This window comes from Terrapene carolina, unplaced genomic scaffold (genome assembly GCF_002925995.2).
Source record: "Terrapene carolina triunguis isolate 2854851 unplaced genomic scaffold, T_m_triunguis-2.0 Scaffold210, whole genome shotgun sequence".
NCBI lineage: Eukaryota > Metazoa > Chordata > Testudines > Emydidae > Terrapene > Terrapene triunguis.
Window position 1 is genome coordinate 10669513 of NW_020664561.1, and position 72089 is coordinate 10741601.

Consider the following 72089-nt stretch of genomic DNA (forward strand, 5'->3'; position numbering starts at 1 on the left):
ATTGGATGGTGTCGGTGTAATGGATGAATACTGTGACAATCAGGGTCCAGACATTCCAAGGGGAGAATGGGTTTAACCCCCCAAAATGAGCAGTTGAAGCAACTGATTGCATACTGTATTTTAATGCTCTGAACTTGACGGCCATTATGAGATATGTATACAGATTGTGATTATGAACCTATGTATTTATACATAGAGAGAAAGCTGGTTTATAACCTGTAATACACCTTCAACTAGACCTCACAGGAGGTGTTTGGGAATTGAACCACAGCTGCACAGCATAAGGGCCACCAAGGTTACAGGACAAACGGTAGCAGAGGTGAAGCGTGGGGCGGTCACGTGCCCCCCCACCCCATCAAGAGTTATGTGTCGTCTCTGCTGACTTAGGAGGCCATTCGTCTGGTTTAAAGCCAGACAGCTCTAGTTTTATGGAGCACTGTTCCTTTCAAGCAGGGACTTAGCATCGGACGTGGCTTTGTCCAGTGAAAATGAGAGGAGGAGACTGGGGACACAGGAGCTGGGGCATGGCTGGACGAAGCACCTCCATGCAGAGTGATGCCGGCGGGGACAGGTTCATAGAGATGGGCCCAAGCAGGCTCATGCCCCCTGTATTCTGGGGATGTGGATGCAGCCTTACCTGTCTGGGTGGTGCCCAAAAAGTCACAAATACCCCATGCTGACATGGCTGAGACCATCCGACAAGGAGAGCAGTCAAGCCCAGATGACAGCTTTGGTGGACTAACCCACCTTCCCTTTCCCTTCTCAGTCTGCACTGCACTGTGCCAACGCTTTGATGAACTGTTTTATTCTGCACTTTGCATCCTGCTTTGTTTATGGGGAGCTTGGGAGATTTGTGGGCCGCGTGATGAATTATATGAAGGAATACAAACATTTTTTACTGTTCTGGGTGATGAGCGCTTGAGTCCTGTGGACAGCTGGAAGAATTATTTGCAGGAAATTAACACCGTTTGTCGATTGCATGATGAACTCCTGCAGGTGAAATAAATTATGGGAAGAAAGTGGTTAGGGACAGTCGTTATTCCCGCTGAAGCAAAGCCCCTCCACTTGGTTGTAAGGTCGCCATGATATATGTGCTGCAGAATGAAAATTCCCCAAGCGCTTTGGAATTGAACAAACCAATATAACTGGGGGCGTAAGCGATCTGCCACATTAAATTCCAAGGCGTTAATAATTGTCCCTGGCTCCTGATTGCTACATTTTTTGGATACATTTCCTCTGGCTGCTTCCCAGAGGATGAGATTTAACTCTTTCCTTACCCTTGCTCTATGATTTCATGGGATCTGATATGCAATTACAGGATATCAAGCATTCAAAACAGTGGTGATGTGATGGGGCCGTTTTCTCTCTCTACATTCTACGGCGCGTATGTCTATATGGGGTTCTAACCCTAAAAGTAGAGGTCAGTATGTGTAAATGTAGTCTTTAAAATCTACTCCCTCTGTGGCTCACTGCCCTTTGGGCAAATGATGTGCCACTAAGCCATGGAGAAGGTCTGTGGGTGGGCCACATTTTCAAAGTCGCCCATCAGGCACGTTACAAATTAAAGGCCTTCCACTTGTCACCGAGCATCCCCTTCTACCACCACTGCAAAGGAGAAGTTCAAGCTCTTAGGACAAGCGTTTCCCCCCCCAGGACAATGAGGGGTATGCGTGAGTGTGATCCTTCAGGGGCTGTCTTCTTTCTCCTAGCTCTACCCTGCACAAACTCCCTGTTCCAGCTGGTGGCTTTTTTTCCTGAGCAGAGATTGCTGATAGTTCAGAGGAAGGAGGGGCTTGTGGCACTGGATGGGACTGAGGAGATCTGCGTTCAGCATTGTCACTTCTGCTCTCTGTGCCTTACTTCCTAAAAGCAAAAAATCTTGCCCTGAATTGCTGCAGAGGTTGTGTTCCTAAATCCTTTAGGTGCTTTTGTAAAACCACCCTTTTAAAATGTCCTTGAAACTCAGTTCCCCATCTCTACCACGAGGACAATAGCACTTCCCTGTCTCCCAGCTGCCGGAAGGAAGTCACTGATGCTGAGGCCCTCTGATACCCCAGCAATGGGGGCCCTAGAGCTACTTAATAACAGAGATCAGGAAACCAAAAAGCAGAACAGGTTTTGTACCCCAATTTGGTGCCAAGCTGACGACCCTATAGAAAGTGGAGGCTAAGACAGAGGTTCTCACACTATGGCCCACACACTCATAGGTCACCCCTGCAGAGCTGGACTGGCCACAAGATGCTGGTTCTCCTTGGCGCTGGCTGCTCAGTTACATCGTAAGGCAACTAAAAATGTATGGAACGTGTTTCTTATAATGGACGAGATTATCAAAGGCATCTAGGTGAGTCTCTCCTATTACTTTCAATGGGAATTGGGTGCATAAATACCTTTGAGGATCTATGCCAGTATTTTTCAATCCGTGGTTTGCAACCCAGTACTGGGTTGCGGCATGTAAGGCGCTGGGTTGCCTTGCTCTGGTCAGCACCGCCAACCGGGATGTTAAAAGTCCCGTCAGTGGTGCTGTCCAGCTAAGGCAGGCTAGTGCCTACCTTTTCCAACACCGTGCTGTGCCCCGGAAGCAGCCAGCAGCGGTCTGGCTTCTAGGCAGGGGGGCCATGGGGCTCCGCGTGCTGCCCTGAGCATTGGCTCCCAACTCCCATTGGCCGGTTCCCAGCCAATGGGAACTTGGGGGGCGGTGCCTGCAGGCGAGAGTCACGCAGAGCCAGACCTGCTGCTGCTGGCTGCTTCCGGGGTGCAGCGCGGTCCGCCGTGCACCCCGGCTGCGCTGCTGAACGGGAGCCACCGGAGGTAAGTCTGTGCCTGCGCCCCAATCCCCTGCCCCAGCCCTGAGCTCCCCCAAACCTGGAACCCCTTCCTGCACCCCAAATGCCTCATCCTGGCCCCACCTCAGAGCCTGCACCCCCAGCCCACAGCCCTGATCCCCTCCCGCACCCCAACCCCCTGCCCCAGTCCTGAGCCTGGAGCCCCTCCTGCACTCCAAATGCCTCATCCCCAGCCCAGAGCCCTGACCCCCTCCCACATCCCAACCCCCTGCCCCGAGGCCCCCAAACCCAGAACCCCTTCCTGTACCCCAAACCCCTCATCCCTGGCCCCACCCCAGAGCCTGCATCCCCAGCCCAGAGCCCTGACCCTCTCCCGCATCACAACGCCCTCCCCCAGCCCAGAGCCCCCCTCACACCCTGAACCCCTCATTCCTGGCCCCACCCCACAGCCCTCACCCCAACCCTCTGCCCCAGTCCTGAGCCCCTCCCCAAACTCCTCATCCCCAGCTCCGGTGGATCACGGGCATCAACAATTTTCTTCAACTGGGTCCCCAGAAAAAAAGTTTGAAAACCACAGATCTAGGCCACAGTGCTCTGCTGGTATAACTCCATCGGAGCCAGCTGAATTTCACCAACAGCCATGGTGGGCCGTCTACGTACACCAGGTATCAGTTGTATGCCTTGTATGCCCAAGTGGCTGTATGCTATCCAACTGGTGGCCTGCAGGCTGAATCCGGCCTGGGGTATTATTCCATCTGGCCCCGCTGGAAGACACCACTTTGTAAAACAAGCCTCCACCCAGCATGACCTTGTGTGCACATTACATGTGTGGTTATGCCACATGGAGGACACCGTTTTGGACCACCTAAGGCATACAGGTGAGTTGTTGCATGCCTGACTAACACGGTCTCAGCACACCATGGACCAGCAGAGAATGTGGCATGTTACTTTGTCATGGAAGCAATTGCTGTAGTTATCATGGGCACGTTAAGTGTTGGCGAACCAGAGGGGAGGTGGTCCAGGCATTCAAGAACAGGAGAAGAGGCAAGGACACATTTGCTAATAGCCTCATGCTCCCTCACCGCTCCTATCTCTATACTGAGGTGTGCTTGTAAGATGTGTCACTGGCAGTCTCTACACTACAGTGCTCGTATGCCACTTCCAGGATCACTGTTGATATTGGGATGAAAAATGAGCGTCTGAAAGTCCACATAAAGGAGCTAATACTTTGGGGCTGTCAATCAAGTGCTAATATGCTTAGCTAAAGAAACATATTGATCCTGAGTGCCTGGAATTGCACTTGAAAAGGGCTAGTGACATTTCCAGGGAGAGACACGATCCATTCAAGTCAATTAGAGGTATCAGAGGAGCCATGCTGAGAGGACGCACTCACCTCCGAGGAACGCCAGCAGAGAATATGAATTGAATTAAGTCTTTTTATATGCTGAGAAATAAATATTTTAATGGCCCGCGACACAGGAAGGGAAGCCCAAGGCCGTCAGTGGCACCATCAGCAGCGTCTGGACCAAGGAGCTTTCTGTGGCAAAGCGAGAAATCACAGAGCAGCTGGAACCTGACTCAGGAGTCTAGCAAATGGAATTGCTTCCCAGGTACTGCGGCAGGACTTTACATTCCAAGGGAAAGCAGCATGTCAATGAAAGCGAGCCAAGTGAAGTGCCCACAGTATCCCAGAGTTCCCAGCACCTGGGTTTATAATGAGTTTGGCTGCTGTTCTAGCAGGTGTCATATAGCGTATATATGCCATTAAGGCCCGGAAGCCCCAGCTGAGATCACGGCCCACATTGTGCTAGGCGCTGTACATACACATCATAAGAAACAGCCCCTGCCCAAAGGGCCTACGCGTGAATAAAGCAAGTTGGAATGTTATAGAAGGGGGAACTGAGGCACAGAGAGGCTAAATGACTTGCCCTAGGTCACACAGGAATTCTGACAGAGCCAGAAACTGGATCCAGATCCCCATCCAGTGCCTTAACCACAAGGCCATCCTTTGTAATCTGGATTAAAGAGACACATTGTCACAGAGTTTGGCACCCCGGAGTAGGTATTTTAACCAGTAAGCCAGGTCCTCAGATGGTGTAAATTAGCATACTTCAATGGAGTATGGCTGATTTCCAGCAGCTAAGGATCTGGCCCATGGTTTGTTTTCATGATTGTTACACGTTTCTGTAAGAACAGGGTTTGCGTGTGGGGACGAACATGCCTGTGCAGAGTTAGGATGCAATTCTTTAGTGACTTTCCTCTCAGGAAGTCATCGACAACACTTCTGCCCACTAAAGCCTACACTACTACTGCCCACGTAAGCAGGTGGAGTGCTCTGGATTTGGTACAGGTGGAAGTGACCACACAGGATTCAGGGCAGTGGAGAATGAGCAGTCTCTTCGAATCCAAAACAAATCCTACTTGTGGTAGCATGTGAGAAGGAACCTGGGAAAGGGACCCCTTGAATTTCACTGGGGGGGGGGGGGGGGAGGCTGAATGAAGACTTTAGAGATGGAAAGAGGGGCCAGTACTGAAGTTTGGATCCATGCTTTCCTGATGTTCAGAGGGCTTGGGATCTGGGCCCATCTCCAGCACAAGTGGTGGAAACAGCGGTAGGGGCCTGCCTCTCCCATGTTTTGCACCTCAAGGAGGGGTTGGTATCTGGAGAAGCTGGGTGTAAAGCATCACCAAGCCCAGCTGTTCCTTTTTTTACCCCCAATGGCAGAGAGTCAGGCCTGGTTTCCAGAGGTGCTGAGCACCCACCACTCCCAGGGGCTAGCATGGAACCACGAGCACTCAGCTCTTAAGAAAATCAGACCCATAGTAAAGACACTGCCTATCGCAGGGAGCTTACAGTGTAAAAGGTGGTGGCGGCACAGGTGAGAACCAGGCCCGGGTCCACCACCAGCAGGCTTGGGGGAATAGAATGATCAAAAGCCGGGAATGAGACACAGGGATAGTGACTTTAACAAGTTGGCTATTTCTTCCCCTTATACCTTCATAACACTATCATTCTGCCTGACCTGTCCCTGGGAACAAACTGAGGGTCAGGTATCTCTCCCATGGGTGCTAGTTTCGTACCTGCTGAGTGACCCTTCTGATCATATCCAGGAGTAGCCCTGCCTGTGGAAAGCGAGATGATAGCACAGGAGAGCTCTGATTGGCTGGCACCATTGCAATGTCCTACACAGAGGTGCTAGCTTCAAAGGCTGCTCTGCAGGAATAGTATCCATTGGCACAGTCTATGCCACGTGCTAATGGGGGGAGCGGCAGGAATTTGTTATCTGACTCACCTCTACCTCAAATCCTGCAGGATTGGCACACCCCTCCCACCCTGGCCCTGTTCAATGAACTCATCACCCCCACCCCATATATCTGCTAGAGAGAAGGGGACCACAAGAGAGTAACCAGAGATGCTGCTCCCTCCACTCCAGGACTGCCCCTAAAGTATATCCACAGTGACCCAAAGCTTACATGCCCCCCCCCCCCTTTATGGCATAGCTGCTAGACCACAGGGCTCCAGGTTTTCAGGCAGGGCTTGGCACTCAACAACAGGAGCGCTGACCATCCTTTATTCACAAGGACCTCTCTCCAACTTCTCCCAAGCACACTGAACAAATGAAGAGAGGGGGAAAGCATGAATTTTTCCTTCCAACTTTCCCCAGCTGCTCGAGTCCCCCATCATATTAGATTTGTTTCTAAAAGATCTGCTCCAGGAACTACCTGGGGGGAGCTCTGTGGCCATTGTTATCCAGGAGGGCAGACTGGATGACCGCAATGGTCCCTTCTGGCCTTGGATTCTATGAATATGACAAGGTATCGCTTCAACCCCAGCTTGACTGGGACTCGGGAAATCAGAGCAATACCCTTGACTCTAGTGGGCCATGTGCTTGGCATCTCTCTGCCCCAGCTGTAAAGTGGGGATATTAATTCTTCCTTTCCTTCACCCTGTGTCCATCTTGTCTATTTAGAATGCAAGGTATCCAGGGCAGGGTTGGTCTCTCACTGTGTGTGTAGACAGCACCTAGTACAATGGGACCACTAGGTGCTACTGTAATACAATATGGTAAAAATCAGAGGCTCCGCGCCTTGCACCTTGTGTTGTCATCCTCTCCTGTGTACAAACGCTGCCTGGTAGCACCGGATACTCACTTTGCACGGGGTGAAGGAAAACTCAAGGTGCTACACACCAGAGACTTTGGCCCATCGGACCCCAGAAAAGTGTCACGTCACTCACACGAGCGGTTGGGCTTTGGACTTTACTCTATGACACTCAAGTATTGTTTAAGGGCTAAAAGCTTGATCCCAAGTGGTCATCAGAGAAGAGGCACTGGCCCTCATCTCCACCCCCCAAAGATGTCTGTTAAATGCACATGTGTTCTCCTTCACGCTGAACTGGACAGCAGTTCTGTCTTACTAACTGGAAGACAAATCACACACTCCTGTGTCATGGCTGCTGCCTCTTTAAAAGTTTAAAGAACTCATTTAATCTTCCTGGCAGGAGACCTGGCTGCAGCAGAGAAAGTTGTATTGAGTGTGTAATCACAGGGTTTTCCACCCCTAGTTACTCAGCACCACCTCCTCTGCTCATAGCCCAGTCCTCCTCCTCCTCACCCCCCCCCCCATTTTTTACTCTATTTGCTGTTACTTATATGCTAGGGGGTGGGGGCGGGAGGAGGGATCGAGAGCTGCCTACAATCCCTAAGGAAATCAAATGGGAGTTGTTCTTTTACCTCAGCTGAAGAAAAGAGCTAGTGTTTATAAGCCTGCAGGCTTTGAGCAGAATAAATAAATCTCCTAGTAGACCCCTAATCAGACAGAGACAGGAGCTGCAGTCCCCTAGGGAATACCAGGAAGAATGTCCCTGTGAGTTTTTACATTAATTTCTCAGCACAGATCTTGGCAGTTCTGGCCATTTTCCAAAGAGGTTAGTGAAAAGCAAATTCCAGTGGTGCTGCTAACACATCAGCAATGGGCAGAGCTCTAACCTTTCAGTGGTTCTGTTAAGAGACACCCCAAGAGTTTGGATGCTTATCCAATGATTATCCAGCCAAAGCTGGGGCCAGATTTTCAAGAGCACCATGTGACTTAGGGTCTTATTGAAAGGCAATGGCACTTAAGCTCCTAAATCACTTATGTGCTTTGGAAACTTTGACACCTGGTCTGCAAAAAATAGGCTGGAAATATTGCAAAATACAGTCCATCTCCCTATTGTCACTTCCAGGTCTGATCTGTGTCCAAGACAGCAAGTGCAAAAGGACGAGAGAGAAAAATGTATTATTGGGGTTTTGTAACTTCAGATGTGTTTGTATAACCCTCAGACTGACCATTCAGGTCAGATTTTGTTTCCTCTGCACTGGTTCACCTGGATTTTGAGACAGTTACTGAAAGAGTCCACTTGCAACTAGTTATTTGGGTACTTAACTTGAGGCACATTAAAAGGGGTCCAGTTTTGAAGAGTGGGTACTCAATTGTCTGGGCAATGCCAGTGAGTGATCATTACTCCCTTAAAAATTGAGACCAATTACTATTTTTTCTGCTTTGAAGAAGCATAATCTAGAGGTGAAAGCACAGAACTAGGGGCCAGGGCTCCTAGGGTGAACTTCTGTCCCCACTGAAGTGGCTGTGCCTCTGGTTCCCCAATAAAAAAAAAAAAAAAAAAAAAAAAAAAGCAAAATCCTTTTTGACCACCCGTAGTTAAACATTTTCCTGAAAGTGACTGTGAGGCTCAATTCATTGTTTGCAAACACTGTACTCCTCAGATGGAGGACCCTCCAGAAGTGTTATTGTTCACCATTAAAATCTCCCTCTCTGGTACTTATACAGCCCCCATCACTGCCGTATCTCAGAGGCTCAGAGTATGTATGCACCCAACATCCCTGTGAGGGAGGCGAGTGCTATTATCCCCTGTGTACCAGAAGTAGGATTACCAGATAGCAACTGTGAAAGAACGGGACAGGGGGTAGGGGGGTAATAGGCACTTTTTCTTATATAAGTCCCCCAAAACAGGACTGTCCCTTTAAAAACAGGACATCTGGTCACCCTAACCAGAAGAGGAATCAACACAATGGCTAAGTGACTTACCCAGAGTCACACAAAAGGTCTGTGGCAAAGCAGGGACTGGCAGCTGTGTCTCTCAAGTTGTAGGCTGGCTCCTTAAGCACGACTAGATCATCTTTCCTCTCCAGACATGGTAAATGAGGTGGTTGCTCGGACTGCCTGCTTGGCAACAAGAACATTGGGGCTGTCCATTAAGTGTCAGTCGCTCTCTGTCTTGGTCACAAATTCTATGGCCTGTGTTAGGCAGGGAGTCAGACTAAATCAGGGATGGGCAAACTTTTTTAACCGAGGGCCACATCTGGGTATGGAAATCGTATGGTGGGCCATGAATACTCACAAAATTGAGGTGCAAGAGGGGGTGACGGCTCTGGGGTTGGGCCAGAAATGAGGAGTTCAGGGTGCAGGAGGGGCATCAGGGCTGGTGCAGGGGGTCAGGGCATGGGAGGGGGTCAGGGGTGCAGGCTCCAGGCAGTGCTTACCTCAAACAGCTCTTGGAAGCAGCAGCATGTCCCCCCCTCCAGCTCCTATGTGGAGGTATGGCTAGGCGGCTCTACGCGCTGCCCCGTCCGCAGATGCTGCCCCTGCAGTTTCCATTAGCCACGGTTCCCAGCCAATGGGAGCTGTGGGGGCAGCACTTGGGGTAGGGGCAGCACGTGGAGCCCCCTGGCTACCCCTAAATGTAGGAGCCAGAGGGGGGACATGCTGCTGCTTCCGGGAGCCTTGGCATGTGCACACGGAGCAGTCTCCAACCCCACTCCCTGACTGGAGCGCAAAAGCAAGGCAAGCCCCAGACTCTGCTCCCCAGTGGAAGCTCGAGGGCCAGATTAAATAGGCTGGAGGGCCAGATGTGGCCCCCAGGCCGTAGTTTGCCCACCCCTGGACTAAATGATTCTAGTGGTCCCATCTGGCCTTAAAAAAAAAAAAAAATCTATGAATGAATAATTACAAGGAGCTCCAGCCACCTGGAAAAATTCTCAGTCCCAAATCACCAGCAATAGCTGGAAGCCTCCACTAAGGGAGTGTGTTGGTTTCAGGAGTAGGACAATTTAGGCCTTGTCTGCACTGGGGATTTGTCCCAATTTCAGGTATCAGTGACTAGCCACCAGTGTTGCCACATCAGATAATAAATCAAGTAAGCCGTGAGTGGCCCTAGTGTATTTTACCTAAGGTAGTTTCCACCAGTCCAAAGAGTAGCTTTGCTGGTCTGAGCTAGAGGGTTGTACTAGGACAGCGTGTGGATGGAAGGACAGTCCCATTGTCTGGCCACACTTCTATGATTCTATACCTGGGTGTAAGACTGGAAGGGACCTCGAGAGGTCATCTAGTCCAGCTCCCTGCATCCAAGGCAAGACTACGTAATAACTAGACCATTCCTGACAGGTGTTTGTCTAAACTGCTCTTAGAAACTACAATGACAGATTCCACAACCTCCCGAGGCAATTTATTCTAGTGCTTAACCACCCTGACAGTTAGGAAGTTTTTCCTAATGGCAACCCTAAGTTATCATTGCTGCAATTTAAACCCATTGCTTCTTCTCCCATCCTCAGAGGTTAAGGAGAAAGTTATTCACCCTTCTCCTTGTAACAACCTTTTAAGTATTTGAAAACGGTTATATCCCTCCTCAGCCTTCAGTATGATGGGAAGAAGGCCACAGGCCTTTCTCCAAGAAGTCTGTACCAGCATTACTAACCTAATCCAACCTTAACAAAGGAGATGTGAAACCCCGTTTTGTGTGAAGCCAGAGAAGTGGGTTAATTGTTCTAGTGACAATGGACCCAATTTTCCTCTCACCTCAGCATCACTCTGGTCTAACTCCATTGTGGAAGGCAAGCCAGAAGAAAATCAGGGCCACAGTATGCTGAACTGCCACACAGCATCTAGTATTGTGAATTCTAGGAGGGAGCAAATCATGAGTCAGGCCTCAAAAAAGAAGTCATGAGATTTTTAAAAGATAGACTTTGGGTTCCTTTTATTTGCCTTCTGGTTTGAGAGACTTTAGGGTACACTTGTGCCATACCGCCAAGCTTTTATATGCAATCATGAGGCTAGAAACTTACTTTTGTAAATGAAAGCTGAATTTTTCTCTTAATTACATGCCTCCAGAAGCTGGGGATTTATGATAAATAAATATCACAAGGCTCCCAAAATTGCAAGAATTGGCAGACAGATATCTAGGTTCTGGCCAGTGAAGGGTAAAGTATAACACCACACAAAGCTCAAGTGACCATCTTTAGACAATGTTTGAAATTATATTACATGTGGTGCCTATGGCAATGATGTCTTTATTTTCTGCAGACTACTCCTTTAATAGGGAAAGAATAGGTTAAAGAATATTTAGCTAAGTTAGATGTGTTCGAGTTGGCCAGGCCTGATTAAATTCATCATAGGATTCTTAAGGAACTAGCTGAAGCAATCTCAGAACTGTTAGCAATTATCTTCAAGAACTCATGCAGGATGAAAGAGGTCCCAGAGGACTGGAGAAAGGAAAACATAATACCTATCTTTAAAAAAGATGAACAAAGAGGATCTGTGGAAATATAGTCCAGTCAGCCTAACTTTGATACCTGGAAAGATACTGGAACAAATTATTAAACAATCAGTTTGTAAGCAGCTAGAGGATAATGGGGTTATAAGGAATAGCCAGCATGAATTTGTCAAGAACAAATAATGCCAAACAAACCTAATTTCCTTCTTTGACAGGGTTACTGGCCTAGTGGATGTGGGGAAGCAGCAGAAGTAATGTATCTTGGTTTTAGTAAGGCTTTTGACACAGTTCCACATGACAGTCTCATAAGCAAACTGGGGATGTATGATCTAGATAAAGTTATTATAAGGTGGGTGCCCAAATGGTTGAAAAACCATACTCAAAGAATAGCTATCAATGGTTTGCTGTCAAACTGGAGGGCATATCTAGTGGGGTCCGTCTTGGGTCTGGTACTATTCAATATTTTCACTAATGACTTGGATAACAAAGTAGAGAATATGCGTATAAAATGTGCCGATGAAAAAGCTGGGAGGGGTTGCAAGCACTTGGAGACTAGGATTAGAATTCAAATTGACTGACAAAATTAGAGAATTGGTCTGAAATCCACAAAATTAAATTCTATAAAGACAACTGCAAAGTACTATACTGAGAAAGGAAAAAAATTAAATGCACAACTACAAAAAGGGGAATAACTGTCTAAGTGTTAGTACTGCTGAAAAGGATCTGGGGGTTATAGTGGATCACAAACTGAATATGAGTCAACAATGTGATGCAGTTGCAAAAAAGGCTAATATTCTAGTGTGTATTAACAGGAGCGTGTAGGGTGACCAGACAGCAAGTGTGAAAAACTGGGACGGGGGTAACAGGAGCCTATATAAGAAAAAGACCCCAAAATCAGGCCTGTCTCTATAAAAATCGGGACATCTGGTCACCCTAGGAGTGTGGTATGTAACACATGGGAGGTAGTTATCCCGCTCTATGTGGCACTGATGAGGCCTCAGCTGGAGTACTGTGTCCAGTTCTGGGCGCCACACTTTAGGAAAGACGTGGACAAATGGGAGAGAGTCCAGAGGTGAACAACAAAAATGGTTAAAGGTTTAAAAAAATCTGATCTATGAGGAAAAGGACCCCCCCCCCCCCGCCAAAAAAGAAAATCCTGTGCATGTTTATTTTTGAGAAAAAGATGACTGAGGAGGGATCTGATAAAGGTAAAATATGAGAAAGGCTCTTATAAAGAGGACGGTGAACAATTGTTCTCTGTGTTCAAGGACAAATAATGGGCTTAATCTGCAGCAATGGAGATTTAGGTTAGATATCAGGAAAAACTTTCCACCTATACATGTAGTTAAGCTCTGGAATAGACTTCACAGGGAGGTTGTGGAATCCCGCCCCCCCTCGCCCCCGCCCATCATTGGAGGTTTTTAAGAACAGGTTAGACAAACATCTGTCAGGGAGGGTCTAGGTCAGGGGCGGGCAAACTTTTTGGCCCAAGGGCCGCATCGGGTTTCATAAATTGTATGGAGGCCAGTTAGGGAAGGGGGTCGTGGCCCGGCCTCCACCTTCTATCGGCCCCCCCCCCAGGACTCCTGCCCCATCCAACCCCCCCGTTCCCTGACGGCCACCTGGGGATCCCTGCCCCATCCACACACCCCCGCTCAGGGCCTATGTAACCACTAGGTGAACGACACGGCTGCCTAGGGTGCCAAGATTTGGGGGCGCCAAAAAAAATTTTTTACACTACAGTGGCATCACCGTTCACCCAGGCTGGCGGAGGCTGAGCAGGGCTGGCGGCCAGGACCCCGGCTGGCAGGAGCCGGCGGACAGAACCCCAAACCGGCAGCAGGCTGAGCGGGGCCAGCGGTTGGGACCTCAGCCCGCTGCCAGCCGGGGTCCCCGCTCAGCCTCCTGCTGGCCTGGGTGAACGGAACCCCAGGCCGGCGGACGGAACCCTGGGTGAACGGAACCCCAGACTGTTCACCCAGGCCGGCAGCTGAGTGAACGGAACCCCAGGCTGGCAGCGGGCTCAGTGGCGGCCGGGATCCTGCAGCATGCCATTAAAAAAAAAAAAAAAAAAATTGGCTTGCGTGCCACCTTTGGCACGCATGCTGTAGGTTGAGGACCCCTGTTCTAGTGTATACAGTACTTTATGGTAATTTTCACTATACGCAATTTTCCTCTTACGCGCTGACCTTAGAACCTAACCCCCGCGTAAGATGTGACTCCACTGTACTCATTTTTGAAAGTTTATAATAAGCGACGCTCCGGCGGGAGGGGAGGGGAGGGCGCAAGGTGGAAGTTTCGCCTAGGGCGCAAAATATCCTTGCACTGGCCCTGCCCCCGCTCCCTGTCCTCTGACCGCCCCTGGACCCCGCCGCCCCCCCAGGACCCCTGCCCCATCATTCCTGACGGCCCCCCCAGGACCCCTGCCCCACCCAACCACTCCTTCTCCCTGTCCCCTGACGCCCCCAGAGTCCTTGCCCCTGACTGCCCCCTGCCGCCCCATCCAACCCCCCGTTCCCCGCCCCCGACCGCCCTGCCCCCTATCCCCGCCCCCTGACCACCACCCCAAACTTCCCTGCCCTCTATCCAACCCCCACTGCTCCCTGCCCCCTTACCACGCTGCCTGGTGCGCCGGTGGCTGGCGGCGCTACAGCCACACCGCCCGATTGGAGCCGGGTCACGCCGCCCTGCCGCCGCCACCATGCAGCACAGAGACTGGGTCAGGCTGGGCTCTGCAGCTGCGCCGCCCTGGCGGAGCTCACAGCCCCGCCACCCAGAGAATTGTGCCGGCGGCATGGCAAGCTGAGGCTGCGGGGTAAGGGAAACAGCAGGGGAGGGGCCAGGGGTAGCCTCCCGGGCCAGGAGCTCGGGGGCCGGGCAGGATGCTCCCGCGGCCCAGATGTGGCCTGCAGGCTGTAGTTTGCCCACCTCTGGTCTAGGTATACTCAGTCCTGCCTCAGCACAGGGGTCCCTTCCAGACCTACATTTCTATAAAAAGTCTAAGAGTTCTGCCTGTATGCAGACAGAGCAGCCATTTTTCCCCCTCAGAGTAGCTGCAGTCTGTTAGAGGAGATTTACTTTTGTTCTTTCCTGTTGCTTTCCTTAGACTAAAATGCAGTTGAAAAGCATAACAAAAGGGAGCCACATACAGCCCTCACAGACTATAAGAAGGGTCAACCCAAAGCCTGGACCAGAGGTGCTGAAACAATTTTTATAGTGGGGGTACCGATGACGGCAACAATGGAAACCATCTATTTGGTATTACCACTTCAATTCAGGGGGTGAGGCAGTAACCCCAGCACCCCTAGTTCCAGCACCACTAGCTGGGACACAGAGGGAAGTACACTGAGGATCCCAAAGCCTTCACATCAGATTGTTCTTTGGTGGTTTCTTGTGGAACCTTTAATGGTCTACATATGTTTCCCACTGGACACGTGCCTACATTTTAAGAAGCCCGGCACCCCCATTAGCACCCAGAGAGACAGAGAATTGAACAGGCTTTGGAAACTAAACTCTGGGAATAACACCACCACCAGAAGCGCAGTGATTTCCCTTCATCCTGCCTATGCTCAAAGAGCAGGGAAAAGGGTTAAAAAGACCAGTCTTCTGCAGCAAAAGGGGAGATGCTGCTAGGGAAATGGAAAGCACAAGCCTGTGGCTTTTAGAGCTGTCCAGCATTATTACACCACAGGAAATGAAGATGTCACTTAGTGCAAGGGTTTGTCAGGAAGCACAGACAGTTCAAGCCTGTGATGAAGCAAACCCAGCATCTGGCTGCCTCCAGGGAGTGGAATTTGGAAGATGTTAAGCAGCTTTTCCTCTGCCCACTCATCCCATCAGCATCTACTTCCCATCTTTACCAACAGATGTTGCTGTGGCCCCAGTCTCACCAGGGAACATGAGACCCAATCCATCCCTGCTGCAACTCCATTGAGCTTTTTCCTTCTTTTTTCTTTTCTTTTTTTTTTTTTTTTTTTTTTTTTTTAAAAAGGAGGGGGGTTGTTTAGTTTGGAGAAGAGAAGGCTAAGTACATAAAAGGTACAGGAGAAGGATAAAAAAAAAGTTGTTCTCATTAACCTCTGAGGGCAGGACAAGCAGCAATGGGCTTCAATTGCAGCAAGGGCGGTTTAGGTTGGACAGCAGGAAAAACTTCCTGTCAGGGTAGCTAAGCACTGGAATAAATTGCCTAGTGAGGTTGTGGAATCTCAGTCATTGGAGATTTTTAAGAGCAGATTAGACAAACACCTGTCAGGGATGGTCTAGTTATTACGTAGCCCTGCCTTGAGTGCAGGGGACGGGACTAGATGACCTCTCGAGGTCCCTTCCAGTCCTACACTTCTAGGATTCTATGAACTGGCCCATTTTTGCCATGTCGCAGATCAGTTGCTTTGAGAGCTGGAAGCCAGTTCCAACACCAAGCGGGGGGGGGATACGGCATCCGGGGGGGGGGGGGGGGTCGATTGCTGAAGGATGTGCAGAGACGCTGCTGTTTTAAGACCTTTGTGCTCTTGTGGGGCACCAGAACAGCAGAGCACACTTTGTACAGGAATGAACAGGAGAAAGTATCATGTAGATCCCCCTAGACTGGTAGGGAAAGCCAGCTACTGGTATTACCCTTATGAATTTCCTTAAGAAGTGCAACTCTTGCCATGCAGAATCCCAGGTTTTCCCTCCAGTAACACAGTAGATTTATTCCAATAGCCCTATACCTATGGCTGTAACTAGATTTCTTCTCACCAGTAGGCTTAGATTTCACTCAGGAATAGTGAGCCAGAAATAAGTGTTTTACAAACTTAAGTTAGTAATTGCCTCTGTATCCACTCCTCCCCCATCACAGGGTGACCTGCCCCTTTAAGAGGGAGTGGGGTCCAGTGATCTTATTACAAGTCATGTGCAATCTCCCAGTTGGGATTGAAAAAAGGCACCTGGATCATATAAAGAGAGTGAGACAGTCAGGACAGGTGAGAGCTTCCTGAGTAGGAAAGGAGAGACCCAGAGGAGAGCTGGTACAGTGACCCACTGGGAAGAGCAAAAGATTGAAGGTGGGGAGTGGCCAGAGCTGGAAAACACCTGCCAAGTTAAAGGAGAATTTGGGCAGAGGCTCCTAGGAAGACAGGGAAGAACCAGCCTGATTAAGAGAAGCAGAGCCCAAAACAGCAGGGGTGATACTGGAGGGTGGATCCCAGGACTTGGGGAAGGACTCTCAGGCAGAGAGGCTTGAGTGAGTGGCAAGCTGTGGGAAGCCCCCTTGCTGCAGGCGAGAGTGGAGGGCTGTAGGAAGCCAAGCCCAGAACAGGGGTTGAACCTGGAGGGATAGTCCCAGAGCAGGGGCAGAACTCATAGGCAGCAAGGTCTAGGTGAGTGGAACACTGCAGGGAGTTCTATCATGGAAGACCTGATCTGGGGTTACTGGAGAAGTGTTGCGAGAGAGACGTGAATCTGGGAAGTCTCAGGCAGATGTCCTGGATCAAGGGCAAACAGAGTCTGGAACAGCCGGAGATGGACTCTCAGGAGGTTGAGCTGAACGATGTCCCATGAGAGAGCATGGAAAAGTGCTGCGATTGTACCCGTTGTACTCGGGGGGTTGGAAAAATGAGCTTTAGCATGGAAGTTCTGTGGACTGTTGAATATGCACAACAATAAACTGTGCCCAAAAGGTGAGAGCTTGAATGGACACAGAGAATGTTCTCTTCATACCCAGACCAAGGAGGAACGGAGGCAGGTGCATCTGTTGTGCCATGCATGCCTAGGGCTTGAGGGCACCCTAGATGGGTCTTGCCTCCCCCAATGAAATGCAGCCCTCTCTGGGTTTCTACAGGGCAGCTGTTGAACAGGAAGTATAACACAATGCTGAATCTAGTCATGACTTTGGGTGGAAGGGCATTTAGGCTGGCAAATTATTTCCTGCATTACTACTAGTTTGGCCAGGACCCCAGAGCGAATGCCCCTACTCTGGAGAAAAGCCCCATGAGATCTTTCATGACCTCAGTGGACTAGAGCTGGTAAAAACAACAGGACCAACAGTTCAAACATTTTCTACCCTTTCTTCCACTGAAGTTGACAATTTGTAGTAAGTTTCTGTTAGAACGTTTTACTGTTCTAACCAGGAACTTGGTTTCACGTCTCGTCAGGAGGGAGTTGAACAATTGGACATGCTTTTTTGACATTTCCCCCCCCACACACACAAAGTTTGAAGGTTTGACACACTCCCCCTTCTCTGTTTCTGCTGTTTGACACTCTCACCCCCAAAAGTTACATTTCCCAAAGCACAGGACTCCCTAACACTGTGCTGGGATATTGGCTCGGTATTCACTGGTTTGCCAATTTCTAATCTCTCCGATGGGAGAAAAGGAATGCAAGAGATCACCATTCAGCAAAGAAGGCTCTCAGGGGCAGCAGATCAGTCCCAGAGAAGCACAGAACTTTTCCCAAGCAGTCACCGATTAACCATTGAATCCCCTTACACAGGGATTTGACACTCTTTGCTTTCCACCATGTTCAGTTAAACACATCCTGTTTTCACAGCTAATTCTGGACCTTAATTTAACTACCTCTCACAGAGCAGAAGCTGAAAGGTTACAGAGTCGTTATGTGGCACTATAGAGCCAGAGCTGCAATGCCAGCAAGGTGCCAGCTGAGTCTCCATAGCAACCAGGTGATGGACATTGGGGTGCCCGCATAGTCACACTCATGGTAGAGCAGCTACACTATCTCCATGACAGTGAAGTGACAGGACTCACTGGAAATATTGTCCCCTTTTTTCCCATCTCTTGGTGTCTGTTGATTTTAAGCCTTTTGAGGCAGCAATTGTACAGCACCCAGCACAATGGGGCCTCCATCCCCACTGGGGGCCTCTGGGTGCCACAATAATAGACAAGTATTTACTACCACCCTGTGGTCAAAAAGGGAGCTGTCCCACAAACATGCAAGATGTGTCTCATCTCTCTCACTGATGAGATATTCATTCCTGTGCGGAAGGGAGTGGTCATTATCCCCATTTTACAGAAGGGAAAACTGAAGCACAGAGCAAGTTAAGTGATTTGCTCTATAATATGGGAGGAGGCCAGACCTCTGGCCAAAGAGCTGCACCACGACTGAGCAGATCAGCCCTCACTTCTTAACTCTGCCACAGTCTTCCTGTGTGACCTTGGGCAAGTCACTTCATCTCGCTGGGCCTCCATTCCCCATCTGTGAAATGGGAATAGGCAGTGTCTATCTAGAGTGCAAGCTCTTCCAGGCAGGGAAGTTTCTTGCCATGTCTGTGCAGCACTTTGTACACTCCTGGTGTCTCTAGCCTGCAATACTTGACTATTAAACAATGTGACACTGATCTGAATTCAGGAGTTCCTACTCCCAGTGCTGTGCTCATAGCATTAGAACACACCTCTTTCTTGATGTCATGGGTCAGAGTAGACAGGAGTACCTGACCAACCTGCAGTATGCTGGTCAGCATTTATGCACCTCCAGTTCCTATACTACATAGTCCTCACTGATCTTTCCTCACATGAAAGCCACTTCCCATCCCATGCCCTCTGATTTGTCATTGCCCTTCTCTGGACCGTTCATCTCTCTGCTCTGTCCTGTTTAGTGAGAGTGGTGGAAGGAAGTTTGGTTGTGGCAGATATGGTGTTGGCTCCAAACTACTGCACTGCAATTAAAATCAGATCATTCTAGGACACACAATCAACCCCACCAGCACCTGCCTCTCACAAGCCAAACCCCATCACTGTTTGAAATCCTATCTTAATTACTCTCAAAGACATTTAAGGAGGACTGGAATGTGGAATCAACCTTTCAGTCACATGGGGCTGAAGAAGTAAAGAGGAGAGGAGGAAAGTGACAGTCAGTGAAAAATGCTTCCCAAAGGGCCTCATTACCGATGGACATTTATTCATATTTAAACTCTGCTCTATTGCCAGGAACGTACAGTATGTCACCCCGGCCATGCCTGACTAGTGTGTCTTCAGGTGTTTTGACTGCGGTTACAGTTTAGTTTCTTGTTTAATCCTCTGACAGCTGCCAATGTACCACGTCTCCCTGGGGGGGAAATGCATCACCTGAACGGACAGGCTCATCCTGAAATTTTTTTTTTGGCCTATCAAAAGTCACCTTCAGTGGATTTAAACTGGTTTTCAAAAAAGCCTAAGGGGTTTAGGCATCCACATCACACAAAGTCACAGGGAGCTGGACAGTGTTGCGATACTGAGCCTACAAATTCACTCTAGTTGTTAGTTCAACTGTAAGAAGTGAGGGAAAGTTCATAAAAGGTCACAAGAACCTAAAAACAAGTGGTGATGGGAAAAGGTGAAGAGAAAAAAAAAAAAAAAAAAAAAAAAAAACAAACAAACAGGAAGAAAAATAACAAAACAGACACAAGGCTGGTGTTCTAATCATGCCTGGTAAACAAGAGAAGCGTGGAACTGGGAAATAAAAATAATAATAAAACCCCCCCACAAAATAGGGGTGTCAGAAATTAGGCCTAGCTAGTGTACAAAACAATGAGGGGATGGACTATTCCACCCAGCTCTCCTTTTTGGGGTCCTCAGAAAGAGACTTGTGGGAGGGGAAGGCTGGCTACTATGACAGTGACTGAAAGAAGGAGAAGGAGTGAACTCCACCACCATGGTGGTCATCCCCTCCATCTCTGGTGACACTGGAGCTTCATCCTAACCCTGAGAGATGTGTTGACCAGACATTGGGACCCAGATGACATCACCACCTCCATCTGAATCCCAAACACCACCTGGGATATAAGACACTCTCCCCCCACAACCTTTACCCTTCCCACCTTATTTCTCCTCTTTCCTAGCTCTCTCCTTTTGTCTAATAAGAGTCTTAGCCAGGGAAGACGTCATATTTTGCAACACTGCTGTAAGCCTGTGACCAGAAAGAGGCAGGTAAATGCAAGACCCTGAACAGCCTGATGCCCGTACAAGTTTCCCATCCCAGGTCTCAGAGTGGCCGATAAGCCCATGTGCTGGGCCTGCATTTTTCCAGCAGTGAGGTTGCAAGTGAGAATCAACACCACAGACAGAAGCTGGATTTTCTATCTTTGCTGGTCTTCTCTCCCTTCTTGTTTTGTCTTCTAGGAGCTGCAATTGAACTTTAACAGTGGCAACAAAGACAGCTCTAGCTCATCTCAATTAACTTCTTCTCTCTTCCCCCAGAAGCTCTGTTATCACCATCTAAGATACTGTCAAACAATGGGGGAGGGTTCTTTCTAAAAAAATCTCTCTCTAGCTAAAGGGAAAGGGAGCAAGGAATGATGTTAAAAGCCTCACTTAATATTTTGCATCTCAAATGCTTTAACTGTTTTCCCCTCTTCTGTATCTTTAATACAAGGAATTTTATAATGGAGTGTTTGCCATGGCACTAACCCCACTGAGGTCTCTATACACCAAACCCCCAATTTTGTTTAAAGCGGTTTTCTTGGGTAAGGTTTATGCCTTGGACTCTTTGGGCCCTTATTCCTGCCCACTTAACAGAACAGTAGCTAACTCCCTTAGAAGAACCCTTTGAGCATTGTATCAGCTGCTCTGGAGTATGAAGTTGTCTATCCACAGAACAGGTACAAGCCACAGCGTGGCCATGCCAGCTTCCCCCCAGATGAGCCATAAACTTGGCCTAGTAGAACCTCTTCTATAGATACCAGGGCAGCTCAGAGTCCAAAGGATGTTTGATTTTCAAGCTGTCTGCTGAGAATGTCAAACGTTCCAATCAGTGTAATTTATGTTAGTTTTCAGTGGACTGAGTTCCCCCCTCTTTTTTCCACATAGGCCTAACCAATGTTTGCATAGTAACAACTTTCAGTCACCATTATTCTGGGCCGTATTTGACCCAGGCGGAATGACCTATCGATGAAAGAATCCATAGCCCACTTCCAGTCCCCGGAGTCATCCCGTCATCCTCATCCTAGCCTATTGATCTCACTGGCATATAGCAGCAATGAGGGGGCAGGGAACCAGCAACGAAGAGGTTAAGACTAGATTTGAAGACTGGAGTAACTCTACAGTAAATGTGTCAAAGACCCAGCCCTCTTGATACATTTATCTGGGCTGCATGGAATAATCACCATGCTGCAGAACCTAAGCTTTCATTGGAAAGAGTAAGATGCCAGCCCTCATGGTTACAGAGAAAACGTTCCAAATATGATGCGTACATAATTGGTGCAGTCTTATCTGGTGTCTGTAGAGCTGTTGTCCCAAGCTATCTGAGAACCACAGAGTCCCTGCCCCCCCCCCCCCCCAATAGTCAGCTTGGGATGTTAACTCTGAAGTCCAGTGAAGACATGAATGTCAACATGATTTCACGGCTGATCATGTTAGTGGATGAGAAGAGAGAAGCTGCAAAGCCAGGAACAGACCTAGGCATTTTGCCAGTGAGGGCAGAAATATTTTCAGTCCCCCACCCCCAAAGAAGGCAAGCAGAAAAGGGGGGGGGGGCGCGGGGAGCTGGAAGTTGGCACCCAGGGTATCTTCCCTGCTTGCAGGTTCCTAGAACCAGCCTTAAGGACCAGAGGCACAAATACAGAGAAAGAAGGAAGAAGAGAAACAGGAAGAGATAGGTATTGTCCTAACAGGGAGCTGATTTTCAACAGCTGGTTCAAGTTTTCCAATTGAAAAAAAATGGGGTTTCACCAAAAACAAGGACAGTTTGCAGGCAAGTGTCCTGTGAAAAATGTTTGTAACAGGAAATTCTCAAGCAAAACTATAATTTTCATTTAGCTTCATTATGAACTTAGGTTCTGTTCTCATTTTGGTTTTTGAAAGCCAAAGAATTGTCAAAATTTTGGATATACATCTTCTTTCTCTTTCTGCAACCAAATGCAGTAGCATGAATGTTAAAGGTGGTTTTTCCCCCACTCTTTCCTGGTTTTCATTTTTCTACTCTCTTTTCAAAAGGTCTCCACTTCTCAAAAAGCTACAGAGCCACAAAAGGAAAAAGGAGACTGCGCTCCAACTTTTGAAATGTTAAGGAAGTTTTGAAGAACAGAAAAAAGTAGAAAACCCCCACAAAACTAGACATTAATTCTATGCGCTAAGTATCAAAAATGAGGGGAATGGGGGAGATGAGGGAGAGGGAAAGTTTAAAATGTCATTTTGAATTTTAAGTTTTTCTAAAAATAGCTCAATTTTCCTTTAACCACCGCCAACTGTTCCCTTCCAAACCCTGCAAAATGGAAACACTCAGAAAAATGTCAAAGTTCTTTCCATTTTTTGGACCAGCTCTACTATTTTCTCTCTGAACAATGCTGACTGGAACTGTAAGAGACTGAACAAATAGCGATCATCTCTTAAAGGTTAGTTAGTACGTAAAGCCATGGTTCTACTCTTGATCTCTGGGCAGAGCTGCCATAGATATCAGTGCGGGCTCAGATGGGGGATGAGGAGAATGTGTGGTCCTAAATTTATACCTGGATTCAGCCCTTGCAGAAGGAGAGAGCACCCCTGTTCTACTGGCTGTACCAGACAGTTCTGCTTACTGCAGATTACAAGAGGTATGCTGCTGGGCAGGATTTGCAGTCACGATTGTGCTTTCACTCCCACAATGGAGGGGGGGAGGGGGAAAAAAAAAGAGAGGCAGCAAAACCCAATCTACCCTGAGTCTCCTTTTCTCAGCAGCGTGGCTGAAGCTCACGGCTTGTCGAAGACGAGACTAGGCAGTCTTGATGAGAATTCAGGCCTGGTGCCAAAATTGCCTCTTTGGAGAGGACTTCTGTGCTCAGGCATAACAAACAGGCAGGCAAAGAAAGCAAGGGAGTACGAGCTAAAGCAGAACACGCACAAGAATGCAAACCGTTATACTGGATTTATCTCCAAAGTACTTCATGGAAATCAAACGGTTAATCCTCACCACAATCACTGAGAGGGGTTTATCATGCCCATTACACAGAAGAAAAAAGCAAGGCAGAGAGGTTAGGACTTTGTCCACACTCAGAGGAGTTCATGTTAGCACTGGCACTAGAATTTAAGAGGGTCTGGCTCATACATGTTTGTTCAGCTGAAGAGACTACAAGATGGCAGGAGAACGGTTTCCTGGTTTGATCAAGAAGTCAAGAGGTCTACTAGCCTCTACGCCTGATTCCACCACCAATTTCCTGACGGCTTAATTTCTCTCATCTGTAAATTAGGTCCAATAACATCCACGCTCAGTCCGTTAACGTTTGTAAAGCGCTTGGTGATCCTGGGGTGGGAGGCGTGATAGAAAAGGCACACAGTTAGAGATCCTAGCCCCAGTGAAGGGAGGTGGGCCATTGACTTCAATGGGGCCAGGATTTCACCCGGTATTTCTGTGTATAGGGTACATGCAACCCAAAGAGAGACTCAAACCCTAGAGCGGAAGCCTTAATTACACAAGAAATGGGAAATTCAGTGAGACGTCTCGAAGGAACTTGCTCCCTTTGTAATATTTTGCATTACTGTTAAACACGCACATTTCCCATAGAGATGTAGTTGAATTAGGCCATAACAATGACCGTCCTGACGGTTTAAATTCTAAGCCGTGATATTACAGTAGCATTTATTTCTACCAGCTGATTTAAAAAAAAAAAAAAAAAAAAAAGGGCCTATTTCAGAGGCCCACTAAAGACAAAGGAAGATTCTCATCGATTTCAATGGGCTTTGGTTGTAAGGCCTGATCCAAGAGAGAACACTTGAGGGATCACTCATTGAAATAGATGCAGTTAGGCCAGATCCTCAGCTGGTATAAATCAGTGTAGCTCCATTGACTTCAACGCCCACGTCCCCCTGCTGGGAACCTGGCCCACTTGTGTTTATAACCCTCTGTGCCACAAGTACTCCTATAAAAAAAGTGACATTGCATTTATTGGGGAAAAAACTCTGGTGCTTTTATTTTAATGGACACTCAAATTATTCTTTGGTCAAAAATTGCACCCTGGGCCAAGTCCTGCCTGGCATGGGGTGGGTATGAAGGATTTCTCATGCATGCTCAGTCATGGGACAGGATCGCAGTCTAGTGCTACCGAGAGTCCTATTTGGCAGGGAAGAGCTTCTGCAGCAGCCTGCCAGGCTCCAAGCTGGTTAGCCTGTAGGCTACAGCCTGTCACACATTTTACCCAGCGGTGCCCCCTGCTCCTTTACAGAAGAGCTAGGAGCTGCATCTGCCACAACCAGCCCTGATGACTGTGTTAGCTATGCTGCTACATGTTCCTCCCCTCCCCCTTCACCATGGAAGGGCATGATGGTGCCCTTGGAATGCAGCACAACTTCCAGAGGGCACGACATCTGAGATATTGAGCTGGGAAAAAAGCAAGAGGCTACCATGCTGGTGGGGCTGCTTCCAATGCCATCTTAACCCATAGATCATGAAGGGAGTAAGTACTCACTTCTTGCCCAGACCCCACACCCAGCTCGGATCCCTCCCTCTCTGCCACTCTTGTTTCCCTAATCTGCCAGAACCCCTTTGAAAGCCCCTCACCTGGCCACCACCCTCCCACAGAACCCTCTGCCATGGTCTACTGCCTACCTGCTCAGCCCAGCCCAGCCCTACGCCTGCTCCTCCCCACCCCTGCAGAGGGGAGCTTTTACTCAGCATGGCTGCCACTGCAGGGAGTTTACCCACTGGTCACATTGGGGAGATGCAGGCCAGGGGCGGGGGGAAAGAGATGGACACTCCAGGGACCAGGCAGGGTTTGCAGCAGCAGACCTGTAGGGCATGACAGATTCACTCCAAGCAGAACTGTTAGCCTGCCCTGCTGCTGGAATCAGCAGCCCCCCTGTGAGCCTCAAACCCCCAGGGTCAGACAAGACCTGGGAAAACACTTGGCTAAGGGCTCAGTGGCTCCTGAGCTGAGGTTGGCACCCCAGAGGGATGGGGGAGGGAGAGAGATCGTGTTACACCCCAGCAATCCCAGGCAGGCTGGAGGCCACACCAGCCCTGCTGTATATTTAGGGTTACCATCCGTCCAGGTTTCCCCGGACATGTCCGGCTTTTTCAGTGTTAAATGGCCGTCCAGGGGGAGATTTCTAATGAAGTAGAAATGTCCGGGATTTTCCCCTTCCCCTCATCCGGAGTGCGGCGCAGCTGATTGGACACCTGGCCTGATTGAAAGCCACTTGCAGCCACTAGGGCCTCTAGCAGCCAGAGTCCCTCCCCCTCCCCCGCTCCCTCCTCCCCCACAGACTGTTTGATTCCACGTGGAGCCCGCAGCTCTCCCTCTGCCGGGTGAGCGGGGGGGCGGAGGGGGGTGGGGGGGGGGGGGGGGGGCGGGGGGCGCAGGGGCGGCAGGGCGAGTGGGGAGCACGGGGCACAGAGGCTGCAGGGGCGGGGCAGGCAGGGGGCGCAGAGGCTGCAGGGCGAGTGGGGAACAGGGGGCACAGAGGCTGCAGGGGCGGGGGGCGCAGAGGCTGCAGGGGCGGGGCAGGCAGGCGGTGCAGAGCGAGGAGGAGCAGGGCAGGCAGGGGGCACAGAGGCTGCAGGGGCGGGGGGGGTGCAGAGGCTGCAGGGTGAGGAGGAGCAGGGCAGGCAAGGGCATAGGGGCGAGTGGGGAGCAGGGAAGCACTTAGCAACCCCCAACCAAGATCAGAGCGGGAGAGAGGAGAGGGAATGCGGGGTGCTCAGAGGAGGGGGCAGAGACTTTGGGGAAGGGGTTGGAATGGGGGTGGAGAAGGGGTGGGGTTGGGGCGGGGCCGGGGCCCTGTGGAGTGTCCTCTTTTTTAAATGTTTGAATATGGTAACCCTAGTATATTAGCCCTGACTCAGGAAAGCATCCGTGCTCAGCAGCACCGCACCCAAATGCATACTTAACTCCCACTGAAGTCAATAGGATTCAACACGAGCCTACATGCTTTCCTCAATAGGGACTTTAGAGCAACCTTTTGGCTGCTCTGATTTACACCGGCAAGAAAGACCCGTAGGGCCTTTCTACTAGCTGAGGACTGTCTTGGGTACAGATGTCCCATTCCCACATACAACAGGGCAGCACAAAGAGGTTTTATCACAGGTCAGAGCTGAGCCCTGAGTGTGAAAGGTAGTCTTTATTTATCCTTCATGCTTCTTTTTGACTACTGATGACCATGGATTAGAGCCCCATGCAGCAGTCTTCCCTGTGCGTCTGAGCTGTAGTGGCCCAGGGGGACGGTGGGGGAGGAGAACACACAAAATAAACCAAGGCAGGCATACAATCAATGTAATAAGAGTAAAGTTTGCCTGGACTGAGCGCCTCTCACTCACCTTGATTAGCTGAGCAGAATGTAAACATAAAACATAACTGCTTCTTTTTGGTGGGGAGGTGCTAAAAGTATCAGCCTTGATTTACTCTGATACTGTGGGACTCACAGCAGGTATAAATCTTCCCTGGCAAATGCAGTCATTTTCTTTAGTACAGATGTGTGGAAAGGGGGTAGATTCAGTATTTCTCTCTAGTGCCAGCCCCAGTAACTTTATCTTCATCCGCTTCCAAAAACAGGAGCCGGAGCAGAAGGAATAAAAGGAGATAGCAGGTTTTGTTTTGTGTGAGGGTTTTTTTAAGGCCATAAGATTTTTATGTGTTTTTTTGAGGCTGGCTGCGTTCGTTTGTATTGATCTGAGGGCAATTCAAGAATCTGTACATGTGCCAAAGTGCATGTTCTGCTCTGCCTGCTACCAGTTGCATTACAGCTCAATTTCACCTGCTTGATTAGCTCAGGGGAAGGGAAAAAATTATATATATATATATACACACACACACACACACACACATATACACACACACACACACACACGCACGCCTCTCTCTCTGTATAAACTTCCAGGCAGGAGAGATGCCCGAAGGTGATACGAAAGCTGTGCTTTGGAAGGAATAGGAATAGAACGTTCTATCCAGGAAGTCTGGACAAATGCGAGGGAGGGGAGGATAAAAGGAAAGAGAAAGAGATTTAATAGGCAAGATTGAAGCAGTGCACTGCTTCAATCACATCAGCACATCTCTGGAGGCCCCCCCATATCAGTTTCTGCTGGATTTTGTCTCTCATTTAAGACTAGTACTGTGCTGATTTTCTGAGATGCCAGGCACCCAGAACTCCAACTAAAATCACCTCCCAAATGTTTTTAACTCTTCTGCCTGCCTTCCAGATGTGACCGCACAAAAGCGCTGTTTAAGTCAGAAGACAAACTGAAATAATCCATCTAGGAGAGATGAAAAAACATTGCCTTTCTTCTCACGTGGGGGTGCGCTTTGGAGTGTAACAACTGACCAATTCAACAGCCACGTAGTTCCCTATTTCAGCGCTCCTCCCTCCAGCAGAGGCATCCAGCTGTGGCAATATTTGGGAGTGGGATGGAACTTGAGTGCAATGCTACCACATTCTTTCCCCCTCTGGATAGGAGAGAAAGGAGGACAAAGGCAACAAGAAGAAATTTACAAGCTGCAAATGCTGCAACCTTTGTCAGTCCATCCCTTGAACAACTATACATTGTCACCCTCTCCTGTAAAATCTCACCTTGACTTAACTGATATTCTGCTTGGGGTAGGGAGATCACCTGTGTCTCTCTGAAGCACTAGGAATTCTTCATGGCCATGTGGAAAGATTTAGGCTACGTCTACACTAGAGAGCTTGCAGCAACACCACTGTAAGATCTATAGGGTAGCTGCTCTAAGCCAACAGGAGAAAGCTCTCTTGTCAACATGATTTAACCACCCCCAACAAGTGGTGGTAGCTACGTTGACAAGAGAAGCTCTCCCGCCAACACAGCGCTGTCCACACTGGTGTGTATGTTGGTGTAACTTTTGTCGCTCATGCGGGTGGTTTATTCACACCCGAGTGACATAAGTTATACCGACATAAGTGGTAGTGTTGACATAGCCTTAGGGTGGGATTATCCAATGAACTCTGTAGGTCTAACTCCGCTCCCATTGAAAGTCCATAGTAAAATTCCCACTGGTGTACCTCTGCCCACAGCAGCCTTGCTATTGCTGGTCAACAGGAGCAGAGTCAGGCCATTGCTGACCACTCTTCGGAAGTTCCACTCATAAATGATACTGGGTTTGAACAATGCCCATTTCCATGATGAAGCTTAAAGTTTGGTTCCGTCTCTATTAAGCCCCAGTAGCCTTGTGCTGTGCCCTTGTAGCATGTTCCCTTTGTTGTGGTTAAACATTTTTTTATACCCAGCCTAGCACTTTCCCCAGCCTGAATGTCTCATGTGCTGCAGGACCCACCAAACTCCTATCCCATGCAGCTCCTGTGCTGCTGCCAGGGCCAGCTCCAGGGTTTTTGCCGCCCCAAGCAGCAAAAAGGGAAAGGAAAAAAAAAAAAAAAAAGCCGCAATCGCAATCTGCAGTCTTCAGTGGCAATTCGGCGGCTGGTCCTTCGCGCCAAGAGGGACTGAGGGACCCGCCGCCGAAGAGCCAGCCGTGCCGCCCCTCTCTTTTGGCCGCCCCAAGCAGCTGCTTGTTGGGCTGGTGCCTGGAACCGGCCCTGGCTGCTGCTTGGGAGAGAGATTGTGAAGATATGGGAAGGACCAACATGGCATCTTGCAGGGATCAAGGCTAACTGTAGGGGAACCCTCAGATTTTTAATGCAGAAAAGCATCTGATGAGGAGAGAGAATACAACTGGAAATGCACTTTGCACAGTACAACGCAGTGTCCCAGTTCTAGACAAGTTTGGCACACCTCACCATAATGCTAGGTTTGCCTGCGATATGTTATTCCATAACCACAGGCTCTGGAATGCAGCTCTAGAGACATCTATTTTGCTTTAGTATTCTATATAGTTTGTTAGAAAGATGGATCAAAACATTAGTATGTTTCTGTATGCTGTACAAGGTTTCAGATAGTGTGTGATCCCTGGTAAACAAAAGAGAGAGATAGAACTCATGTTGTCTGGAAGCCTGTTTGTAGTTGCAGCCTTTTTGTAAACAAGAGGTGTTTATTAAGGTCAGTGGTTCCATATATTATGACTCTCACTACCAGAGGGCATTAAGATTACTTTAGCATGTCCTTTGATAGCCGGAAGTCCAGAGACTAAAGCTGATCAAGATTTTTTGTTGGGGGGGGGGGGGGGGGGGAAAAAACGTTTTCCCCCCCCCCCCAGGGAAAAAAAAATTTCTTTGGAGAAAGTTTTAGAAACTGTTACAAATTTTTTGAAAAACAAAACAAAGCAAAATGCTTTTCTGTTTGTTTTCCAGAAGCCACATTTGTGGTTTTCCTACTAGGAGATTTCACAAAAAAGTTTAACCCAAAATATTTTTTTCCTTTTGGAAAAAATACAATATCTGACACAGGATTAGGTTTCTTGAAACCTGTATTTAAATTAATTCTTCAAAGCAATTAATGGATTTACTTATAAATTCTCCAAAAAGTCATTCTTTTCTCAGTGTTAGTGCTGCAGTTTCAGGGAGGACACCACTGTACTCTTGAGGTATAGGAGAATTTCTGACTCTGCTGCAGACACAACTCAGCTTACCTTTAGTTATAGAACCACAAACACTGCTTCCATAGCGACCCAGGGTTTTTATTTGACAAGGCCATAAACGAAGTCTGCCTGCTATATGAGTTCACTCAAGCTGGTTCCTTGGCTGCCTGAGATCCAAATAAAATTGCATTCAATTCGACACCAAGTTCAGACAACTTGATTCCCTCCCCTTCCTATCCAAGAGGGAGGCAGGGGGAAAAATTAACACAAGCACTTAAGATGTTATGAGACTGTGATATGCATTGCTAGCCTGCCCCTTGGCCCTGAAAGCCATAGATTATTTAACAGAAAGGAAGGCATAAATGAGCCAGAACAATAGCTAGAGGGAGGGAGGGGGATATTTTTTTTTAATTTCTCACTCCATGCCCATTAGTTTTGTTTCTTATTTAGGATACTGCATTAATCATGCTAATATGTTACAGCCAGGCTTTACACTGTAGTCATTACTTTAATCAAACCCATCAGCATACCAAAGAACACGCTACCAGGTGGGAATAGCTGCTACCACTTGCTGTTAATTACTTTGCATTTTCCAGCAATCAGCAGCAGGGGCTTAGATTATAATAAATTCATGACTTATGGGCCCATAAAATCATTACCGTAGGAAAATATGTTTTATCAGGGATTCGTCGGGCTGCTGCTCAGAGAGAGATTTCTTGAAGGAAATGACACCCATGAAATTAAACCAATCCTTGCAGTCAGCAGAAATGCTAATGCAGGCACAAACAGAAGGGAGGTTTCTGCAGTAGGGTAGGGAGGAGGAGAGGACACTGGAGCAGAACTCAGACAACCTGGAAGAATAGGAAAAGCTGGCTGGGAGCCAACACATACATGTGCCAGGTGGAGGGGGGACGGAGGGGAAGGAGAGTGTTGACAAGGAAAGGGAAGTGCAGGCGACATGAAGCAGCCACAGAAGGAGGGCTGGCGTGGGGGAAGGAGGAAGAAGATCCAGTTAGGGGCAGCAGCACCTGGGGAGGGGTCAGAGAAAGGGATGGTGCATGAAGGAAGAACCCAGTTACAGGCAGATATTTATGTCAACTAGGACTCAGGGAGCAGAGCATGGGCGACTGGTATAATAGGCCAGGGGAGGCTAAGCCTCCCTTAACCCAGGCTGTGGCCCCACCCATGCTCCCCCTAAGCCAGTGGGGGCTCAGCTCAGGCCAACCAGTGGCTGGGCTGGCTTGGCATGGGCTCCTCTGGCCACAGGGAGTGGGGGGGCACTAGCCTCCCCTAGAGGGAGGGTTCCCCTGCCACTGATGGAGCAGAGGGACATATGCGTGTCCCCCTCACCCACTGCCCCTTCCTCTCCTGCATGCCTCATCTCTCACCAGGGCTCCCTCTGCACCTGACTGATCTAAAGCCTTAGCAAGTCCTGGAGGCAGGCAGGGTTGGGGCTTTGGAGGCATAGCTCAGCCTTCTCATGCTCCTGACATGGTGTGTGGAAAGGGGCAAGGAGCAGGCATGAGCAGACCTCTCTGCCTCTGGCTGGGGAGCCCTTTGCAACTGCAGATTCTGCAGCCAGTCCCTGATCTTCAGCCACTCTCCTCCAAACACCACTCAGCTGCACCTTTGAAGACAGGCTGCAGAATCCTCAGTCCCAGTTTGCAGGCTGTTCCATGATGCTTCCAAAGAAGCACTGCAAAAGTGGGATGGCTCAGCAGGACCTGGTTGCAAGTGGCTGAACAAATCTGTCTCCTAATGAGACCAGATACATGTATTGGGAGGACCATCACAATGCCCCTATACAGCTACCATCAGCATCCTTGGGGGTTGGTCCCACAGGTTAAGACCACTACAGCCGTAAGCCAAGGTGGTCATTGGTTTTGGCCACTAAACTGGGTCTAGTTCTGCCTGTTCTAGACCTGTTCTGTGGCTAAGCAGAGAACTTCAGTCCCACCTGGCTGTCAAGCAGGCCCCCAGAACAAGATGAAATCAAGTCTCCAGCATGGAGATACAGAGCACTAAGCATTCAGCACACTTGAGATGCCTTTTCACAGAGATCTTTCCCTCCTCAAATCAAGCTGCTTTAGGCCAGGGAGTGCTTGGGGCCAGCCACTGACTTCCCAGCCTGGTGATGAGGGTACCAAAATGGAAGCAAAGTTAAGGAATAGGTAATGGGCAATGGTGCCAGTTACCTGCAGGTCACGTGTTCAAATCTAAACCAGGTAAGCAGTGACTCAGAGGTAAGCTCTGAAGGCTGTTCAGCACCCTACGGGGCAAGAGTTGGTGGCTCGATCCAGTTGAACATGTACATCACAACTAGCTTCCCTTATTGCAATCCTCAGCATACAGGCATGGAGGTAAGAGCTTCCCTAAAGCCCACGAGTTGGTCCCTCCAGATCAAAGCTGAGACATGCTGACTGGTCCTGGTGGGGAAACTCATGCTGTATCTGTTCTACCGTGGAAACAAGGATGTCAGTTTTCCCAGGAGGCATGCAAAACACCCATGATTTGTGTCAAAGTTTGACAACCTTAACTTCTTGCACATTTGAAATCTAGGCCTAAAGTGAACTTTTTGTGCCAAAACAAGGCCATCCTAGTTCAGAACAGCAAAAAGGACTTTGATGGCTAAATCATGTAACATTTCACATTCTCTCTGCCAAGGGGCCATGGAATGTTCCAAAAATGATAAAACTGAGGGCATGATCCTGTACTGAGTTACTCCTATTTTATACTAGTGCAGTTCCTTTGAAAGCAAGTTGTCACCCTGTCTGGAGTGGCTCATGACCAAGTGCCTAGCTCAGAGCATACTGTCACAAACAGGGCAGACACCCCAAACTACTGTATTCTATCATTAGATTTCACAAAGCCAGTAACAAATGTGAACTCCTGGATCACTATAACAGTTACCATGGAATCACAGACAGTCCCCTTAGCCTCTCCCATCTATCTTGCTACCCAGACAAACTGGACATAGTGATAAATGGTCATTTACTTAAAAAACAAAACAAAACACACACCATAGAATATCAGGGTTGGAAGGGACCTCAGGAGGTCATCTAGTCCAACCCCCTGCTCAAAGCAGGACCAATTCCCAACTAAATCATCCCAGCCAGGGCTTTGTCAAGCCTGACCTTAAAAACCTCTAAGGAAGGAGATTCCACCACCTCCCTAGGTAACCCATTCCAGCGCTTCACCACCCTCCTAGTGAAAAAGTTTTTCCTAAAATCCAACCTAAACCTCCCCAACTGCAACTTGAGACCATTACTCCTTGTTGTGTCATCAGGTACCACTAAGAACAATCTAGATCCATCCTCTTTGGAACCCCCTTTCAGGTAGTTGAAAGCAGCTATCAAATCCCCCCTCATTCTTCTCTTCTGCAGACTAAACAATCCCAGTTCCCTCAGCCTCTCCTCATAAGTCATGTGCTCCAGCCCCCTAATAATTTTTGTTGCCCTCCGCTGGACTCTTTCCAATTTTTCCACATCCTTCTTGTAGTGTGGGGCCCAAAACTGGACACAGTACTCCAGATGAGGCCTCACCAATGTCGAATAGAGGGGAACGAACACGTCCCTTCATCTGCTGGCAATGCCCCTACTTATACAGCCCAGAATGCTGTTAGCCTTCTTGGCAACAAGGGCACACTGACTCATATCCAGCTTCTCGTCCACTGTAACCCATAGGGTTTACACATTTAGTTTACTTCTAGTCCCAAGAGACCAGTCACTCATCCCAGATCAACTGGTACTCTTCAGCTTCTCAAATACAGCCACCAGGGGCTTTTCTTGCAGCCACAGCCTCCTGGGCAGTGATTGCAAGGCAAAGCAGCTGCCCCTCCCCCTCCCTGTTGCTCCTGGATGAGTCACCTTAGGGCTGGTCTACACTAAGGGGGGGGGGGGGGGGGAATAGCTCTAAGAGACACAACTTCAGCTCCGCGTATAGCGTAGCTGAAGTCGAGGTATCTTAGATCGATTTACCTTGGGTCCTCACGGCGCGGGATCAATGGCCGCGGCTCCCCCGTCAACTCCGCTACCGCCGCTCACTCCGGTGGAGTTCCAGAGTCGACGGGGAGCGCGTTCGGGGATAGATATATCACGTCTTAACGAGACATGATATATCGATCCCCAATAAATCAATCGCTACCCTATCAGCGGGTAGTCTGGACGTACCCTTAGTGTTGGTTGCTGGGGCTGCCAGCAGGGTTTCTGCCCTGCCCCCTCCCCCATCTAGACACACCTGGGGCACAATACTGGAGGAGCAGGCAGCCTGTGAATTGCTCACCTTCCTGGAGGTGGTGGGGATCAGGCTTCAGCCCTCGGATGGCAGACTCTGGCCACAGGGCTTCAGGCTCTGGCCCTGTCCCCTGGCCGCAAGGCTTCGGGCTATGGCCCTGGGACTTCAAGCTCCTTTGTGGGGCCCCCATCCTTGAGGCTTCAGGATCTTGCTCCCCGCTGCCTCCCCCACCCCTCATTGCCCCTGGCTCCTGCTGCCTGTCCATCCAACTCCCCATCCAGGGCTTAATTTGTCCCCAGGCTTGCCGGGGCTGAGCAAGTTTCACAGCAGACTTAGTAGCTAGCTGGGAGGCTGTGAAAAATATTAACAAACATACAAATATCACTTTTCACAGCAGCAGACTTACTAGCTAGCAATAAATAACAATAATTTTGATGTTCATATTTATTTGTTTTTCCTAAAATACTTTAGGAAAAACTGTCAGAGCAGCCACCAGCAAGAGTTGGTGGCCGCATTCTGAGGCCACCAAAATATTTGTCATGAGAACCTGCTCTAGATCTTACACCAAAGTCAATGCCTGTAGCCAATCCTGTAATAAACTATCTAAAGGTTTATTAACTAGGAAAAAGGAATAAGCTATTTACAGGTTAAAGCAAGCAAACACACACACCATTAAAGTTACCATCTAAATCCTAAGAATAAACAGAGCTGCAGTGGGACTTTTACCCATTGAGAAGTGGGTTTTTTATCCACGAAAGCTTATGCCCAAATAAATCTGTTAGTCTTTAAGGTGCCACCAGACTCCTCGTTGTTTTTGTGGATACAGACTAACACGGCTACCCCCTGATACTTAGAACTGCAGTAATCAGTCAATTCAAAGTGTCTTTCAGGGCAGATGCAGGAGGCAGCCCCTGGGTTTTTTAGGTTAAAAGCCAATTCAGCCCCCAAAACCATACAGGGTGCGCCCCTGGCATTTCAGGGCATACACCACATCCATTGCCGTCACCGTCTTCCGCTTGGCGTGCTCGGTATAGGTCACCGCATCGCAGATCATGTTCTCCAGGAAAACCTTCAGCACCCCCCGAGCCTCTTCATAGATCAGCCCCAAGATGTGCTTCACCCCACCGCGGCGAGCCAAGCGGCGGATCGCCGGCTTCGTAATACCCTGGATGTTGTCTCGCAAGACCTTACGGTGCCTCTTAGCACCTACCTTACCCAGCCCCTTTCCGCCCTTGCCGAGACCAGATATTTTGCAAGCAGATAGCTGGTTTCAGTTAAGAAATCTCTGGCCCTTCTGAGTTCACACAGACAAAAAGAGGCAGTTTCTTCTTGTCAGGATTTTTACTCCCGTCACTCAGAGTTCAAGATAACAATGGGACAAGTTCACCTGCATGTCTCCTCTTCCTGGGTAGGAGGGGAGCAATCAACAAAGTCTTTTGTCTTCGGATGTTCCATAATGGTTTGGCTGGCATTCATGGGCCTTCTTTTGTTGGGCAGGAGAGAACGCCCTGGGGCAAACTAGTATTTCACACTTGTAATGCGTCCCTCCTGACTGTGGGCATGTAGTTTCAGAACAGACAAATATTACCTTATAACATGGGATATAGCAATTAAAAGTGAGATTAATACCTGCAGAAACAAGCATTTCATAGTGTTTGTCTTCACTAAGCAGCGTTGATTTAGGGGGTTTGGTTAAGAAGCACTAAGTCTACAGGAGAGCATCTCCCATCGACAGACTTAACACAGTGTCTGCACTGTGCTATTAAGTTACGTAACTGACATAACTTAGATTGACTTAAAGTGTTGGTGTAGACAAGGCCTAGAGAGTCTAAACACATTCTTAGAGTAAAACCTGTTTTGAGCAAAACTAACCTACAGGTGACCTGTCTGGTCTGCAGCTACAAGGCTGTCAGTTCTTAGCTAATGCCTGCAGCCTGGGCAAGAGTGGCATCTGGGCTGCCAGCATCACACGAAAAATCCAGCAGTGTTCAACTGAAGTAAAGCAGTTGTGAATCAGGGCCATTTTTAATAAAAAAGACTTAAAAATGGGCTAAATGAGACAGAGTATTTTCTAAATCTTTTCTGCAGTAGTCCAAAATCCTACAATAGTTCCAGAGCATCATCCATCTGGCAGCTTCTGACAACACGTTTTTGTTTTTTTAAAGTGAATTTAATCTAATGCCCACTGTTTTATTTGGCAAGAGGTCACTAGCTCTTTTAAACTCTTGTGATTCCCAGCCTATGCAAATACTTAAGCTGGCAAAGGCCCTCAAAGCGTTAATCAGCCAGGGCCCTTTTCTTCAATTTGTTTCTGGTTGAAGATATCCAGGAAGATCAGTCATTGCTGATTTGTTTGGTTGATTTGCCTCTTCCAATTACGCTATGCAAGCATGGAACATTATTTAGTGTTATTTAAGCATGAAATTATAAAAGATCATTTTAAATACCAAGGCTGTAAAAATAAATCTTTGCATCAAGGCACAGCAGGTCCAGATCCAGTAACTTGTTAATATCCGTGCAGCCAGGCAGATGGCATGAAAACATTGGCGAGCTCTCTAAATTAGGGATTTGTTGCTTTTCCTTTGAGGATCATATTGAGCCATAGCCTGGCTCCAGGGTTGCAGTGTACAGAATCAAAAGGAACATGGGAGCAAAGTCAGCTGAATAGTAGCTGGGTACATTTGCCTTTCAGGTCTGAAGTCCTGCAGGTCATCAGCGAAGGTAAATGGTCCTAGCTCCAATAAAGTGATGAGAATTTCAGCCAGCTAAGTATCTGACCTTTGGATTTCAATCATGTATAGATCTCAAGACAAGTGAGTGGGACTGTTCTCAATCTCACCCCCAGCAGAATTAGCCTCCATAACTAAAGCAGGCACATTGTCATTTAACACACTTGGGAGTTTCTGCATGAGAGGAGGGAGTGCCAAAGAACCTTGGTTGGACTGTCAGAGCAAGCCTTGGTCATTGTCTCTTTAAAATTGTTTTTCCATACTGTTCTGTTCAGCCACACTCTCTAGCATCTGTTCTGGCTTGCACAACGGTTCCCGACTGCAGGTGTGAAGTCACTTTAGTCCACTATAGATCAAACCAGCCCCACAAGCCTCCAAGGTGCTGAACTGGAAGCAATCCACAAACACAGAGTCTTTGTTTTAAGAGTTAAGGCTGAAAGCTGGTTTCAGTGGAGTCAGTTATCCCCAACACTTCCTTTACAAGCATTCTTCACCTTAAAATCCCTAAATATGAGTGTGCCTGGAAAGAGAGTTAAGGGACCCAGCCAGTTCCTCCCTGCATGAAACTAGCACTGTACGATTGTGGCCCAGGCTGTAGCCGCAGATAACAGGAAGAAGCAAGGGAGAGCGCAAACAACCTGAGAACTACATCCTGCCACTTTCAGGCACACACGGCCCTGTAGAGGGCGCTTCTCCAGCTCTGGGGTTTTCTTTAGCCTGATCCAAAGCAATTGCAAACCAAGCAAAGCAGAGCAAAAGAACAAGTGGTCCTCTCCTTTAAGCTCAGCAGCCAGTTCCCCAGATTGAACTTTATTCCTAGCCTGGAGGGAATCCACTTCTGCACCAGGCCCCTTGCCCAGCCTTCTGTTTATATCCCTGCTTTAATGAGCCCTTTGTTAACTAAACCGCTTCCCTGCCTACATAAATGCAGGATCTCTATTATAAAGCTGTTGTCTGTGATTTATCCTTTTAATTCCCCCATAAAACCCTAAAGGGCCAGTAAAACAGAACACGTTTGGAACTTGTAGACCAAGTTGGTTTGGAGACACAATGAGTTTCCTAATTTATTTTGGCTAGCAGAAAGTCAGAAATAGGGAAATGTTTTCTCATCGTCCCTTTGAAACCTCCCTCTCCCCTCACAAAAAGCTTCACCAAATGATTCCCCTGGGATGAGACACTGCATGAAAACCCTCCAGGGACTGGTTTCTTTGGTGGAGGTGCTGGGAAAGGGTTGAAGAACCAGGGTCTTGATCCTGCAAGGTGGCTCCTACATGTAGTCAGATCCCTGTATCTATGCAGAGCTCTGTGCCTGTGTGAAGCCCCATTGATGGCAACAACCATGTATCTGAGATTGCAGGATCAGGGCCACAGCTTGTCCAGCTTAAGTGATGGAGCCATTTCTGGCACTGACCAATACTGCCAATAGAAAGAGGGAGGGACTTGTCATGTCTGTACCGAAAAACAAAAAGGGTAAAGGGTCAAGATACAGGCCCTGACCCTACAGTCCTTCAATAACAATTCCTAGCTGTTTTAGCCAGAGATCTCACAGCTCTTTACAAGGATGTCAGTATCATTATCCCCATTTTACACATGGGGAAACTGAGGCACAGTTAGGCAAAGCAATTCACGTATGGTCACCCAGCAAACTACTAGCAGAACCAGGAACAGAACCCAGGCCTTCAAGCTATTGAGTAGGCCACCCTGCCTCCTACATTAAGGCAGTGGGGATCTGCACAGGCACAAGGATCTGCCTGCACTGACTCTGTTACAGGACTGTGGCCACAGACATTACAAGGCAGACTTGGAGGCTGGCTGGAGCAGCAATGACAGAGGCCGTGCACCAAGACATGTCTTGGTAAGTTTGCTTTTAGGTCACAATGAATCTAATGTTAGCAACCAATACCAAGTTGTTTAGCCAGACTGCAAATCCACAGCAGACTTGAATGCACTTGCCCTCATCTGCAACATCAGTGGGTACCATCAGGACTGGGATGCATTGGCTGAGCTGTACGTGGGACTGAACAGCAGGGACCACTGTAGTACGGGACTTGTAACAACTTGGTATTGGTTGCTAACATTAGATTCATAAGTAACCTTATGCTGACAGGTACTGCAGCCTGGAGATTTCCCTGTTATCACCCTACACTGCTATAAATATCCTTTTCTTCTTCAAGGAAAGTATGTCTCGCCTAACCTATGGGAACCAGCATGACAGGCTAGTAAAAGAGGTTTAAATGTCAGCTAAAAAACAATCTTCGTTTTCTTTTTACATTTGCAAGGCTCTGTGAGCCATTCACCTGTTGGAAATTCAACCCTTTTGCAAAATATTTGCTGAAATACAGCAATGCAGGAATCAGAGGGTATGAGATTGGTTCTGTCCCATTCCCACCGCTCCCTTTCTTAAGCAGGTTTTTGCAGACGCAGAGACTTATGTCCTGGTATCTTGAAGCCTCAGTGCAAAGGAGGAAAAAACCCAAAAGGCTCCTAACTTCAATAATACAGAAGTGCCTTGTTTGACATCTTGACTGTTTCAGTTAGCCAACAAAGAACACTTCACTCAATCCACAGTCACACAAAATCCTTCCCCCCCAGAGCTCCAGCCTGCAGGTAATTCAGAGCCCAGTTCACCAAGAGATACCAGCTGCCTGATCCACCGTGCCAGGGGCCTTACCCTGAGCTGTTTCTGAGTTCAGAGATTAATGGCCTAATGCAAACCCCCAGTCAGACACTGATTCCCATGAGCCTTGAACCAGGCTGTCAAGCAGCTTGTAAGAATTCTCACCAAATGGCTATCCCAAGGGCATGAGCTCTCAGAATATCACAGGGAAACCAGGACCTCCAAGAATCACCCTGTCCCCCCTCCCCCCGCTTCAGAAAACAGTGCCAACAAGACAATAGCATGGTACCGGGGCGCCGGAATGGGGGGGGGACGACAGGGAGCCATGCCCTCCCACATTTTACTGGCTGTAAGGGCGAGTGATGAGGGCAGAGAGGAGCTAGCAGGGGTGGGGTGGGGTGTCATCCCCCCCCCCCCCCCACACACACACACACATTTACTTATAGGGAGCTTCTGATGCTCCTGCATGATACTTTTCCAAGATCAAAAGCCTGGCCTCTTTCCATTATTAGGGGGTGAGCCCTTGTCTGTCTAAGACACAGTGATCTGAAAAACTCCTTTCTCCACAATAATGTTGTGCCCCTGATGGGCACCCTGAAAGGTTCCCCACTCCCACCAGACCTCGCTGACCTGGATTAATTTAATGATCCCCATTTTATTTGGCTCAACAGGGTTTACTTACATCTATGATTTTATGCCAGAGAAAATAAAATGCCTCAGACCATGTTTATGATAAACCAAGGGTAGAGCCACTTCCACGATAGAAGTGTTGGAGGGATGAGTTATTGCACGGAGAGCACTTGGTGCGGCTCAGACACTTCACTAGCTCTCATGCAGCGTTGTTCATCGACAGATCTCAAAGCACTTTCCAACATGCACAGAGAAAAGTCACACAGCAGGGCTGTGACTAGAACTTGGAGCTCCGAATACACAGGCCAGTACCTTACCCATTGGCAACAATACAAAGCCATTGACTTCAGTGGGCTCTGAATCAGGCCTCCTAAGAGTAAAGTATTAGCAGAATTCTGTACGCCAAAGGGTTAACATATTTAACCTGAGGGCCAGTCCCAGCCCTCCTCCCGGAACAAACAGGTCCTGCCCCAAAGTGGGACTATTGAGGTTCTACCTGTACTCTGTGGGGCCAGTTCTTTGGGGGCATCCAGTGCAGCACCCAACTGCTGGTGGTGGGAGGCAGAGCAAGGCAGAGCACAGATCCAGCTAACATGCGTCCCACCAAGAGGATTGCAAGCTTCACAGAGGCTAATCAGAGCCAAGGCAGGAATTGTCCCCACATGAGATAGGGATGCTTTCTTTGTGCCCACAAGCAAGTCCTCCAGACACAGCCTGGCTGGGGTCATCTCATGCAAATACTGGGGTAGATTCTGCCACTTTTATATTGAGCTGCACCTCACTCTGTGATCACCCCCATTGAAACCGATGAGACTGCTCAGAGTAGGGCATTACTGAACAGGAGCAGGGGCTGGCAGAAGCAGGCCTGCTCTGAATATACTTTTTCATAGTTAGCTTAGAGCGGAATACCCTCTATTTGGCATGGCTTCCTTAGGATGAGATTTCAGCTGCTCTAAACAGACCACATGAAAGAGTGTGAAATATACTAGAACCATGACACAGTGCCACATTTCACAGTTTAGTGTCTTCCCACGGCATGGACACAGTCCAGATTTGTACAGCATCTGGAGTACCATTATATAATCAGAATTTGAGATTCATATGACAGGGTCCACTCACCACACCGGCACCTCCTGCTGGCTCTCCTGCGGCTTAGCTCTGCCAGTTGGTGCACTCTATTCAGATGGTGCATCTCCCGTCGTCCTCTCACCCTGTGGACGCATCTCACTCCAGGAACCGCAGCACCCTCTTCATGACTCAGCTGTCAGTCCAAGTCACCTTGTTTCCCCCTTTCAGGGTTACTCAAAGTTCTTCTATGCAAACAGTCCCAGGCAGCGTTCTCCTGTACTATCCTGATGGTGCCACTTCCCCAATGGCCAGTAGAGGAACCCAGGCCTGCCCTCTTCTCCAGGCTCCAATCCAAGAACCCTCAGCTTAGCAGTTCTGGGATCTTTCTCAGCCCTCCCTGCTCCTTCCCTACACTGCTTCCTACTCTTCCTGGTTTCCCCCCCTTCTCCAGGAGTACCAGCTCCAAACCAAACTCCCTCATTTTCCCAGCAGGGCCGGCTCCAGGATTTTGGCCGCCCCAAGCAGCCAAACAAAACAAGCTGCAATCGCGATCTGCAGCGGCAATTCGGCAGAAGATCCTTCGCTCTGAGCAGGAGTGAGGGACCATCCGCCGAATTGCCGCCAAACAGCTGGACGTGCTGCCCCAAGCACTTGTTTGGTAAGCTGGTGCCTGGAGCCAGCCCTGTTTCCCAGGGAGTGACTGCTGCCTGCAGCCTTTCCCAGGTACCTTCTCTAGTCTCAGTTCCTGGGCTTTATAGGCCTTGCCTATTCCTGCCCAGCTGAGCCTCCTTTAATCAACTCCCCTGACTCCTTCAGGTGCAGACTGGGCAGTTAATTGCCCCCCCCCACACACACACACACACTTTAACCCCTTCTAATCCTGTGTGGGATGAACAACCCATCACATGTTTGATCCAAAAAACCAAATTAATGCACAGAAAATATTTCCTCTCTTACTTGACCTGGGGATGCTTGTTCTTTAAAAACATGTCAGAAACATTCTGCGATGTGCAGTGTTCCATAAGATGAAATACTTCTAGAGTGGGCAGTGATGTTAGTTTCCTACACATAATGAAATACACTGGGCACTATTGACTGATGCAGGCCCTGAGTCAGCAAAGCATTTGTGCATATGATTAACTTGGAATATGGTGGTGATCCCATTCCTATTCAGCAAAGCATTTAGGTTCCAATTCAGGAGAACACCCCGGGTTCAGAAAGCACTTAACCACATACTTAGGTGTTTTCCTGACTAAGGATAGACTTCAGCATGTCCTGAAGTGTTTTTCTAGATTAGGACCATAAACCTTTTAAAAATTCTTGGCAATTTTTGTGATAATTCCCCACTAAAGGCATAAGGAATGCTGCAATATTGCAAATATTAGAAGCAGTAAATGGCAAATTTGTAAAATCATTGTATCATGTGACCTCCTGCAAAGTCTCATAAGGGATTATGCTACTTCCCAGAGCATACATAAGGCTGAACTGGATCCCCTGTGCCCACCCAGAATGGATTCTAGGAGGATCCCCCAGACGGAGAAGAGCCTGAGGTGGCATGCTGTGCAAACCTAGAATGGATTCATGGTGCTGGCTGTGGGTAAAGAAGAACCTGGATTAATTCCCATGCCTACCCAGCGTGGACTCTGGCAATAGCCTTTAAGGGGAAAGAACCCAAATTGGATTCTTGTGTCCACTTGGAATGGATTGTTAATGGAAGTGAAAGGAAGAAATGCCCTGTTCAGAATTCTGTACTCTAAAGGTTCTTATGCTGCCCTGATCACATATCTGAGCACCTTCCAATAGTGCATTAAGCAACTTGACTAACATCTGTCACATGTGGGTCACTTGCTCTCTCCTACCCTCTCTTCCAGGGGAAAGTAGTGTGTGCAGCATAGAGTTTGATTGGTAGGGTTTCTAATGTATGTGCTGCTCTGTGGTTATAGCAGAGAAGGCAGGTTGAGGAAATGCACCTGGCACTTGAAGCAGAAGGGGATGGGCTTTGTGATGGTCCTTAGCTCCCAGGGAGACCTTCCATGGTCTCAGACCAGCCCCCGAGAAAGCTCTATCGCCTGCAGAGAGAAGCTGCAACACGGAGGCTCCTTGGCAAAGGGTCCCCTGTTCTTTGCTAACAACTCTCACCTCAGACCTGACAAACTCACTACACCAAATGCATGTCTTATAGGATATTTACCCATAAAGCGTAACATGTAACGTATTTACAGAAAGCTCATAACTTGTCACGACTCACAATCATTGAGAGATGTATGTACAGGTAATATTTAAGGAACAATGTATTTATACAAATGTATGCTTTATGGACTTGGAGTAGAAATTAGTCACTGGGGTATTGTGTCTCAGCGATGACCCATTCATGCAAGAGGGAGTTGTCACCCCTCCCTAGCCAGTCGGCGAGGCAACACAAGGTTCTGTTGCCTACCCTTGCCATATCCCGGCACAGTCAATGGAAAACCATTGAAGACAACTGCAAATGATGGAAACCCCTTGGAGGTTAACAGGACCCTTACAGCAGGCAGGTCACCACCCTGGCTCTGAATAAAGACTAAAAGCTGTTTCAGTAGAACACTATAGGGAAAGGCATCCTGTACCCCATTCACTGAGGAAACCCCTTAAAAGCAGGGGGATTTCGTGAACACTTGGATCCTGGTTCTTGTGAAACCAGCCAGCTCTGCACAGACTGAACGGGGGGGGAGGGGGGGAGAGGAAGCTGACTTGGCTAGATAGGAAAGCTAATAACTATTGATAAGTTTAGAGCAAGGTTAGCATTTTATGATTTTGTTTTGTGTCGTAGCCACTTGTTTCCCCCACTTTCTCTCACTTCTAGTTAAATCTTTATTCTTTCTTAAATAAACCTACTTTTATTTTACCCTAAGTGCTCATGAGTGCTGTGTGGTTTACAGGAGCGGTGGTTTAAGATAGAAGTGGTAAACTGGGGTACACTGCATCTTTGGGGGCAGAGGATCTGAGATTTCTCTGAGCAACCAGTGTCAGGGGCTGGATGTCAGAGTGGAACGATTCAAAGGGACTTGGGGCACACCTATTGTTAACCCGCAAACTGACGTTAGGGCTGGCATATCCCAGAGTAGAGCGCTTGTGTTCATGAAAGGCTGGTGGTGTTAGGGGGCTGACACCCAGCTACCACAAGAAAGATTCCTTCACGCTGGAGGCCGGGGGTAACTTGGTGACTCACAATCTTGAGTGGCCTGAGAACAGTCACACAAGCTTTACCCTTGTGCCACAGGAGCAGAGCATCAGGCATGGTCTTCATCCCAGATCTTTAGGCTCCTTTACTATGCTGGGCCCAGGCTACTGAGTGTTGCAGCCAGATGCTCCCCTATTCATCACAGCCACCCAGAGTTAAAGTTATTTAATTCTGCAGTGAGAAAAGCTGCTCTGCTATTTATTTCTGAGGGTTAAACTTGCCCTAGCCACTCACTAAACACCCTTTTTACAATCTGGCAGTGATCTTTGCCTATTAAGCATCTCTGGCTTCAGAGGAGGGATATTGATTTATTTCATTTTTATGGCTGGAGGTATTTATTCCTATTTGCTTTCTCACTTCTTCAGCCTGGTTAGAAAAAAAATTACGAGACTGGTAAAGCTAAGAGTGATGACTCATGGCTTTCCGGCGGAGAGAGAGCAGGCCAGTGGGATAGAAACAAGCACTTCAGATTATTCTGGGCTGTATCACAACTTTTATTTCCAGGTTAAAAGTTATTAAAGATTCTGGCTGGAGGAAAAGCTACACATCCTAGGGGATTTTCCCCATTGCATCTGTATACACAGGGTACTAGTGTTCTGTGCTACCTGGAGCTGAGGGGATAGGAGGTCCACAGATTGGCGCGATGGAGCCTGGTGCGCCCAAGGGGCAGCATGCTGGTGGATTGTTCCTGGAAGTTGAAATAAAATTCCCACCAAAATCAGCGCCTAGCTGCTATGACGATTGGTGCTTTAAAAGCCAAGAGTGATAAGTCTGGAGAGAAAACTGACTATGCTGTCATTTGTTTCAGAACCCCGACCTCTAACCATTTTCTGCTCTCACCATGTACTGCCCCAATTCTGCCCACTGCTTCTTGCATCACCACAATGAAGGGATTAAACTGTGCCAGTGAACGCAGACATTTGCGAGGAGCGGTGCTCTGTAGTGGAGAAAAAACAAAGCCATGGGCATGATTCTAAACTCACACTGGTAACAATGCACAATAATCCTATTGTACCCAATGAAATCAACACCAATCCCAGATCAGATTCACACCGTAGGGGGTCGATTCTCCACTCTATTAATGTGGTTTTACAGAAGTGTAACTCTACTGAAATCAGCAGACCAATGTCAATATCGGCATGAAAGTGACTTCGGTGGTGCTCAGTCAGTCTACACCAGCCGAGGAGCTAGACTTGTATGCCTTTCTGCGGAAGGAAGGTCAAAATTTCGCCAGTATCTTAAAGCAATTCTGCAACAGACAGTAAGTCCATACTACGCACAAGAGATGGGCCTGGACCAAACTCCCACCTCCACCCACACACAGCCTGGGATCAAGACTTTTTGACAGGGCTCACTCTCTCTCTAATTTATAATGCCATATTTCTATTTCTTCCCCCTTGTTAGTTTTGGGAAGGCTGCTGGATTTGTTTTTGTTGGTACTAGTATGATTGCGTTTTTAATATATACAGCAAAGTCACCTAAAGCCCTGGATTGGCTCTTTTTATTAATGCACTGTGTAAATCCAAATAAATAAGTGATAGCAGTATAACACAAGCTGGCTCCCTTTGCAGGCTGGAGAGGTCATACAATTGGTCTCCCTTCTCCTGTTTCAAGACAATTCAAGTCACCCAGTGTTTAGAGACCAGACCCCTCCCTCTCCAAGCCCATAAACAAACTGGAAAGTGTGGTTCTGATCTCTGCAAATGCAGCATCAGCTCTGCAAAGAAGTTTTAGGGAAGAATTAACTCACGTCACTGCAATTTACAACATCTGCAATTTCAGCCAGCTGGGGGCTTCTCTTTCAAGCCTAAAGTACCAGGGGGCCCTGGGTGCTGTGTTTCACCCCAGAGTGGTGGGCAAAGCGATCCTTGGGTTATCTGCGTATCAGTTTGTACATCCCCATGTAAGTCACCTTGGGACCCTCAGGGGGCATTCTATAAAAGGAAGGGGTGAAATCCATGACTCTCACTGACTGCAATGGTGCAAAATTTCACCCAGGATGTTTATTAGTTTTTATTTCTGAGAAAAATCCATAGGTCTCTAGTTTGTACTCCAGCTTTACTGAGGCAAAATTCCCATTGACGGGGTGTGCGCAAAGGAGGGCAAGTAGGGACACAGCCCCCCCCCCCAATAATCGTCAGGGGCACAGAACTTCTCCAGCACCAGGCCTGCAATGGAGGGATGTAAGCAGAGTTAGGATGAGCTCTACCCTGACATCTGGTGGTGAATTGTGGCAAATTGTGGAAAAGTACTTCAGGGGCTGATCTTGTTTGCATAGGCACACCCACTCCGCCTAGCATGAGCCTACAGCAGCCCAAAATGGTCACTTTGGCTGCTGTGGGATCCCCAGTTTCTCTGTTATTGGGGCAGGAAGAATAAAGTGTTGTTACCCTGATTATGTGAATCAAGGCCAGTGGAACTGTTTTATGACAGAGGGACTCACCATCAACTAAGTAGCACTCGCTAGACAAGGGACATGGGTTCCAAAACCCAGTGAATTAAGGGAGACTGGGAACAGGTATTTGTATAGGTTTTCTTTGAGGGTCTGAAACACTAATTGTGCTACTACCACCACTGTTGAATAGCAGAGCTAATTTTGATTCCCTTAAGAGTCTAGTTACAGGCTGCTATACTGAATTTATTTTGGGTTAATGGTGCACCAGCAGTGGAGCTCCCCTACTATAAGCTGAAATCACTAAAAAGCTAAGATTACTGAGTGCTGCGTTAACTAGTGAGGGAGCCTGAAGATATATTGCCAAGCAGCTGGCAGAGCTGAGCAGTTTGTGGGACGGTTGGAGCAGCCCACAGGGAGCGGAGCGGAGAGAAGCAGTTTGTGGGACGGTGAGCAGAGCGGAGAGAAGCAGTTTGCAGGACGGCTGGAGCAGCTCATGGGACAGCTGGTGGAGTGGAGTGGCTCGTGGTGAAGGCTGTAGCAGAACCCCATGGAGAGGTGGGGCAGTCGGCCTTCACGTAAGGTGCCCCTTAACACCCTGCATGCCCCTTCCCCCCCCCCATTTCCACCCAGGCTTGGGGGGTAAGACTCTGCAGATAAACTTTTGAACTCTGGGGCTGCACTGACCAGGGAGAGAGACTTTTGTGGGGTGTTGGACTTTTAGGACTTTGGGGTGATCTTTTGGGTTGTTGGACTTAAGACCCTGAGGGGAAAAGAACACTGCGAAACTTACTTGGGGGTGGGTCTTTTGCTCATGGTTTGTGTTAGGAATCCTGTTTGTGGTGTTTCCCCAACATAATGCCACATTGTTTCCCTCCTTTATTAAAAGGATTTGCTACACTCAGACTCTGTGCTTGCGAGAGGGGAAGTATTGCCTCTTAGAGGCGCCCAGGGGGTGGTATGTAATTGTTCCAGGTCACTGGGTGGGGACTCGAGCCAGTTTTGCATTGCGTTATTGAAACAGAACCCCTAGATACTAAACCCGGCCCTTGTTGCTGCCAACTCAGACGGGCAGAAGGGTTACAGGGGAAAGGGCAGGAGAGCGAGCCCCTCTCAGTCCCAGGGCCAGAGGACGGGGGGAGGAGGAGGAAGAGCGAGCTCCTGCTGGGGGGGGGGGGGGGGGCTTCCAGAGGCTGACTTTACCAAGCACTTCTTGCAAACATAGCTGTTCCTACTTCACTCACATGTGAGCAAACTCCATGCAGCATTTTCCGCCAGGCAGCCCTGATGTTTTTGGGAAGGGTTTTAAATTTCTAGAAAGTTGCTTACAAGAGATTGACAGTCAGAATGTGTCAATTTGCAAAGTTTTGTTTTTGTTGAGTTTTTTGTTTTCTTTTTTTAAAACACTATTGTTAGAAAAAGGGTGAGCTTTGGTTAAAGTGCTGGACCAGGTCTCAGGAAATCTAGAGCAAATTCTCAGCTCTGCGATAAACTTTGTGCAAATTCCTGGTGCATCAGTCCCCCATCTGTGAAATGGAAGATGTCACTATATTATTGCTTAGTGGGCCAGGATGACCTGAACACCACAGAAATGGGGAGGTCTGGGGGTGGGGGAGAACAGAAGGAAGCAGTTCTTAGGACACAGGTGTATCAGTATTTGTTTTGCACCCATTTTATTTTTAACCTAAAACCTCTATGGTCTGCCTGCTCTGTGTTTTTCAAGTGCAATTTAAGTATTTTTTCCCCTTTTGGGAACCCAAAGACCAAGTCTTTAGAAAAGAGGCAGGCCCAGCCTGGGCCCAAACACTCCCTGGTTCAGTACCTTCCTTTCCAAGGATCTGGCATGTCTCCTACACTGTTCTGCTCCCATGCTCCACTCTAGCTTTCCCGAGTGCTCCTCTGTGTCCACTCTCCCAGAATCAGGGCCACCCTCTTCCTCAAATTGATCCTCCCCTTTTCTCTTAGTGGACAGGGCTGGGCTGATTGATATAGGCCCTGCCCACTCCCAGCAGTTTCTGCCAGGATTCGTAATTAGTGCCAGTAGACCACACCCTAGTTCTAATTTGGGGGAGGCAGAGAGGGGGCAGTACCACCTACAGCTGCTTCTTTGAGGACTTTGGGGTTTTATTCATTTTCTTTATACCCAGTGGCATCTCAGTTAATCACAGGTGATAATAAAACTCCTTTTCTCCTGCTCTGTCAGCCTATTTAGATTTCAAGATTGGGGGGGCAGGGATTGTCTTTTACCACATTTGTTTGTATTCACTTAGTACCATGCTCCATACGGGAGCCTCTAGGTGTAGGTGCTACCATCATGCAAAAATAAAAATAATTCTTTTTCAATACAGGGTAAAACGCTGACTCCCAGGCCCTGCCTCCCCACTACACTCTGCTAACACACTTCAGTGTGGAGCTGCAAATCCCAGCACCCCCGCCTTGCTAGTCTAGGCTTTGAACCACTTCTCAGCTCCTTTGCCAATGCAGCTCATTCCTGACCTGCGCCCCTTGCTATTTAAGGTTTGAGTCACCACCCTGTTTTGCTAATGCCACTTATTCCTGAGCTGCCGCCCGCCATCATCTGTTGGCATTGACACATCAGAACAACGGCCCAGCTAGTACAGAATGTCATAATATTTTCTTGTGTGATTCTCTAGTACTTCCTTGCTACTGTCTCATGTTTTAGTTCCTTTTCTTCACCACAGCTGAGCACTCTGCAGCTGTCCTCATTGAGCAGCCTGGAATTCCTCCTACATTCCTTTCCTGAGAGCTACAGCTCCAGTCATTCAGAAGCCAACATTGTGAGCATTTGAAATGGTTCTTTTTAATGTGAATGACTCCGAGCTTGTCTATGCTGTGTTACCCAACTCTCTACATTTGGTAGGGCCACAATTGTTTATGTACCTCAGTCCTGACCAGAGGAGGCCTGCTATTCCAGTACTGGACCTCCAGAAGGCTCTGATCTCTTGTACCTCCTGCCCTGAGCTCACCCACACCTCTGATAACCCACATCTGTCTTGATCTGCGGTGACCCTGCTCTTCCGGTACCATACCCTCATATGGCCCCATCAATGCATCTTAATCCTGACCTGGATTTCAGTCCAGCCCCCATTTCCCATAACTCTGCCCACGCAACTGAATGCTGCTCTGTAGCATTCCTGTTACTTCAGCCCTGGGTCCCCACACACTCAGGCCAATGTACATAAAATCTGAGCTGCACTAGCTTTGCTGTTCCCTTACCGGCAGCCCACTCAGCTATACCAGTGCATACAAAGGCTCTAGATCTTCCCTACAGCGAACACGCAATGAGATTGCTACACTTCACAATTTGCACCAGGCACATAGGCCCAGATCCTCAATTGGAATCAATGGTCGTTAGCAGCCTAAATACCTTGGAGGTTGATGGATGTAGAGGTTTGGAAATATGGTCATCAGTGTGTTAAGGATGAAACTGATACCATGCAGAACTAGGGTTTTCTTTGCTTTCCTCTGAAGTATCAGGGATTAGCCACAGTTGGAGCCTGGCTGGTGTGCCTTGCTCACGTGCTCAGGGTCAAACAGGGGTGGCAGGTCTGTATAATTTTTGGTGGTGCCCAGAACGGGTCCAAGTTCCACCTCCCCACACATACCTACCTGCTTAAGGCTCTGGGATGGAGTTTGGGTGCTGGGTGCAGGCTCTGGGCTGGGGTATGGGGTTGGGGTGCAGGCTCTGGGAAGAAGTTTGGGTGCGGGAGGGGTGCAGACTCTGGGCTGGGGTATGGAGTTGGGGTGCAGGCTCTGGAAGGGAGTTTGGGTGCTGGGTGCGGGCTCTGGACTGGGACGGGGGTTGGGGTGCAGGAGGGGGTTTGGGTGCTGGGTGTGGTCTCTGGGATGGGGTTTGGATGCTGGGTGGGGGCTCTGAGCTGGGACAGAGAGTTGGGGTGCGGGAGGGGGTGTGGGGCTTCGCCAGGAATGAGGAGTTTGGGGTGCAGACAGGCTGCCCCGGGACTGGGGTGGGAGACCAGAGAAGAAGACTCCCCCCCAACCCTCTCCCTGCCGGCAGCAGCGAGCTCTGGGGGAGGAGGGCCCCTCCCCGGCACGACACTCGCCCAAGCCCTCTCAGGTTGCTGCTCAGGAAGTCTAGCCAGGATAAGCCCCCCAAAGCCCCACTCGGAGTTGACTCGGAGTCACCTGCCAGGGGGAGAGGCTGCCATGCGCCTCCTGCCCTCCTCAGGCACAGCAGCCGCCTCAGCCTGCCCCCGGCACCGCTCCCATGTAGCCAGCAGTGGCCAGTTAGGGAGCGCAGTGCCAAGCTGCAGGGGGCAGCCGCCCGCTGCCCAGGGCAAGCAGGGATGATCGGGGGAGGTGCGCGGGGGCAGCAGGCGGGGCCAGGGGAGAAACCCGGCCCCGAATATTGGTGGAGCTGGGGGCCCTTAATTTGCTGGCGCACGGGCACCACAGGCCCATACAACTCACCACCCCTGGGGTCAAACTGATTTGGGGCTGTGAAGGAGTTTCCCCCCAGGTTAGAATGGCAGGGACGTTGGGGTTTTATTTGCCTTCCTCTGCAGCATAGGGCGTGGATGGTCTGCTAGCATCATCTGGGCATGTCACCTAATCAATCCCTTGCCATTGGAGGGGCCTTGGTGGTACCTCAGTCTCTCCAGTTCTCTGCCTGTGGCACACAAGGCAGTTTAGTCTGCCCAAGATTGAAATGCTTTGGGTTAACTGAAGTCACTGGGCTCAGTACAGGGGTAACTGGGTGAAATTTAATGGCCTGGGGCATACAGGAGATCAGACTAGATGATCTAATGGGGCCTTAAACTCTCTGCAATCTCTGAAACCTCTCAGCTGACAACCGTCAGATTAGGAACCCACCTGAGATGACCCATTCAGACTCTGCGGGGAGAGACCCTCCTGACAGCAGTTAGTGGGATATGGGGGCAGGCGCTGACATCCCTAGTGAATGGAGACAAATGAAGTAGCAAGCGCATGTCCATGGGTGGAGTGGAAAATGGCAGAGGCAATGATGCAGGAGACAGGACTCCACTCTATCTCAGTGCCCAAGATTAGATGATGGTTTTAAACATGGCTCTGTCCCTATTTGGCTCCATCAACGCTGGCATTGGTTCAAATACAGTTCCTTCACCCTGAGCGACTATCTGGGGAAAGGAGCGATGAGGGACGAAGCCGGTATGTTTTCCTAGGCGGAGGCAGGAAAGCCTTTGCTGCAATACACACACATTCCTTTGCACCCAGCAGAATTCATTTGTTCCCAATTTTCACATCCTCCGGGTTGGCTCCCAGTGAAGGAACGCGGTGCCTGAAATGCAGACAGGCGCCTAACGGGATTTCCAAAAGTGCTTTAAAAATCTGGCCCAGAGTGGTGAGAAGTCCAGGGCTCGTGTACCACACAGGCTGCTTATTACTGCTACCTCCTGATCTAACAGGAGCTGAAATTTCCATTAATTAAAAATATAAATAAATGAAACACAGGCAGGAAAGTGAGATGGTGGCAGGCTGCCCGGGAGCCTCTGCTGAAAGCAGCCAGTTCACGCTTCGTTAGCATCTTCCCTCCGCAAACCCGCTAGCACAGCCTTTCAGTTTGGATCAAACACACACAGGGAACTTCCCTTTTGGAGGGGATATCTCCCCCCGCCATGGCCTTCCTCTGTCTTAAAGGAACAGCACTTCCTCTTCAGCTGCTCCCCCAGCCTCTCAACCCAACGGCATAGCTATATCTCCATATAAATGCAGGGGGCTGCCCAGTTTGAAAGCCCTCATGCTGTCAAGATGACAAGCACTGTGATGTGGTGTTAGTCTCCTCTACTGCCTCCTTCCTCCCCTTGGTAGAAGATCCCTCTCTAAAGCCAAGATGGTTTTTTTGTTGTTTAAATGTTTTCTTATCACCGGGGGATGGACTGGATCTCCTCTTGAGCTCCCTTCCATCCCCACCTTGCCATCATCTTCATCAAACTACTGCCATTTGCAAGGGGAAAGGGGCACAGAAGGAGGGCAATACTGTACACAGCCCTATTAGAGCTAGCAGGAATTGGTGTGACGCTCCTGGTATACTCATTTCTGGAAGCTCTTGCGGGCTGAAGGAGGAGAACATATAACTCTTCACAAGAAGGTCAGAGACCTGGGTTCTCTTCCCACCTCTGCTGTGAATGACCTTCGGGAAAGTCACTTCCCCTCTCTGTGCCTCTGTTTCCCCATCTGTACTATGGGGATTATGATACTTAACCCCCCCCTTCTGAAACTGACAGCTGCAAAGAACCAGGTAGCCTTGTCTCAGCTCTCACTCCTTCAAGAAAAGGGAGGCTCCCTGAGCAGCAGCTCTTGCATGAGTAACTGGCACGGGAGAGTGGTGAAGCCAGGACCAAGAGGCTTTGTCCCCACCCCGCTCTAGCGCAGAGTGATTGTCTATCCATTGCAGCCAGTTTCCACCTGCTTTCTGGCCCCAGTTGAACAGCCCTGCTGGGGACCCAGCCAGACAAGAAGAGGAGGGGCTTGGGTCATGCGTTGGATGGTTCAGCTCAGCCATCTCTCCCTGCTGTCCCCCTCTGCCTCGGCGCCATTCCCTTGCTATTTCCATTCTCAGGGTACCATAGCACAGACCAGGGTGACAAAGACTCCTCTGATCACATTCATTCCTGGTGTAACACTACCCATGCCAGAGATGAGCAAAGCTGTTGTCTCTTCGGCAGGCCCCTCTCCAGGCAGACGGACCACTGGTGGCCCAATCCAGCTCTTTGCTCTGTTGTAAAGACTCAGATTTGACTCTGGGCCTTGGTCCCTTCTTCCCATCTCCAGCAAGGAGTGAGGGCTTGGCCGAGACAATACATGCCGCCCTGCTGGGGAAGTGAGTTCTCCTGCACCCCAGCTGGAACACATCTGGCTCTGCATTGTCAGGGTCCAGAGGGTTGAGCCTTGCACAAGGGGAGGTGGAAACAGTGGAGGTGGAGGGTGTAATGGTCAGCACTGGTCAGAAGTTTGGAAGACCACCAGCCGTGCATCCACCCTGAATTGAACTTCAGAGCCCGAGCAGTCTAGGCTCCTATATAAACCTGCATTCATTGTTGGCCAGTCCTCTGAGTTGAAACAGCTTTAGAGGTGCGTAAAATGAAGCATGCCTCTCTCACCTGTCCCCTGATGGCTTGGGGAGGGGAAAACTGTATCCAGCTGAGACTGCAGGGGAATTATCCCCACGGCCTGCTGGATTTAGAGACCACTGTCCTGGTGTTTGTGGCGTGCAATTGTGCAAGGAAGGTGGAATTTGTCACAATCAAAGCTCTTGGTTTTCAAAACAACAAAGAGCTAGATCCTCCGTGGGCATAAGTCTGAGTAGCTCCATTGGCTCTGTTGACTCAGACAGCATCTCTCAAGAAGCACCGTGGCCCAGCGGGAAGGGCACGGGACTGCGACTCAAATGGGTTTGAAGCCTGGTTTTGCTATGACCTGCCATGTGACCTTGAACAAGTCACCTGCCCTGTGTAAGCAATTTGGGGCGGAGAGTGTCTGAGTAGGTGTCTGTACAGTGTCTAGCACAATAAGGCCCTGCTCTCACTGGGGACTCTAAGTGCTATCATCAGCTTTAGTGCCTCTAAGCTAACATTTCAATCTTCCAACAAACCTCCTAATAAAGAAGAAATGAGACTCCATTCACTTTTATGGGCACAACGGACACATTGCAAGATCTTAATTGAACTGAAAACAGTTTCTCATAATAATATGCTGCTAAACTGATTAATTAAAGTGGCCCCAGCTGAGATGCAAGTGTCGGGCATGAGAAGAGGTGAAACAAAGCTATGAGAACCCATTGAATGCCATGGTCTTTCCACCTCACCAATACCCATGGCCTCGTATGATGGCTCCATCAGCATTGCGCCTCTGAACTAGATGTCCTGGGGCACTTAAGGGTTTAAAAGAATCTGTCTTTAAACCAGGACCACTAAAGAACATAGATATCATTATATCCAAAGTCCATTCACACACATGCCTTGCGTTCCTAGCAAGTAGTCTGTGCCAGGTAAAGAGCTGGTGCAGATTACTCCCCTGCAACATGGGGAGAACTAAGGATGACACCAGGATTGCCTGAATCCCAATCTTGGCAGGGGGGTTAGACTAGATGAGTCTTGCAGTCCCTTCTAACCCTCTGATTCTATAAAGCCAAGCTGAGCCTGCTATGAGCTAAATGCCATCATGCAAAATTGATTGCACTGAATGAGATTTTACAAACACTCCTGCCACATCAAAATGAATTTCCACTGGAATGTTCTAAGACACTTCTCAGTGAGGGCTAGTTCCTTGCTGCATTTCCACTTCTTACCCCCTGATCTTTCAGCACCAGAGCTATTCAAAATAGGTTGCAAGAATATGTGCATGCACAGGTGTATTTTTTCCATTGTTTTTGAGCGCAAAGAACTGTTTTCACTCAAATTAAAAAAAAAAAAAGTTCAATCTTAGACACCAAGCCTGGAACATTTCAGCCCAAACAGAGAAAGTTTCAGAAAGTTCTAACTGTCTGAAAACAGGGGGTTAGAATGGAAAATATTATGCAACATTAATTGTAGCTGCTGCTGCACTCCAGCTGCAATTGTGTACTTAGGCCATTTAAACACAGATAAATACGCAGCTGAGGTGACTAAGGAATGGCTTAGTAGTCTAAGCATGTCATTTGTTCTATCTAGACTTGCCAGTGCCAGAAGTTCAAAGCTTGGTGGGCTTAAGTCAGTCCTTTGTACTTCTGAGAGATCAAATTTAGTTCCCTATTATTTACTGCCTCTTTCAACTGAGGCCTTAAAAAATAAGCTAATGCCGCACTTGTAATGCCCTTAACAAATCCCACCGTATGGCTTATAGGAGTAAGTGGTTTGCTCTGGTGTCCTTTCTCAGCCCCAGCTGGTAGGGTCTAGAGCTGACTGCTCTCCCTCCAGAAGTAGCTGCAGCTAGTAGTGCTGTGATTCTTGTTTGTAAAGTTATTTGTATGGTGGTGGCATCCTGAGGGCTCCATGGTGCTAGGTGCTGTACATACACATAGTGAGAGATGGCCATGACCCCAAAGAGCTTACAGTCTAAAAAACAAGGCAGAGCCAGGGTCAAAGGGGAAATATATGCCCAGAGAAGGGAAGAGAATTGTCCAAGGTCACCCACCAGGTCAGGGATAGAACCAGGAATAGAACCCACATCCCCTAACTCCCACATCACTACCCACCCTGCTAGACCACCTTCTCTCCAAATGAAAGTGCCCTGGTTTCCCATAGCTTGCATTCATAGAGCACCATTCATCCTATCTATTCATAAAGAAAACAACTTGACGAATAAGTCACTTTTTTGTGCAACAAAGCTTTCGTTCGGCTCTGTAATGCTGAGGTATGTTTTGACCAATTATTGCAAGATTCAGCTATATCTTCCCCTTCCTGAAAACAAGAAGAGCCAAGGTAATAAGCGAATGATATTGCAAAACCCTGCACTGGGATTCCCAGCTGACAAGTAGTGTCAGCAGAGCTGCCCACGCACAGATAAAAGCCATATACCCTCCGTGCACACACGCAGATACACACACACACAGCCTGATTCTCTGCACACGCACACACGTGCACGCGCACACACACACACTGATTCTCTGCTCACATCAGTATCAAATGAGTTAACTCCACTGCAATGAAGTTGCACCAGTGTAAAACTGGTATAAGTGAGAGGAGAATCACATCCATAGTATATATTTTCTAATAACAACTGACATTTATATAGCACCTTTCAGCTAAAATCCCAAGGCACTAGGAAAGCTATGCAGACAAAACCAGAGAGACCTGGACAAGGATCACTGAACCCCAGCTATAGTTGGAGAAAATGTAGTAGCCTCCAAACAGTATCCTGCAGAATAATGAATCCACCTGAAGCTAGGGGCAAGCTTTCATAGGCCGAATGTAGCTCCCCAGACGAGTTTTGCCCAGGACACCTGCTGTTGTAAAAGGTTACAGTAGGGCTGTAAAGACCATAAGTGGTCAGGGTGGAGGGCAGAAAAGGCATCACCCAAAGACAGCCTTGCACCCATGGTACCACGACCAAGAGGGAAGAGTGCCATGAATCACTATTATTAGTGTGTCATAAATATAAAGGGAAGGGTAACAACCTTTATGTATGCAGTCATATAAAATCCCTCTTGGCCAGAGGTACAGAATCACTTACCTGTAAAGGGGTTAATCAGTTCAATTAACCTAGTTGGCACCTGACCAGAAGGACCAATGGGGAAGGAAGATATTTTCAAATCGGGGGGGGGGGGGGGGAGGGAGGTTTTGTTTGTGTTCTCTCTTGAGACAAAGAGAGAGACCAGGGCAGGAAAAAACATCTCCTAAAAAGATCCTGAAATGATATATCTAAAATTACAGAAATTGTAAGTAATAGAAAGGAAATGCGTTAGATTATCTTTTCTTTTAGCTTGTGAATTTTCCCTATGCCAAGAGGGAGGTTTATTCCTGTTTTGTAACTTTGAAGTCAAACCTAGAGGGGAATCCTCTGTATTTTTAAATCTTTTTATTACCCTGTAAAATTAACTTCCATCCTGATTTTACAGAGGTGCTTCTTTTATTTTTTTTTATATAATAAAGTTCTTCTTTTAAGAACCTGACTGGTTTTTAGTGTCCTAAAAACCCAAGGGTCTAGTCTGTGCTCACCTTGTTAACCTATTTGGTTGTATATTATTCTCAAGCCTCCACAGGAAAGGGGGTGAAGGGGCTTGGGGGGATATTTGGGGAGGGGGGGAAAAGGGCTCCAAGTGGCCCCTCCCTGAATGTTTGTTTAAATCACTTGGTGGTGGCAGCAATACTGTCCAAGGACAAGGAAAGGAATGTGCGCCTTGGGGAAGTTTTTAGCCTAAAGCTGGTGGAATATAAGCTTATGGAATCTTTCATGTGGGTCCCCACATCTGTACCCCAGAGTTCAGAGTGGGGAGGGAACCCTGACAGTGTGCCACCACACTGTGGGGAAATCCAGGCCACACTGAAGCGAATGGAAAGCTGCAACTGGCTTCAACAGGGCCAGGATTTCACTCCATAGGTCTCCTTTGGAGGTCTCTCATCCAATCTTATTTAGGCCCGGTCTACCCCCAAAGTTGCACCAGTTAAACAAAACATGTGTTTTACAATTTACTTCTTTAAACCATTGCAAAACCCTGTGTGGACACTTAATTTGATTTACTCCTGGCTAATATCCATCTTTGCCAACTTTAGCTAAACTGGTATAAGCCATGGTCAAATCAGATTCAGAGCGTCCACACAGGGAGTTTGCATCAATTTTAGTTGAACTGGTGCAACTTTTGTGCCAAGAGCAGCCCTCAGCTTGAGACCTGCCATACCCACAGCTCACAATGGCCTGACCGCATGAGGACTGACATATGCTGCTAACAAGTTATTACTCTTTGCTCTACTGTAGTACATCTGCTACCCACTTTAAGCTGGGTCAATTGCCTTGTACAACCAGGGTGTCCAGAATATAAAGGGTTGCTCAGGGTGAGCAAGACACATATAGGAACAGAAGACAGCACTCCAGGGCTGTTCCTTTCTATTTCAACCCAACCTTTGCATGCAGTGTACATGGCACTGGGTTTATTTTTTAGCCAAAAGTTTCTTTTATTCAGGGCTGCTGGAAGATAATGAGGGATTGGTTTCAGTGAGCCATAAATCTGCCAGCTGCATATCAAGGCTTCTGAGTAGCAAGGGCACAGGCAATTGTCCAGTGGAGTGGGGAGGGCAAGGGGGTCACAGCAGTAACTCTTGCAGTATTTGTTCCACAAACAGAAGAGGTTTACACAGCTTCCCTGGGCAATCATTGGGTAGGAAATAAATCTTGGTAGAAACTCATCTTCTCCTCCAGCCTGCTGCTGAATCTCCTTGAGGCATGCCCCTAGCAATGCCCCCAAAATGCCTTGCCACAAGATGTCAGTTACACAGCTCATGATTGCACTCAATAGAACCAGGGGAGAAATGTACTGAATTTAATAGCATTGCTCCAGGTAATCTCTGGCCAGTTATAATCAATCGGCCATGCCTACTGCAGCATGACTATACCCATCCTTACAGTGCTGTGGGTGCAGGTCTAGTAGAAGAGCTCTGCCTAGGGCAGAGACAAGAGGTGGATGTAACATGTACAGGTATAATAAGCCCCTGAAGAGATAGCACCGAAATAATGTGCATAGAAGTAATTAGAGAGGCACGGGGGAGGTGATTCAGATCTGGCTTAGCTTTAGGCTAGGATTCAGGCTGGACGCAGAATGTGAGTTTGGACTAGATAGCACCAAAACCCCCAAGAGCTGTTCTCATCAATCTTTTAAAGATTATTATGCCCATTGTGCTAGGTACTATATAGACACACAGCAGGAGGGAGTCCCTGCCCTGGAGATCTTACAGCCTAAATAGACAAGACAGACCAAGGGTGGGAGAGGAAGGACTTTATAGATGGGGAACAGAGAGTGGTGACTTTCTCTAGGTGACAGTCGGCCTGTAGCAGAGCTGAGAAATGAACCAATATCTGCTGTGCCCCAAGCCAGTGCCTTAATGACAAAACATTTCCTCTGCAACCCCACATGGCAGCATCATCATCCCCCCTCTGCTCCCAGAACTCTTCCTCACCTAGGGCCACAATCTCCCAAGTACGGCCCTTCTGGCAAGATTGCAGCTGCATCCAAACCGGAAATGTACGACAGACCCGCTCCATGTCTGGCTCAAAACTGAAGCCATGGGAGCAAATTCCGATGTAGGGATTCAAACTGGGCTCAGCATTGCCCTGTTGGCTCCAGCTACACAGGAAAGGAGAAACAAACGCAGCATACAAAGCAAAGGCAGCATTCGCAGCCGGTAGGATCACAAAAACTTGATTTGGCTTTTGTTTTTTGATCCAGGGAACAGGAACTGTCCTCAGAGACAAGGGGAAACGCTGCATTCATAAAGCAGTGGGGATCTGTAACATGTCTGAACTGAGTGCCTGATCCATCTCCCAGACATTTATAAATGTGTTTCCTCTCCCCCAGGAAGGGGCAGTATTTTATTGCCAAGGGCTCATGGCTAGCTGGGAGAAGGGTTACAAGGTCCCAGCCTGCTTTAAAATGATGTGCATGCTGTCTGCTGCATTTCCCCATTGGTAGAGGAGCTCAGGGAAACCGAGGGAGACTAAGACTTCATTCTCCCCTGTCTGGGTTATTCCTGTGTAGGGATTTTTAGCTCACAGGGTTACCTTCTAGTTCTTTGAATGAAAGGCGGGGAGGAGGCCAGGCAGAAGTGGTAGCAGGGTAAGGCCACACTCTTCCCCAGACCATCGGAGCCCTGAGAGCTAGGTAGATTTGGGGAAGGGGTGTTCCTAGCAGAAGCAAAGGACATGTGCATAGAGGTACAGGAGAGCAATGCCTCCTGCAGAAGCCATGCTGCCAGGGGCGGCCCTGAATGGAGGCTGCCCCTGGAGGCCCCTTGCTGGGGTTTCCATGGTGTGAAGAGGGACGGCTCTGGCTCTTACTAACATTGTTTTGTGCTGTGGGTTTGACAGGGGATGAGAATCTGGCAGAGACTGGCTGGTCCCTCCAAGCCTCCTTTTGCCTCCTCCTCTCCCCCGTCCTGAGCTGGAGACCTACGGAGCTCACACGGAGGAAGTTCTGAAGGTCAATGGATGCCATGCGCTCCCTTTTCCCTTCTTTAGCCCCACTGCCCACAGCCAGGAACCCCAGCCGGAGGCTCCTGGTGGTTCACAGAAGCAGAGGGTACCAGAGACCTCCTCTGCTGAACTAGAAGTTTACACACAACCTCAGGAAGAATGAGCCAAGGGAGGAGGACAATGGGGAGAGCACAGTTACCAAGGTCAAAGACCCGTGGTAGATCTGCATGAGGAGACAGAAGCAATTGAAGGATGTGGAGGGAAAGCAGAAGGGGTAGAGTTAAGATCGACTAAGCAAAGGGTGCATACATCAGGCTGCATGGACAGTTCCACTTTCTAAGATTTCTTACGTTCTCATAAGACAGCTCTCAGCCAGCACTCAGCTGCGTAGATTCTGGGCTAGGCTGTTCATTGCAGCAAAGCGGCAGCAGAATGGACAAATCTCCTCCAGGGATTTAGGCCAGAATATTCCAGACAGATCATCCTCAAGCACCTAAATTAAATGGCCCAGGTTCCAGAGATGCAGAGTGCCTCACTGACAGCTCCCGATCAAATCAGCGGGTGCTCAGCACTTCAGGGGAAAAATACCAGACTACTTACTTAGGTGCCCGGCTTTTGGTGCTCAAGACTACACATTTTGGCCTTCGCCAACCCCAGCTCATGTCTCAAGATTTGTGGTATCAGGCTGCTTGGAAGCCCCCTTTAAATGACTGCTCGATCAGGGCCACAAACTGACCTATTTTCTTCTAAACCAACTGCTGTAGCACTAAACAGGAGCCTGCAGGATGCTATCTATACACCTCAGTCCTGAACGGTATGACCCCAGCTTTGGAGAAGCACAGAGATTAGGCGAATGAAATGTCCGTGAATGTGACAGCCCGACTCCCTCTGCCTTCTGCACAGTAACAATGCCACCTTGAGGCCAGACGGTTAGTGTGTAAGAAGAAAACATTGCACTGGGAAAACTTTTAATGAATTCCATGACTTGCTACAGCTGTAGGCAATGGCTGTCATGTATAAAGGGAGCAGTGAGGACCACCCAGATGTTCTAGGATAACCCATGGTTTAAAATAGCACTTAAGACATTGTCAGACTCATAAAAGGTTTCATCTAACACCTCTGAGAATCCCAAAGGGGGGTCACAATCTGTGAAACTCGACTCTCTTCATGAGGAAACGGAGCCCAAGCACAGTATAACGCGTATTTGGTTTCCAGGACCATGCTACGCAGGGGCTTACTGAATTTGACCAGCTTGAAGGTTAGCTGCTTTCCTGCTCCTCTGTGTTTGAAAGGCAGTGTCGTCACCCTCTGCATTATGCAGTGCAAAGGAGCCTTAAAGACATTAGCCAGTGGCTGTCCCTTGTGTTTGGTGATTTGAGAGGGGAAGATGCTGACAGGAGAAATCCTATGTCTTGGGGTGGCACTAATGCTCACCATTGCTTTCTGAGATCTATTTAAAACTAGAGATAGGCCCAAATCAACCATTCTGGTCAGGATTTCAAACACCCCGAAGGTGGGGCTACCCAGATCCAGGGTTTCAATGTGGCTCATTGTAAAGACAGGTCCATTTGCAGAATGGGGATTCAGATATTCAACCTCTGGTCCCAATAGCAGCTCTAACTGTTTTGCTGCCCAGGGTGAAAAATGTTTTCAGAGCCCTGGCAGAGAGGGGGAAAAAAGGAAAGAAAGAGAAGCCGGCCAATCGGAGCAGAGAAAAAATGCAAAGATGGCCAGCTGGGGCGGCGGGGGAGGGGGAGGATGAAAAAAACCCAAAACCCAGTGGTACAGTAACCCCCAGGAAGTCAGTGCCCAGGTGACACCCCTGCCCCTAGAATCAGCCCTGTTCACCCCAGAGTCAATCCAATCTAGGGTGACCAAATAGCAAATGTAAAACATCGGGACAGGGGGTGGGGAGTAATAGGTGCCCATATAAGAAAAAGGCCCAAATATTGGGACTGTCCCTATAAAATCGGGACATCTGGTCACCCTAATCCAATCCCAGGTTTGGTTTAGACTATCTCTAAATTAAACTGGGGAGAAGTTCTCCAGTACATATTTTGGCCCAAATTTCTCCCTGATCTAATGCTATTCACTTCTATGGAGTTCCACCAGGGACATCGTTGGCCCTTCAGCTCTTTGAAGGATGGTTCTGCTGCCCCCTATGTGCTATGGCAGGCTGATGAGCAGCCCAAAGGGCTGGGCTCTCCAGACCCTGAGCTAAAGCCTGTTCTGGCCCCAGGAATTCTACTGCCATGCTAATCAAATCCGGGTGAGTTTGTGCCTCTGTTCTGTTGCGTGAAAGCAAGTGCATGTGGCGTTTCTCTACTGCCTCGAGCCAGGCGGCCGTTGGCGCTGTCCCGCCCGTGTCACAGTGGAGTGCAGCCCATCGTTTCAAGAACTGCAGGGAGCAGACAGAACTCAACCAGAACAGCCTTCTTCAAAGCTGCACAGGAGGCAGCTGGCTGCAGCAGGCTGCCAGCCCACCCTGGGGCAGAGCGCTGAGCCCACTTGCTGCTCCTCGGTACGGTGAGCCGAAGCAGCACGGAAATGGTACGCTAGGCCCTTTGGGAAGCATTACCTACCCCACTGCTAAGTGCTCTTGCTACCCAGTAATGGAACGTCATTAGCCCCAGCTCATGCGGGAGCCAGCATTTCTCTCTCTCTTCTAGGTGAGGATTGATGGCAAGGCACGGGAAGGGGGACTTGGGGAAAGAATACCCAGAAGCACTAATGGGCCTCCAAGGCCAGATTAAGGCATAGGCGCTGCAGGCCTCATGCCTGCAGCCTGGCTTCTAGTCACATGGGGATGCCAGAATGTCAGCCACCATTTAAAAAAATTACATTTCTAGCCCGCGTGATTGCATGTGACCCAGGCGTATCTACCCCAGTGATGCCTAACTGAGTCTGTAGGCAGCCTGAGGCAATAGGTCGGAGAGAGGAGGACTGCCCCATGTATCTCAATGGGCAGCCAACTCTGAAATCTGCTGCTTTAGGGACTGCTGTGAACACCTCCCCAGCAGAATGGGGGCTCCTCCCAGCTGACAAGCTATCATTGCTCTGCTAAGGAGGTGTCAGCCAGGGCTCCCACCAGAGTTCGCTGTCCAGGTGGGTGGGGCTACATACTCCGTTTGCCAGGAGAGACCCCTGCCCACCTGAGCACATGGAGCAATTGCCCAGGGAGAAGCAAGGCCCCAGTCCTTCCAAACAGTTATGGTGCCCCCCTCCACCCACGAAGACACTCAGCAGATGTGAGGTGGGGGGGGGTCACAGCATGGGCTTAAGGCTGTAGGGGCCCCGTGTGAGGGGGGAAGGGTGCGTTGGGTGTGGGGAGCAGCTGTCATTGTGTAAGGAGTGGGTGGGCTTTGCCTGTAGAGACCATCTTGGAAGGTGGGACTGGGTGGAACAGTTGACTCACCACAGGTGCGCCCCCTCATGGCTGGGTGTGGCATAGAAGGTTCTCCTCCTCTAGCGCTGCATGCTGACAGCGGTTCCGGTCCCTGCTGTGCTCTGCCTCTCCTTGTGACTCAGCCCTTCAGTCGGGTTACCTTTGTCTACCCTGGAAGAGGTGGGATTAAAGAGTCCAATAAACTAAGCTCAACTAGACCTAACTCTTCCCCCCCATGGGCTCTAGGGCTACCACTCGTCCATTTTTTACCCAGACACCCCGGGTTTTGGCTTCTGTATCCGGGTGCCATTGAGGCTTGCCTGGTGCCCAGTTTTCATGGACGTTGCAACCCTCAATGGCACCCGAACCAAAAGTCTGGTTACCACGGGGCAGGGGGAAGCCCCAAGGTCATTATCCCACACCAGCCCCTGCTCAGCCAGGGCCGCCTCCTTCCTACAGGCAGGCTCCTTGAGACAATGCAGCGAGCAATGGGGGGGAAGAGGAGTGCACGGGCCTCGGGGGAAGAGGTGGAGCATGGGTAGGCTGGGGCTGGGCCTCAGGTGTCTGTTTACCAGAAATTATAAAGGTGGCACCCTAATAGGCTCACTTCTCCGCAGACCCATATCCCCTTCCCAAGCTTGGTAGGGTCATCCTCCAGCTCTTGTGCAGAGCAACCCCTCCCAGAGCTTTCTCCCTGAGGTCTGGCTCCAAACTCAATAGTCCTTCTCCCGCTTGTAAGGTGTTTCTGCACCACCTTTCCCAGTGGTAGGGAATCCCAGGCCCTCCCTCTCCTCCAGGTTCCAGTCCAGAGCCCCTGTAACCAGAAGATATGGTCTGCTCCCTCAGACTCCTTGCTGTCTTCTGGACCTCTCCCTACCTTGGCCTTCCTTCAAGGCCCTTTCCCTCAAGCCCTTCCTGGGCTTACTGCCTGTCCTCCATTTTCCAGAACCCCAGAGGGACTGCAAAATTGCTCCAAGGCCTTCATCTCATCCAGGCTTCCTCCCGCTATGCTCAGGACCCACCTCCTCTCCCAGCTGGGCTTCCTCTTCAGTCCACCCTCCAGGTGCAACTAGGTGCTTTCATTGAGCACTCTCCTTTCAGTAGCATTGTGGGGTACATACCCTATCACAGACTGCAAGGGTAGATCATGGCCCTGCAGACAGACAATAGCCCCCATTGTTGCGTTATGCAGTCTTTGAATAAAGGAATGACTGAATTGTTAAATCCAAGTTCCTGATGCTTTAATGCAAAGACCACCACCTAAGGGCTGCTGGTTGTCTTAATGTGGCCCAGGGGCCACCTTTCCATCTCCTCATCTGAGCCAAGCGCTCCTTAGCCAGTGCTAAGGATCAGGGCCAGCGGTGCACAGAAGTGAGCAGATCCAATTGGCAGTTGTGCACTCCCTTGGCCCAGGTGTGAATGACCACAGGTGCTGCAGGGCAGGAGAGAATGCGGCCCGGAGTCCATTCCTTTTCCATGCTTTGAAAGCCTAATGTTTTAAAATTCGCTGCTTGAATGAGTATGCTGGTAGACGGTGCGCTAGTCCCTTAATAACCTTAATAAAGGCTAAATTATACAATAATTGTTATTCATTAAAACATGATTCATTCCCCCCACCTGATTGTCTAGGATGCTTCCATCTTCCAGTACAGTATGCAACTCCTGATGCACATGTTATCTGGGTTAGAAGAAAGCCTGCCTCTCCCCTCACCCCCGCCCCCCACAATATTGCAGAGGGAGCCTGGGATGACCCAAAGTGGGTGGGATCAGCATAAGAACAATTCTCAGCCACTTTCATTTGATCATCAGAGGAAGGTGAATCTGGGAGGAGATTCTGAAGCATGTTAGTGCTGAGCTCACCTGGCAGAACTATTCCTCAGCTCTGTGGACAATCGTCTGGCTCTATGTGAGCTTACGCATCAGGCAGCTAAACCATAATTCAGTGCCAGGACATCATGAAGACACTCTGGTTCCCAAGATATTCCAGGAATCTTTTACAAACCTGCTGATTCGGTCAGCCTGGGGTCACAGACAGCTCTGCTTTTCCACAGTCTAGGGGCTGCCAGCCAATGGCTCAGCAATAACCATTCCAAGTGTCAACACAGTTCCCACTTTCTACAGAATAAAGCTTCTGGCCTTTGCCCTTTCAGAATTCTGTGGGGAGCAAAATCCCCTGTAAGGGCCCCATGCCAGATAACATGAGCTGCTGTATTTCCAAAAGTGTTTTTAGCTGTGTTGTTTTTCTCATTATTAATTATTATTATTATGGTGAGGCTACAACTCAGATCAGGATCCTAATGCGCTAGGTGCTGTACATACACATGGAGTAAGACACAGCCACTGCCTCAGCGAGCTCACAGTCAAAACAGATAATGTTTTTAATGGTTTCAAGAAAGCTTTACTATTCACTTTACAATCATGCTGTCTAGCTTCCCTTCCCTTATTTGTTCATACCTAGCCTAGGTTTTAGAACTTAACAGCTTCCCTTTAAGGCCTCTCTACTGTCGGCACCTTCCTGTGGACACTTCTGAGCTCTGATCTCCCCGTGGTCTTTTTTTTCACGGAGATCCGTTGAGAGAAACTCAAGTCACGGCTCATGTCATTAGCAAATGTCCTCCCTGCCACCTCCCGCAGAGTCCGCCTTTGACACCTTTTTTGCTGCAGGCTATCGGGTGTCTGCGGAGCCCTTTTAAATCAAAGGAGGTGGAAGCCCGTGTGTCTGAAATGACGGTGGCGTGAGAGGTTTGAGGAGTGCACTGATTTATGGACTGCAGGCTGCAGCGGTGCTGAACTGACACCCAGCCCATCACAAACAAACATAAAGGCCATTTGACAGGCTTAACGGCACAAGGGCACGGAGGTTATAGTAGCCCAACAGCGGCACAGGCTCGGATTGAGCAGAGCTGAAATAATAAGCCTCAAGTGAAGGAAACAGCTCCTTCTCTCAGACATGTTCCATTTCCAGTTAAAATACCACCACCCCAATCTGCATTCAGGGGCAACTCAGGCCTAGTGGTCAGAGCGGTGGCAGTCAGGGCTAGTGGTCAGAGCCAGAATCAGGAATCCAAATCCAGGCTGGAATAAGGCAGAGCAAGAGCTAGACTGGAGCTGTACTAGGAACAGGACTGGAGCAGGAGCAAAAGCATATGAAGGCCTGTGGCATGTGTTACCACTGTCAGGCAGAGGAACATTTCAAGCCACAAAGTGACACTGAGTCACTGTTTCTCCTGTGAGGCTTATATACCTGCCCTGAGAATCACCAGACCAGCTCCTGGCTTGGGGATTGGCTGGAGCCTAATGACTCATCACCACATGTGACTTAAGCAGACTCTAGTTCAGGGGTGACCCATCACCTTACAATTAAGCGCTCAGATGCAGGCAATGACACTGTGAAGGTTGCCTGTACAACCTTAACTCTGCCCTATTGTGAGCATGCACTGCGATACAACCTGTATGATCACATACTGAGTCTCAAACAATACAATATATATAACGTCAGACACTATTTTTCTACAACCCTGGATACATATTGGGAATATCTTCTAATATTATATTTTGTCCCTGTATACTTACACTATTTCCATTGTCATAATGGTCCAGTGTATCTTTGACTTAGTGTTTCTCTAGGGTGAGTCCTCATCTATCCAGTCTGAGGTATGTACTAATTTACTCAGCACCCAGTATGTGTGTGTAAACCATACTAACATGGTGTGGTTCTTTGTCCCCCTCTGGAGGCTAGATCAAGTACAGAGAATGATGAGGCTGCTTTACTGTGATCTACTCCTTTAGCCCAAGCAGTAGAAGCTCAAAAGATCCAAAGTTCCCAGGTTCAGTCCCTATGAGTGATCCAATCAGGGGCATTGTTACATATATGCCATCACCGCAGCCAGCAGCACTGCTGTCCTGAGATGTAATCCAAGTAACTATGCAGCTAAACCTTACTTGAACTTTTGCATATTGTGTAGCTAAGTTAGGCATGCAGCTGAAACTGGGCACTTTGGATGAAACCCTCCTCCGTGCAGGGGATCAGCACAAGTCCAATTCCCTCAAGTTCTCAGGAGTTAAGTGGTGCGTAGCCCTTGGGTAGCCCTTCCTAACTGGGGTGAATGTCACTCTTTTCCGAGCTTACCACTGCCATTCACAAGGTACTGGGCATGCACAGAGTGCAGCTTTCCCAGGCTCATAACTCAGTCAAATCCACATCAGTTTCAACCACAGAACTCAGAAATCTGTCTCTGTGAGGATTAACTCTACCAGTTTTCCACCCCTATCATTTGGGCACTGAAGGCATCTGGGGAAAAAGTCACAAGAATTGGCTGATCAGAAGAAAAGGATATGTTCATGCAGTTTCCTTGTTCTTGCAAACGGATGAACCATTTTAGCTCCAACTTAGAAATAAAAATCACCCTTGAATAGAGACAAAGACTGGAAAATCTCATCTCAGAAGGGGAACAATCAGGAAAGTTATCAGCATATTTAAACAGGGGCTTAGAATGGAAACCATTCTGTAGCCTTCATTACAGCTGTTCCTGGCATTCCTGAGATTGCTGCACCCGTGCATAGAATTAGGTCAACAGCCCGCTATGTATACTCAGGAGACACCACAGGAGTGAGGCTTGTCGGAATATCCCAGTTCCAGCCATTGAATCCTCCAGGGGACAGTGGAGGGGGAGGTTAATGGAGGCTCATGCCTCATCTCTTCTTCTGCCAGTGGCTCCATGATGGAAGGCCAATGCCAATCCCAGCTCTCATGGAGCACATCATTTCATTTGCTGCAGAAATGGTGCTGGAGGTGCGGAGCTCAGTGCATCCAAGGGCTCAAGTTCCTATTTGTAACATACTCCGCAGAGTCTTAGATACAACTCCTCTTCCTTTCACAGCACATGTATTGATGGGCTCATGCCCAGAGGGGAGGTACAAATGGAGTTCTACATGCAGTCTGGCTGCCATGCATGATTTATACCTGCTGTATCCAACAATCATTTACATCTGTCACTGTTAGTTCACACTGGGCCTCACAGCGGCTTGCAATACTGGTTATCTCCCAGCGAACCAGTGAAAAGTGGTGCGTGATGAACTATCTAGAGAGAGCACCAAGAGAGCTGAAAGCCCAGCATGGATGGGATGAGGAGGATCCAGAAAATGCCCACTGCCTATCATGATGCTGTGTCCATCCTGCCTCTCAGCATGATGCAGTCCCTCAGTCCTTACCCGGGGAAAGAAAATGTAAAGGAGACCTGTGAGGCAAGGCTGGCCATCTCAGTCTCTCTCCCTATGCTGCTGTTATGAGCAGAATGATTAAGAACTGCTGCGTTGGGACATCCACAGTACAGTTCAGGGGACCATGGGCACTTCAGACTGGACTGGACAAAGCATCTGATGCTCCTGGAATAGACTAGCTCTGACCTCATGAGTCTTTTCTGTTCTGGGGGTAGGGGGTAACTTGGAACCCCAGTGGAGGCTGGGGTGGGTGTGAGAGACCCAGGGGTGCTGTGGAAATGGAATGGTTGTGGGCCCTCAGGCTGCCTGTGTAAGTGAGAGAGAAAAGGCACCTGGAGGAACCATCTCTGAGCATCCCTCCATAGATGAGGCCACAATTCCTGTGGCACTCTTGTAGCTGGGTCATCCAGCAGCACATAGGAACCATGATTCCTGTGGCTGGGCAGTGGCCCCTCTTTCCATTCGCCAGCCAAGAAGGGGTGTCCCTGAACACAGCCAGACTCTTGTCTCTTTAGAAGACAGTGCCCCATAGCCCATGGTGTGTGGGCCAGGAACAGCTGCTCCTGAGAGCCCTCAGGCTGAGAACCACCAAACCAGCTGCATGAGGGGAAGAAAAAGATGTGACCAGCCCAAAGGCCCCAGCGAAGGAAATCAGCCCCATAGGCTGCCCAACAGCACCCTGCCCCTACACCCAGCAGTGACGGCTAACCACATTAGCATGGTGCTTCTGCTAAAATGACATGGGAAACAATGTTGTTGTTTAAAGTGTCATCATTAGGCTACAGTGTCAACGTTGTATGGTGCTGAATGGGGAAGCGCAGCATTTAGATTTATCACTTCAGGTTGTTTGCAGACTCAGGAAGCCAAAAGTGCAGTCAGATGGCTGCCTTCATAGCCATAAGGACTAGAAACCGCCTTTAATGAAAGCTTTGATTACAGAGTAGAATTCTGCAGCAGCATATGGGTTCTGTGACTAACTCTGCAGCCAAGGCATAAACTGCAGGGGGGGGGGGGAGGATTACCAGCAGTCAGGCAGATCCTTCCCCAAGAAGAGGGTAAGGGAGTGTGTTCAGAAGGGGACCTTTGGAAAAGCTCATGTCTGTAAAAAGGCTGACCGCAGAGGACAGGGTTTGTGTGCTCAGCAGACGGAGGTAGGACAGCTGCTGCTGCTCCCAGGATGATACAGATGATCATAGAATCCTAGACTTTAAAGTCAGAAGGGACCATTATGATCATCTAGTCTGACCTCCTGCACAATGCAGGCCACAGAATCTCACCCACCCACTCCTGTATCAAACCTGTGTCTGAGCCATTGAAGTCCTCAAATCGTGGTTTAAAGACTTCAAGGTGCAGAGAATCTTCCAGCAAGTGACCCGTGCCCCATGCTGCAGAGGAAGGCAAAAAAACCCCAGGGCCTCTGCCAATCTGCTCTGGAGGAAAATTCCTTCCCGACCCCAAATATGGCGATCAGCTAAACCCTGAGCATGTGGGCAAGACTCACCAGCCAGACACCCAGGAAAGAATTCTCTGTAGTAACTCAGATCCCACCCCATCTAACATGCCATCACAAGCCATTGGGCATATTTACCGCAACTAGTCAAAGACCAATCTCATTATACCAGCCCCTCCATAAGCTTATCAAGCTTAGTCTTGAAGCCAGATATGTCTTTTGCCCCCACTACTCCCCTTGGAAGGCTGTTCCAGAACTTCACTCCTCTGATGGTTAGAAACCTTCGTCTAATTTCAAGTCTAAACTTCCTGATGGCCAGTTTATATCCATTTGTTCTTGTGTCCACATTGGTACTGAGCTTAAATAATTCCTCTCCCTCCCTGGTATTTATTCCTCTGATATATTTGTAGAGAGCAATCATATCTCCCCTCAGCCTTCCTTTGGTTAGGCTAACCAAGCCAAGCTCTTTTGTCTCCTTTCATAAGACAGGTTTTCCATTCCTCGGATCATCCTAGTAGCCCTTCTCTGTACCTGTTCCAGTTTGAATTCATCCTTCTTAAACATGGGAGACCAGAACTGCACACAGTATTCCAGATGAGGTCTCACCAGTGTCTTGTATAACGGTACTAACACCTCCTTATCTCTACTGGAAATACCTCGCCTGATGCATCCCAAGACCGCATTAGCTTTTTTCACAGCCATATCACATTGGCGGCTCATAGTCATCCCGTGATCAACCAATACTCCAAGGTCCTTCTCCTCTTCTGTTACTTCCAACTGATGCGTCCCCAGCTTATAACAATAATTCTGGTTATTAATCCCTAAATGCATGACCTTGCACTTTTCACTATTAAATTTCATCCTATTACTATTACTCCAGTTTACGAGGTCATCCAGATCTTCCTGTATGATATCCCGGTCCTTCTCTGTATTGGCAATACCTCCCAGCTTTGTGTCATCCACAAACTTTCTTAGCACATTCCCACTTTTTGTGCCAAGGTCAGTAATAAAAAGATTAAATAAGATTGGTCCCAAAACCGATCCCTGAGGAACTCCACTAGTAACCTCCCTCCAGCCTGACAGTTCACCTTTCAGTACGACTCGTTGTAGTCTCCCCTTTAACCAGTTCCTTATCCACCTTTCAATTTTCATATTGAGCCCCATCTTTTCCAATTTAGCTAATAATTCCCCATGTGGAACCATATTGAATGCCTTACTGAAATCGAGGTAAATTAGATCCACTGCATTTCCTTTGTCTAAAAAAATCTGTTACCTTCTCAAAGAAGGAGATCAGGTTGGTTTGGCACGATCTACCTTTTGTAAAACCATGTTGTAATTTGTCCCAATTACCATTGACCTCAATGTCCTTAACTACTTTCTCCTTCAAAATATTTTCCAAGACCTTGCATACTACAGATGTCAAACTAACAGGCCTGTAGTTGCCCGGATCACTTTTTTCCCCTTTCTTAAAGATAGGAACTATGTTAGCAATTCTCCAGTCATACGGTACAACCCCTGAGCTTACAGATTCATTAAAAATTCTTGCTAATGGGCTTGCAATTTCATGTGCCAGTTCCTTTAATATTCTTGGATGAAGATTATCTGGGCCCCCCGATTTAGTCCCATTAAGCTGTTCGAGTTTCTTCTACCTCGGACATGGTAATATCTACCTCCATATCCTCATTCCCATTTGTCATCCTACCATTATCCCTAAGCTCCTTATTAGCCTCATTAAAGACTGAGGTAAAGTATTTGTTTAGATATTGGGCCATGCCTAGATTATCCTTAACCTCCACTCCATCCTCGGTGTTTACTGGTCCCACTTCCTCTTTCTTTGTTTTC

General features: G+C 48.7%; 1 protein-coding gene across 1 annotated transcript; it reads right to left on the reverse strand.

Annotated features, from left to right (window-relative positions):
- Window positions 1-34853: 34853 nt before the first annotated feature.
- Window positions 34854-35309, reverse strand: LOC112103820 (histone H4-like). The gene is made up of 2 exons (XM_024195772.2): window positions 35304-35309; window positions 34854-35180 (listed from the first exon to the last, which is right to left on the reverse strand). The coding sequence occupies exons 1-2, from the start codon at window positions 35307-35309 to the stop codon at window positions 34854-34856; spliced, it is 333 nt and encodes a 110-aa protein (XP_024051540.2).
- Window positions 35310-72089: the final 36780 nt, after the last annotated feature.